Source organism: Engystomops pustulosus, chromosome 6 (assembly GCF_040894005.1).
Source record: "Engystomops pustulosus chromosome 6, aEngPut4.maternal, whole genome shotgun sequence".
In the NCBI taxonomy this organism is placed as follows: domain Eukaryota; kingdom Metazoa; phylum Chordata; class Amphibia; order Anura; family Leptodactylidae; genus Engystomops; species Engystomops pustulosus.
Window position 1 is genome coordinate 136,849,019 of NC_092416.1, and position 58,965 is coordinate 136,907,983.

At 43.2% G+C, this 58,965-nt stretch overlaps 1 protein-coding gene across 6 annotated transcripts; it reads left to right on the forward strand.

The window, feature by feature from the left end:
• Positions 1-19,115: 19,115 nt before the first annotated feature.
• GPATCH8 (G-patch domain containing 8) lies at positions 19,116-55,325 on the forward strand. 6 transcript variants are annotated; one of them, XM_072111238.1, is made up of 9 exons: positions 19,179-19,244; positions 29,772-29,846; positions 35,731-35,803; positions 44,319-44,335; positions 44,995-45,062; positions 46,291-46,377; positions 47,477-47,620; positions 49,474-49,604; positions 51,047-55,325. In XM_072111238.1, exons 3-9 carry the CDS (start codon positions 35,766-35,768, stop codon positions 54,618-54,620), a joined length of 4,059 nt encoding a protein of 1,352 aa, XP_071967339.1. In that variant the 5' UTR covers positions 19,179-19,244; positions 29,772-29,846; positions 35,731-35,765; the 3' UTR covers positions 54,621-55,325. The 6 variants fall into 6 exon arrangements, with proteins under 6 accessions (XP_071967338.1, XP_071967339.1, XP_071967342.1 ...); XM_072111241.1 differs by lacking the exon at positions 19,179-19,244 and adding an exon at positions 33,626-33,643 and having other exon boundaries at positions 29,782-29,846; XM_072111240.1 differs by lacking the exons at positions 19,179-19,244; positions 29,772-29,846 and adding exons at positions 30,662-30,699; positions 33,626-33,643.
• Positions 55,326-58,965: the final 3,640 nt, after the last annotated feature.

A 58,965-nucleotide genomic window follows, 5' to 3' on the forward strand; every position in this document is an offset into this window, starting at 1 on the left:
CCTGAGCAGGGAGCGACATATGCAGGATATCAGGCGCACGATGTAAGTGAATCGTGGCAGAGTTCATTCTCGTCGGACACTCTGGATCGGGGAACGCGCAGAACCGGGAAAGTAAATGTGCCCCAGTATGTATTTAAGATATTTGCTTTGTTGTTTATGTTACTGGATTAGGCTTCTTGCACACGAACATGTGCTGTGCCCGGCCTATACCTGTGCAGCTGAGGAGGCGGAGGGATTAGCGCACCTCACTTCTCTTCTCTCTCTCTATTGGGGTGCCTGCTGCCCGGCTGTATTTATGGGAAAAGATAGAGCATTCTCTATCTTTTTCCCAGCCAAGGTACGGTAAAACACCTTGGTGTGGCTGGGCGCCATAGGCGTCTGTGGGGGCGGATATCCGGCCACAATTGTACAGCCGGAAATAAGCCCTCACAGCGTTCATGTGCATGGAGCTTAAGTGGGCTAAAGTATTAACCCCTTATCTCTGCACCTGTTTTCCACATTAAAGGGTTATTCCCATGAAGACAAGTTTCTTAAATGTACTCAAGATAACAAAATAACACATTTTTTAATTCACTGTTATTACCAAAAATACAGAATTTCACAGATGTAAGTCCAACCTGTCTCTATCAGTCCTGGTGTACACAATTTCAGTTGCCCCTAGACACCAACCTGTAACTTCTGACTTGGGGTGATGGCATACGTGGCGTTTTGAATGCGTTTTTGGGCAGTTTTTGACCAGTTTGAATTAAGTTAATTGGTGAAACCTGTCAAAAACGCATGCATTTTTTGACAGACTCCTTAAAAAGGGCCCAAAAACGCGTTTAAAACACCACGTGTGCCATCACCCTTAGGACACGTTCCGTAAGTGTCACGTTCATTATGCAACGCTAGCGCACAGGGGGAGGGGCTCTGGCCGATCGCATAAGCGTTTCTCTGGAAACGCATATGCGATCACCACAAGCCCCGCCCCCTGTGCGCTAGTGTTGTGTTACCAACGCATCCTCAGGGTTGGGGAAGCCATCTTGGATTTCTGTGTGACAGTCGTGGAGCTGAGTTTCTTGCTCTCACTGCTTTTTTTGAAACACAAAAGAAAAATGTTCACGAAAAACGCTAATGAATCTGAAATAATGAAGAACTGATGAAAATCACAGAAAAAAAGTCAGTTTTTTATGTACTACATTCTGACATGATCTGTATCATAAAGTTTTTTTTTACAATTTATATAATTTTTTGTGTGATGAATGATTATAAAGTGTCAATTTGGGCATTGTTTTTACTTTATTTTTTTTAAAGTTTTTGGGCCATACAGGATTTTTGTTCACCTTTTTTTTTTGCATATTTTTGTTAACCTCTTACTACCACATCTGTTTTCTACCTTAAGAATCAGGATATTTGTCTATTTTTTTCATCAATGACTTGCTACTAGCTAAAACAGCTTTATTTCACCATCACCATCTTGTTTTTGTGGGATATTTTATAGTTATCAATAGCAAAATTTTGGGGTTCATATGTCCAACTGGTGAACTTATATGAAACCTTTCAATATAGTATATGTAACGTTCGTGCCTAAATGTCGCTCTATCCTCAGTTAGCACAATTGAAGGCGTTTATTTGTGTGTGAACTATGGCTTAGTGCTTGTGTTTGGAGTAACTGAGCCACACCCTGCTCCTTGCATTTCAGTCCTGCCCAGCAAGGGTTACTAGCCTGATGGACAGTTTCCCCAGTGTTCTGCTGGAGGCGTGTCTGGGAACTGCCTTATATCCCTGCCTATTCCCATCATACCTTGCTGGTTATTTCAAGTCCTAACTGTGTATCTAGTGCTCTCGCTATCTTGTTTGGTATTCTGTGTTTTCTATCCGATTCTGTACCTTGAATCCATCTTGATCTTGACCTGTCTGCGAGTGTCTGCCTATATCTGGACCTGACCTGTATATATCCTGCTTGATCTTGACCTGACCTGTATATAACCCTCTTGACCTGACCTGTGTATATCCCGCCTGAAGACCTGTATATATCTGTTGTTTGTCCCTGTCTCAGACCTGTGTTAGTATTCTGTGCACCAGTGTGAACACTGGTCTGTTCCTGTATTTCGGTTACCTGTCCGCTCCACCATACAGCAGCTGCCAGACGAAGTAAGTCATCCTGTCACCTTGTAGGGACACTCAGGGACAGTCAGTTAGGTTCCTGATAGTAGGTTCGCCCTTGTCAGGGCGGTTTATCTGCTTTAGGCCGGGTCTTAGCCCGCAGAGACGTCTCAGGGTCAGTTCACCACCTCTTACCTAGTCTGGCAGCTAGCGCCAAGCCTGGTTGTGGTTGCGCGGTTTGCTGGACAGGTGTTGACAGTATATTTAAAATAGAAAAAAACATGAAATTTGTGTTTTAATAGAAATTTGTTGCATTTATTGCGCAACTTAAAATAAAACCTTTTTTTTTAGGCGAACACATATACAATCAGGGTTTTTCTTAAATGTCTTACATTTGCACGATGAAATCCTTTTTAGTGAAAAATAAATCTTTTGCATACCAGCCTTTAAAGATCCTTAATAAATACATGTTTTGTCGGTGTAGCAGGCCTATCTTATGCCTAAAGACATTGGGCTCATAAAGCTACTTTTCCCTTTTCATAGAATTTTTTGTGTGATTGAAGATTTAAAAATGGGATCTCCCTCCCCCTGCAGGCGCTTAGACCCTCCTTGTGCAAGCACTTAAGAGCCGAAAGGGATCTCTGCCTATAATAAATATATAGATATAATATAAATATAAAGAGCATCAGGTACAATCGCCAAACAGTGGTAGGGTGATCGCTCATTTTGCACGCTCAGGTTCTTTTATTTTTGGAGCTCTGCTACCCATCAGCTTCATTATGTGGCTTTGACCCTTTAATAAATGTTCTTATGGTCTACTTTCTGTCTGGGATCTTTTGTTTTCAAAAAGTGTCTAAAAATCCTAATGCATAATAAATCCCACCAAAAAAGTCCAAAGTCATGAATGTGGCTTTGCACGGAATTGTACTAGCAGTAGTTCTATGTTTACGCCAGATTAATCAAGTGGTTGAAATAGCCCTGTGCGACTTTAAAAGTCCCAAAAAAAACATTTTTTTTGAGACTTTTTTACTCCAAAAAAGGCAAGGAAAAACAATGATAAATAACCCCCTATGAGTTTATACATTTTGGTATTGATCTGTTTCGAACTATGAGCACCCCTGAGTGGGTTATTATCAGGTTTTTAAAGTCTGTCTGGACAACTCCTCTCCTGTCTGTGTTTTGTTTAGAGCTTCTATAGATGACTATTTTTGGAATGACATCACATATATGACATCAAGAATATAACATATATTATCTGTGTGCAGCCAGTAACTTTGTTGGAAACTATAATACTGGGTTCTAAAATATATGGTTCATGTTTACATTGCTGTCCATTAATAAGAATAAAATATATAATACATAACCCACCATTGGGGATATATAACCATACTAGGTATCTTTAGGGGCACAATGTGGAGATGAGCTGAAAATACCAATACTTCCAAGAAAAATCATGGCCAGAACAAGTCAATGTTTTAGACCCAATGGAGAATAGTCGCCATCTGTGACGGGCCAGCCAGGATAAAGACTAGGATGGACCAAGCAAGCACAGAGGTAGAAGACATGAGTTGTGACAAATATATACAGTAAGTGATATCCATGCCTGTCTGATGGCAGCCCTGGTGTGCCAAACATTCATTGCACTATATAGTTAAGTGCAGTATATATTCCCTGCTGGTAAACATGTATGTGTTTATATACATATATTTGTTGTATTTTCATTGCTGGCTCATTTGTAGTCTTGTACAAGTATGTTGGTATTTATATATAGGGTGTAGAGATCATTATTTTGCATCTATATTTGAGTGTTTCTAATTTATTGTGAGTGTAGAATATATATTGTATGTGTACCATGTTTTGGAGTCTGTGTAATTGTACCACGTAAATGGTGTATTGTCAAGTATGTAGTATGTGGTGTGTATATATGTGTGAAAGATATAATGTAAGTGCATGTACTCTGGTCAAAAAAAAAAAACTGTCCACTTAGGAAGCAACACTGATTGACAATCAATTTCACACCCTGATGTTTTGGTCAATTTTGAATATTGGTGGTGCTTTCACACTTGTGGTAGCAAGAGACGGACTCTACAAGCCACACTCGTGGCTCAGGTAGTACAGCTCATCCAGGATGGCACATCAATGCGAGCTGTGGGCAGAAGGTTTGCTGTGTCTGTCAGTGTAGTGTCCAGAGGCTGGAGGTGCTACCAGGAGACAGGCCGGGACACCAGGAGACGTGGAGGGAGCCGTAGGAGGGTAACAACCCAGTGGCAGGACCGTTACCTCCGCCTTTGTGCAAAGAGGAACGGGAGGAACACTGCCGGAGCCCTGCAACATGACCTCCAGCAGGCCACAAAGGTACGTGTCTGCACAAACAGTTAGAAACCAACTCGATGAGGATAGAATGAGGGCCTGACATCCACAAACACCGTGCAAGGCGCTTGGCATTTGCCAGGGAATGCCAGGATTGGCGAATTCCCCACTGGCGCACAGATGGAAGCAGGTTCCACCTGAGGACATGTGACAGACGTGACAGTCTGGAGATGCCATGGAGAGTGATCTGCTGCCTGCAGCATCCTTCAGCATGACCGGTTTGGCAGTGGGTCAGAAATGGTCCGCATGGAGCCCTCCTTTTGCTCACCAGAGGTAGCTTGACTGCCATTAGGTACCGAGATGAGATCCTCAGACCATATACTGGTGCGGATGGCCCTAGGTTTCTCATGTGGCTGAAGTGTGTCAGCAGTTTCTGCAAGATGAAGGCTTTGAAGATATGGACTGGCCCGCTCTTCCCTAGACCGAATCCGACTGATCACATCTGGGACATCATGTCTTGCTCCATCCATCAACTGCACCACAGACTGTCTGAAAGTTGGCGGATGTCTTAGTCCAGGTCTGGGAGGAGATCCCACAGGAGACCATCCACAACCTCATCAGGAGCATGCTGAGGTGTTGTAGGGAGGTCATACAGGCATGTGGAGGCCACACACAATACTAGGCTTATTTTGACTTGTTTTAAGGACATTTCATAAGCCTGTGAAGTGCTTTTATGTTCTCTGCCCACTCCAGTTTATTGTTGAGAAAGACACCCAAGTACTTATAAGACTTCACTGCCTCATCCCCTGGATAACCACTGGTTGAGAAGGAGGACTGTGCTTATAAAAGTCCACCACCATTTACCAGCATTATTCCTAAGGTGGTTTTGCTGGCACCAGTCCACAAATTTCCGGATCAGTTCTTTGTACTCGCTGTCGTTCTCACCTGTAATAAGGCCTACTATTGCAGAATCATCAGAGAACTTCTGGAGATAGCAGCTACATGAATTTTACCTGAAGTCTGCTGTGTACAATGTAAAGAGGAAGGGAGCCAGAACTGTACCTTGTGGTGCACCTGTACTACTTATCACAGTTTCGGACACATATATAATATATTTATGACATTGTCCTCTCTACTTTAACGTATATGTCCTCTCTACATATAGCATCAAACAACCTTTCTTAAAGTCAAGACATCAGATCGTGTAGCCTGTCTATCTGAATAAAGACATTTATTGGAATTGTGATGTTTGTATGCTTTCCTATGGTTTTCTGTGAAATGTTGTAAATTGCAATACAGAAATTAAATTCCACGCATTACCAAAAGGGGTGCCACCTCTCTGCCTTTTGAGCAAGGTCCAAAGGAACATATATTATATAACATATGATGGGAGGCTAGCCCAATTATTGAGAATTATTAGATTGCTTTTACATTGTGGTTGTTTTTAGTTTTGTAAATAACAAGAGCTCCCCCTAGAGGAAACTCCATGATTAGTTCAAATGTGTTCAGCATTGTGTTGCTTATGGCCAAAAGTTACAATGTACACAGCTAAGGCTGAGTTCACATTTATATTGGGGCTTTTCCCCAAACCTTTCTTCCCTTAAACCTCTGTTCCCCATTGACATTAATGCATGGCGTGTAGCTACCATTACTTCACTGCTATCAATAGCCGGGGAAAGTGCGGGCTGCTGCACGTTTTTTTTGCTATTCGGTAATGGTGTACAGTTCAAACAATCACTGGTGGAGTCCATTACATTTCTCTATTATGGAAGAGCATAATGGGCACCTAATCAGGACTGCATTAGCCATAAGCACTTTGGGGCCTGTGCCTATTGTGTCCGATTCCACACAATAGGCACAGGCCCTAAATTTAATCTCATCATAAACCAGATTACAATCTGAAAGTAATTCATAAAATACAGGATGGTATCCTTGTCATAGTATCTAGAATTGGGAGTCATTTGGACACATTTACTAAGGACCTTCCGCCAGTTTTCTGTCGGACATTGCATGTTCTTTTATCTGCAAACTGCTTGCACATATCTTGAGAATTGCCCGCGCCACATATGTGTTGTCTTTTGTGCCGCAGCTGCACCATTCTTCACATGACACAAAGTTCATCACTGGTGCACAGTCGGACCCTGCGCCGCATGTAACATGCAAAGTCCAACAGAAGTGTGTCCATGTTAAAGGTGCACCTAAAAAAGTTGGTGCAGTCTGTCGGAGCGGTGCAGGGAGCATCAGATTCATGAAGAACGGGCACCACAAATCATGAATCTGGCGCTCTCTGCCCACAACACCACTACATAGGGCAGTTTGCAATGTTTTTAGTAAATGTACCCTATGGTTTCTAGAATTGGGAACACAGGGCTAAGACCTTTTTTCAACTTCACCAATCCCATTGTTATTCTCTTCCTGGGAAGATATGGAGAAGATATGTGTATAAGTTTCTAATCCTTATTGAAGGTTGGGTATAAACAAGAAAGGGAATTGGTATGTTTATCAGACCTTCAATACAAGGCCTAGGAGGAGATGGGGAAAGTATAAAGATCATGTTATTTCCTAAGGACCCCTTGCTCCTTGTATTTTTGTACATATATCTTTTCTGCGTAGAGAATGTATACTTTCTGTTTTGAAATTTTTGTCAAATATTGATATAAATAAAGATGTTAAAAAAAAACAGGATCAATGCTGCCCCTGCTGGTCACTCTATTTTTTCAAGTCCTGATGGAATGGTAACAAGAATACAGACAGTACCTGTGTTACATACAAGATAGGTTCTGTGGGTTTGTTCTTAAGTTGAATTTGTATGTAAGTCGGAACTGTATATTTTATCATTGTAGCCCCAGCCACATTTTTTTGGTCTCTGTGACAATTGGATTTTAAAAATGTTGGATTGTCATAAGAACCAGGATTAACAATAAAGCTTCATTACAGACACATGTGATAACTGTTACAGCTGTTTATTGTAGCCTAGGGCTAAAGTACAGTAAATTACCAATATCCAGAGGTTTGTGTGTAACTAGGGGTCATCTGTAAGCCGGGTGTTCTTAAGTAGACCGCCTGTAACGTTCTTAAGGGACCGCCTGTAGCGTTCTTAAGGGACCGCCTGTAACGTGGCATGCTCTTTGTTGTGACTATTGCCATATAAACTGCAATATGCTTTAAAACAGTAAGGGACTGGTGGCCTAAGATCACCCCAATAGAATAAATTCTGCCAGCCCAATCTACAGCTACATGTACATATTACCTCTCACCATTCATAAATTCATGAAACTACGCACACAGTTTTCTGGAAGAACCTGCTGCCTTGCTTTTGCTTAGACTGTTACTATGTTGAGGAACCTATCTGTAGCCTAGGGGGGAATTTAGCACAAATGTGTGCAACATGCACCAGCCGTGACCATACCTCCCAACTTTTGCGTTGGTGAAAGAGGGACAAAAGATAATCAAATATTTTTGCCTTTTGCTACCGCCCCTTACAATCCCACATATTCTCCCCTTCAGAACACCCCCAGCTTCCTATCACATGATTGAGCCCCATACTACTCACTGGCAGCTCCTCCTAACATTCAGGACCCCTGATATTGTGCCTCCTCCCAGGTCCACCTTGTATGGTACCCCTCTGATTTTGTGACCTTCTGATATTGTGCCCCCCCCCAGCTCCCCCTCATGTTGGGCCCCCTCCAGCAGCACCCACTCATTGTTTTCCCCCCAGCAGCTCCCCCTCATATTACCTGCAGCTCCTTTGATATTATGCCCCCCAGTAGCCTCCCTCATATGTGTCGTCCCTATCCCCCTCCTTTTCTTGTTGCTGCTAAATAAAAAAAAAAAGTCTAGATAGAGCTGAAGTCCTGGGACATACCTCCCGCCGACTGAGATAAAGTCCAAAATCCAGGACTCACCAATAAAACACCACTTCTTTATTCAGGCCAAAACAGGATAAACGAGAGGTGCCGGCCACGTCACAGGCCAAAACCTCCTTTATCCTGTTTTGACCTGAATACCCCGATCCACGGGAGACAGCAGATCCCTTTGCTTGGATACCTTGTGGCCAATCCTTGTAAGTTTCATCTTGTTGTATGTGGGGGACGGTTGCCAGTCACAGACTCTCTTTTTTTCTAGTCATTTATCTTAGAATTTTCTCTTTTTTTTGCAACTTTTTTTGGCATATTCAATATATTTGTGCCTATATTTGCAACTTTTGCACTCGCACAGCAAAGTTAGCTGCTAACTTTAAAATCCAGATGTGAAAGTATACATATATATATAAAATTCAATTTTGGCACAAATCATTGTTAAAAAGTCGCAAATAAGCTCCAGTCCTTTAGAAGAAGTTGTATAAGAGTTTGAGTTTTTGAATAAAAGACTCAGCTGCCTGATATATCAACCTCTATCAAAAAAACAATAAAAGTCATGCACAAATGCACTAAAGATAAATGACCCCCATAGGGTGCTTAATGCGCAATTTGCTCCTCGGAAGTCCCAACTCATGTCTGTGACAGCTTACAAAGGGTTTTTTGCCTACATCCAAATTTACACAAGGCTGTTTTTAAAAAACGTGGTTAAAAAAAGAGGATAAACAGAAATCTTTACTATCTCTCCGCTATTGTTTTGGGTTCTCACATACAAAGTTGAATGATATTTCCGAGTGTAAAGCCGTTCAAACATAGCAGCAAGGTGGAAAAATAAGGCTTCATTCTACAAACTGTCCACAAGATGGCGCGAACCATCCACAGAGTGACGAGACGAGCTTCTATGGGGAAGATGTATTATTAGGCAGGATCTTGATCCAGTTTTGTTTTAGACTTTGTACTTCATATTTATGATAGTGGCTTAGAGAGCTTGATAAATGTGGCCCTTGAGGTGTTAATGTCTTCAGAGCTGAGATGTGACTTTTTAGTTGAAAAGTCACACAAAATTAGCGAATTCGTAGGAACTAGTTCCTAAGTTTATTGTATGCAAGGGAGGGACTGGAGTCGATTTGAAACTTTTTGAAAAATTCTGAAGACAAAGAAGTGCAATGATACTTTGTTGAGTTGTTTTTTTTTTACGCATTTGGAAAGTAGTTCCCTTTCTGTTTAAACGCATGTGTTTGTGGCCCTCCTGCCTCTATGTTGCGTTTTTGCCTTTTTAAAAAAACACAAACTTCTAAATGCATTGTGTCATGTTTCATCATGCATTTTTACATTTGCGTTTTGCTGGGAAGCAGTTTCCCTTAACTTTTTCATTAAAGTCCCAAGTTTTATTTGTTATTCAAGGGTGCAGAAGACAATTGCTTTAAACTGAACGCAAGAAAAAAACGCAATGCAGCACATCGTGTGAACGCGGCCTAAATCTTCCCCGATGACGCTAGACCTACCTTCACACAAACAAGTGTTCCTGATTTCAAGTCTTGTAGTGTAAATGTATATGTGAGGGGCCAAGCTCCTTCTCACAGTTTTTGAATTTAGTCTAAAAAAAGTGTAATATTCATGAGCAGTAGTGCACCACCATTTCACAAACTTTACAGAACATTTTTTTTAATGTTTGTATTGAATCTATCCACCATATCCTCATTGGGACTTAATAGGGTCTTTTAATACAGTGTTCCCCAACCACTGGCCTGTGGCCCACGACCGGGCCGTGGAGCACCTGGTCCCGGACCACGGCCAAACTGTACTCAAAAAATACAATACTCACCTCCCCCTCACAGCAGTCCTCTCTTCCTTTACTTCATTTCTGTGTTAACGTGCACTGGCAATAGAGCAGTGCATTATGTTATGACATTGCGTCTGCTGACAATAGAGCAATACATTAACGCAGAAGAGAAGTGAAGCAAGAGCAGACTGCTGCGGGGGAATGGAGAGGGTGAGTATGTTGTAGGAAAAGGGACATTGGTGTCCCCTCCAATATCCCCTTTCCTGTAGCATTTAGGGGGAAGGCATGCAGAAGAGGGTACATTGCAAGGGGGGCATGCTACAGGAGAGGGGACATTGCAAGGGGGGCATGCTACAGGAGAGGGGACATTGGAAGGGGGGTATGCTACAGGAGAGGGGACATTGGAAGGGGGGTATGCTACAGGAGAGGGGACATTGGAAGGGGGGCATGCTACAGGAGAAAGGGCATTGGAAGGGGGCATGCTACAGGAGAGGGGACATTGGAAGGGGGGCATGCTACAGGAGAGGGGACATTGGAAGGGGGGTATGCTACAGGAGAGGGGACATTGGAAGGGGGCATGCTACATCAGAAGGGATATTGCAAGGGGGGCATGCTACAGGGGAGGGGACATTGGAAGTGGGGCATGCTACAGTAGAGGGGACATTGCAAGGGGGGCATGCTACAGGAGAGGGGACATTGCAAGGGGGGCATGCTACAGGAGAGGGGACATTTCAAGGGGAGCATGCTACAGGAGAGGGGACATTGGAAGGGGGGCATGCTACAGGAGAGGGGACATTGCAAGGGGGGCATGCTACAGGAGAGAGGACATTGCAAGAGGGGGACATTGCAAGGGGGGCATGCTACAGGAGAGGGGACATTGGAAGGGGGGTATGCTACAGGAGAGGGGACATTGGAAGGGGGGTATGCTACAGGAGAGGGGACATTGGAAGGGGGGCATGCTACAGGAGAAAGGGCATTGGAAGGGGGCATGCTACAGGAGAGGGGACATTGGAAGGGGGGCATGTTACAGGAGGGGGGACATTGGGAGGGGGGCATGCTACAGGAGAGGGGGCATTGGAAGTGGGGCATGCTACAGGAGAGGGGACATTGCAAGGGGGCATTGCAAGGGGGCATGCTACAGGAGAGGGGACATTGGAAGGGGGGCATGGTACAGGAGAGGGGACATTGGAAGGGGGGCATGGTACAGGAGAGGGGACATTGGAAGGGGGGCATGGTACAGGAGAGGGGACATTGGAAGGGGGGCATGCTACAGGAGAGGGGACATTGGAAGGGGGGCATGCTACAGGAGAGGGGACATTGCAAGGGGGGCATGCTACAGGAGAGGGGACATTGCAAGGGGGGCATGCTACAGGAGAGAGGACATTGCAAGGGGGGCATGCTACAGAAGAGGGGACATTGCAAGGGGGGCATGCTACAGAAGAGGGGACATTGGAAGGGGGGCATGCTACAGGAAAGGGGACATTGGAAGGGGGGCATGCTACAGGAAAGGGGACATTGGAAGGGGGGCATGCTACAGGAGAGGGGACATTGCAGGGGGCATGCTACAGGGGAGAGGACATTGCAAGAGGGGGACATTGCAAGGGGGGCATGCTACAGGAGAGGGGAAATTGGAAGGGGGGTATGCTACAGGAGAGGGGACATTGAAAGGGGGGTATGCTACAGGAGAGGGGACATTGGAAGGGGGGTATGCTACAGGAGAGGGGACATTGGAAGGGGGGCATGCTACAGGAGAAAGGTCATTGGAAGGGGGGCATGCTACAGGAGAAAGGGCATTGGAAGGGGGCATGCTACAGGAGAGGGGACATTGGAAGGGGGGCATGCTACAGGAGAGGGGACATTGGAAGGGGGGCATGCTACAGGAGAGGGGACATTGGAAGGGGGGTATGCTACAGGAGAGGGGACATTGGAAGGGGGCATGCTACATCAGAAGGGATATTGCAAGGGGGGCATGCTACAGGGGAGGGGACATTGGAAGGGGGGCATGCTACAGGAGAGGGGACATTGGAAGGGGGGCATGCTACAGGAGAGGGGACATTGGAAGGGGGCATGCTACAGGAGAGGGGACATTGGAAGGGGGGCATGCTACAGGAGAGGGGACATTGGGAGGGGGACATGCTACATCAGAAGGAATATTGCAAGGGGGGCATGCTACAGGAGAGGGGGCATTGGAAGTGGGGCATGCTACAGGAGAGGGGACATTGCAAGGGCGGCATGCTACAGGAGAGGGGACATTGGAAGGGGGGTATGCTACAGGAGAGGGGACATTGGAAGGGGGGCATGCTACAGGAGAGGGGACATTGGAAGGGGGGCATGCTACAGGAGAGGGGACATTGGAAGGGGGGCATGCTACAGGAGAGGGGACATTGCAAGGGGGGCATGCTACAGGAGAGGGGACATTGCAAGGGGGGCATGCTACAGAAGAGGGGACATTGGAAGGGGGGCATGCTACAGGAAAGGGGACATTGGAAGGGGGGCATGCTACAGGAGAGGGGACATTGCAAGGGGGGCATGCTACAGGAGAGGGGACATTGTAAGCACGGGAGGCTTGATATACAGGAAAGGGGACAATATAAGTAAGGGGGAGGGGGCTTTTTCAGGAAATAGGACTATATAAGTTGGCCATAAGGGAGTTATGGTGGTGCATGCAAACATACATTTTTGGCTATGAGACAATGACACCAGAAAACTGGTCCCTGGGCAAAAAAAGGTTGGGGACCACTGTTTTAATTTTGACAGAGGACAGGCCATAGATCAACTTTTTTTTTAAAACTCGTTTTATTGAAAGTGTACAACAATCACAATAAAAGAATTTACCACAGTATATGATATTATGTTTTACATATCATGCGTACACAGATAAATACAACCAAAGAAAAACAGCAAAAACAAACTAAAAAGGAAACCAAAACTCTGCAGTGCTGCTGCTAAACCACCTCCATAGTTTTCCATTGTAAATGGGGTATCAGTTTAGAAGACCAGTTCCCATAAGTTATTTGATTACTTCATCCCTCCAATTTTTTTTTTTAGTATTCGCGTTGTTAAACATCCTGTAATGCCCTTAACTGTGACGTGAATGTATTTACGGAATAAAGTGTAACCGAGGAGTCACACCATTGTCCCCACACCTTATTAAACTTATCTGGACATCCTCTTCCCTTATATATCATGTCATGAAAAGGGAGGACCGAATTCACTAATTTCCTCCACATTGATAGGGATGGTGGTTGTGTCGCCATCCATTTTAAAGCTATGACCTTCCTAGCCAGAAACAGTACCTCTCTAAGAAATATCCGCTTGTGATGTTGCCATGCTTCTTCATCAACCACCCCCAATAAGCAGAGCTCTGGCGTAGATTGGACAGGTGTATTAAGTACATTAGTTAGCAGTAATATCACCTCCTGCCAATATGCCTGAATGGTCTGACATGTCCATACCATATGCCAAAAATCAGCATATACTGCAGAGCATCCCAGACATCCAGGAGTCTGCTTCCTTCCCATTCTATATAGTCTGGCTGGGGTCAAATAACATTGATGAAGAAAGAAGACTTGTATTAGCTTATTGTTAGCTGCTGGAGACACTAACATGGCTGACTCCAGGGCTTCCGCATATGTCTCATCCGTCAAACTAGGTATAAGGGTTTTCCAATGCTGAAGAGGGATTGGCCGAAACCTTGTCGGTAATAAGATGGGAATATAATATGGACACTAGTCCCCTAGGACCTTGTGATCTAAGTACCCCAATAAGTGGATAGCTTGATATGAGTAAGGGAGAATTTGGGTATTGTACCCCTAAGGCGTGCCTGAGTTGCAAATATCTGAAAAATTGTGTCTGTGGAATATCATTAGAGCTTTTCAGTTGCTCGAAGGAGTATAGAATAGAGTTGTCATAGAGGTCTCGCAATTCGCAGGTCTGGGAGTTTAAATATTTCAGGCAGGCTCGGATTATTCCACAATGGGGTCTCCGCAACTACTGCCGTAAATTTTGACAAAGACTTAGCCTGCTGCCAAATTGACCTAGCCAATTTGTGTATTGGCAGCAGTCGGCCCGAAATAAGGTGGGGAGTTTCTAAAACAGGCCACAGACAGTCTATCTTCAAGAAATGAGCCAAGTGGTTTTCCGAATTTGGCAGCGGATAGGGAAGAAGCCAGTGTCTAACATGCCTAAGTTGTCCTGCCAAGTAGTAAGTATGGAGGTCTGGAAGCGCTGTTCCTGCCATACTTTTTGGGCGTTGAAGGGATGTCAATAGATCAACTTTTTAATCAACAATAAACTTTAGGGCAAGAAATTTTAAGAAACAGTGTGTGCATGAGAGGAAGCGCATACATTATGGTTGCGAAGGACCCATGATAGAAGGTTACAATGTACTTGTATACGATGTCCAGCGCCACTGGAGACATATCAATTTAACCCCTTAAGGGTGCAGGGTTTTTTCATTAATTCACCTTCAAAAATCCATAACTTTTTCATTTGCACGTGTACAGAGCAGTTTGAGGGCTTCATTTCTGTGTAATAAATTTTACTTCTCATTTATTATTCCTTGCTGGAAAAAAAATGCAAATGTTTGGGAATTCTTTGGTTTGGTACAATCACGGTGATACCAAATTTACATAGGTTTTATTGTGTTTTAATACATTATTCAAATATTAAACTAATTTGTAAGGAAAAAAAATTGTTTCGCCATCTTCTGACAGCTACAGAGCTGTGGGAGATGTAATTTTTTGCAAAATGAGCCGACGGTTTCCTTGCTACCATTTTAAGGACTGTGCGACCTTTTGATTAGCTTTTAATTACATTTTCCATGTGATATAAAATGGTGTCAAAGTAGTGTTGCGGACATTTGGGTGCTATTTTCCATTATGGGGTTCACCACCGGCAATAACCATTTTTATATTTTGATAGATCGGGTATTTTTGGACGCGGTGATACCCAACATGCTTGAGATTTTGAGGGTTAATATTTTTAGCGGTGGGTGGCAATATGCAGCAAACCTCACCTCTATATATTAACCCCTTAAAGACATGGTAAAAGTTTTGTTTATTTATTAAAAAAAAGAAAGAAAAAAAAAAGAAAAAATTATGAATATTTGGAAAAATTTGTCATTTTCAAAATTCTAAATCATCGGGTTTTCAGGCAGATAGATTTACCACCTAAATAAGTTACTGAATAACATTTCCCATATGTCTACTTTACATTTTCATAAATTTTGAAATGTCTGGATAATTTATTTTGATGTCACGCGGCTTACAAATAGAATATTGGTTTTGTGCATCTTTAGAATTGACCATTGTGCTGATAATGACTGATTTGTCAGTAATATGTTAATTTGGCCCTAAAATTTACACATTTCCAAACGATAAAAGAAATCCCATCTTAAAATTTGTACAGCGATTTCTCCCGAGTGCAGAGACCCCCCACATGTGGCCGTTACTTGTTTTATGGGCGCACAGCGGGGCGCAGAAGGGAAGGAGCTCCCTGCAGCTGCTAGGATTTTAATTTCCTCATTGGCTCCTTTAATAGGCTATAATATTTAAACTTTTGCGTTATTGGGGCCATGTGACGCCATTTTTTGCGGGATGAGATGCTTTTTCCAGTGTTACCAATTTGAGAAAACCACCAATTCTACACTGGATTTTTAAACTTTTTTTTTTTGGCCTTCACCATATAGCCTAATAATCATGTTATCATTATTCTATGTGGATACCATACTTACATATTTATTCGTACGTTTTACTAAACGATCGCGGCTATTAAGCCTCTCAACGCCGCCGGCAAAGTCGCCGGTGGCGTTTAAAAGACGGCGGCGTGCGGGTGCCGCCATCTTTATTACGATCGCCGCGCCCCCGAACGTCATCGGGGGGCGGCGATCGGTTGCCATGGTAGCCTCGGGTCTTCTTTTGACACGAGGCTACATGGCTTCTCCAGATTCGTTACAATGAGAAAGTGGCTCATTGTAATGAATGTGCTGAAAAAATGCCATATATTGCAATACAGTTGTATTGCAGTATATGGTAGGAGTGGTCTAAAAAATAGTGAAAAAAAAAAGAAAAAAAGTTTAAAAAATAAAAAAAATTAATAAAATATTAAAAATTCTAATCACCCCCCTTTCCCTAGAACTGATATAAAACATAATAAACAGTAAAAATCACAAACATATTAGGTATCGCCGCGTCCCAAAATGCCCGATCTATCAAAATATAAAAACGGTTACGGCCGGCGGTGACCTCCGAGGCGGGAAATGGCGCCCAAATGTCCGAAATGCAACTTTTACACCTTTTTACATCACATAAAAAATGAAATAAAAAATGATCAAAATGTCGCACAGACCTCAAAATGGTAGCAATGAAAACGTCGCCTCATTTAGCAAAAAATGACACCTCACACAGCTCCGTGCCCCAAAGTATGAAAAAGTTATTAACTTCAGAAGATGACCAAATTTTTTTTTCTTTTTTTCTGTACACATTCGTTTAATTTTTGAAAATGTATTAAAACACAATAAAACCTATATAAATTTGGTATCACCGCGATCGCACCGAACCAAAGAATAAAGTAGGCGTGTTATTTGGAGCGAAGAGTGAAAGTCGTAAAAACTGAGCCCAGAAGAACGTGACGCACGTGCGTTTATTTTTCAATTTTTCCACATTTGGAATTTTTTTTCAGCTTTGCAGTACACGGCATGAAAATAAATAACATCACGGGAAAGTAAAATTTGTTACGCACAAAATAAGCCCTCACACAGGTCTGTACACGTAAAAATGAAAAAGTTATGGATTTTTGAAGTTGGAGAGCGATAAATGAGCGGAAAAACCCTGCGTCCTTAATGGGTTAAATAGCGCACACAGATTACAGCTTACCAAATCAGTCCCTGTCCCCAAAGGGGGTTCACAATCTTATCAACCTACCAGTGTTTTTTGGAGTGTGGGAGGAAACTGGAGGGCCCGGAGGAAACCACGCAAACATGGAGATAACATACAAACTCTTTGCATATGTTAACCCTGGGACTTAAATCCAGGTCCCCAGCGCTGCAAGGCTTTAATGCTAACCACTGAGCCACTGTGCTTCTTGTATTTAGGTATATAATTGGCTTAGCACACACTATATAGGAAATATTGGGGCAGATTTACTTACCCGGTCCATTCGCCATCCAGCGGCGCGTTCTCTGCGCTGGATTCGGGTCCGGCCAGGATTTATTAAGGTAGTTCCCCCGCCGTCCACCAGGTGGCGCTGCTGCGCTGAAAGGCATCGGAACGCACTGGAGTTCACTGGCTCGGGCTGAGTGAAGGTAAGTGCAAGCTCCGCGACAGATTTTTTGTTTTAAATGCGGCGGTTTTCCGAATCCGTCGGGTTTTTTGTTCGGCCACGCCCCCCGATTTCCGTCGAGTGCATGTGCCGATGCGCCACAATCCGATCGCGTGCGCCAAAATCTTGGGGCAATTCAGGGGAAATCGGCGCAAATCGGAAATATTCGGGTAACACGCCGGGAAAACGCGAATCGGGCCCTTAGTAAATGACCCCCATTGTATACAACGTATGTGCAAAAAATGTGTGCTAAATGACTGTGTATAAACTATTGTAAATGTAATAAAGAAATTAAAAAAGTTACAGCTCTCAGCGTCCAATATATCGGACGCAGAGACTTAAGAGGTTAACACTGCGGAGTGTAAGGCTCCAATCACGCATGTCAGAGCGCTGTGTCAGCTGGTCGCCTCCTGCTGTGTACCCGTTATCACCACCTCCTTAGTGATACCAGAGGAGAGGGTGGGTACAGCACTTCTCCTCAATACCAGCGCAATACAAGCCACTGGTAGTGGCAAAGAACTGGAGGATGCGGTAACTGAGGATGCAACTCATCAGCTTATGCATCCTTGGTTACCCGAAATAGGCTGTGGGGATCTTGCACGGGAGGTTTAATCATCTGGAGTTATTGTACAGTTATAAAATATACCAAATCTACAAATTAGACTTAAGTGCAAACCCACAGTCCTGATCTTCTATGTAACCCAGGGACTGCCTGTAGTCAGCCTATGCACATGAATAGGCTGAGACTGGCATAGAGCAGGAGGAGCTGAGCAGATTGCACATAGTGTCCTATCTGCAAGCAATATGCTATAAAGCAGGGGGAGCTGAAGATATAGCACATGTTAGCCTATATACACACTTCTTGTTATACAGCAGTAGTTAAGTCGATTGTAAAATTTCTTTTTTCTACCGCAGAATGTTATAGAGCAGGAGTAGGTTAGCATACAGTACATTTTGTTGTACCTGCAAGCAGCATGTTATAGAGCAAGAGGAGCAGAATAGATTAAAGCTGTTGTAATAACAGCAGGCAGCATGTTAACGAGCAAGGGGAGCATAGCAAATTCTAGTTTTCTTTCTGCAGGTAACACATTGAAGCTGAGCAAATTGTATATACTGTCCTATCTGCAAGCGATATGATATAGAGCTGGAGAAGCTGAGCAAATTGTATATACTGTCCTATCTGCAAGCGATATGATATAGAGCTGGAGAAGCTGAGCAAATTGTATATACTGTCCTATCTGCAAGCGATATGATATAGAGCTGGAGAAGCTGAGCAAATTGTATATACTGTCCTATCTGCAAGCGATATGATATAGAGCTGGAGAAGCTGAGCAAATTGTATATACTGTCCTATCTGCACGCGATATGATATAGAGCTATAGAGCAGTTAGAGCTGAAAAGAATGTTCATGGCGTCCTATCTGCATGCAGCATGTTATAGAGCAGAAGAAGCTGAGCAAATTGTATATACTGTCCTATCTGCAAGCGATATGATATAGAGCAGTTAGAGCTGAGAAGAATGTACATGGCGTCCTATATGCATGCAGCATGTTATAGAGCAGGAGGATCTGAGCAGATCTTGGCCTGTGATGATTACACAGTGTATGAGGGAGTGAGAAGCGCCGGGTTCTATCCACCTGCTGCTCGCGGGTTCTGTCATTCCGCTCCTCCTCAATGTCAGGACGTGACGCGCGCAGCCGGTAGGCGGAGCTCCAGCCCTACGTATGACATGGGTAGAATCAGTACGTGCCTCCGTCGTCTGGGCGTGGCTTATCTTGTGCGTCTTGCGGCGAATGGGCGGGGTTTCAGAGAGGCGATACTCGTTCCAGCAGACGCAGGAAGATGGCCGCGGATAGATTCTCCCGTTTTAACGAAGACCGAGACTTCCAGGTAGGCGGCGGCTCTGGATATGAGTGCAGGGAGAGGTGGAGGAGGGAGCGAGAGGTGACGGGTCTGCGCTGCTTCATGTCAGCTGCGGGCGGCTCTAGTCACCTGTTCACACACAGCGGATCTGTTTCTGGTCGCGGACGCTATTGCTGCGGTTTGTTTATCGTAGCTCAGGGTGTGCGTTACCTTATATGAACTCAGCCGCTGCTTGCAGGGAGCTCCTCCCCCAGTGCGCAGCCCTCCTCCCTGTGTCTGTCCTCCATTGCCCGGGAGCCAGTGGGTCAGTGTCATGTCCTGGACCTGCAGTCACCTCCTCCCTGGGTGTATGGGACAGGGGCATCCCCTGTATGTGATGGGACAGCAGGTCTCCTCCAGGCTGCCAGGGCTGCTGCTGGATGATGAATGTCCTTGGGATCAGTCCGGACTATGGGATTCATCATATCCAGTGTATAATGGCTCCATCTCCTCCTCACAATCTCCCCCGGGATATCCTCCTGCTCCATAGTTACCCGTCTTCCTGGTCTGCAGTTCTGATCACAGCAGGTTTCTGTGTCAGTCTGTTCCCCGGCTGCTGGTTACTATTCCCTTCACATCGGGCTTTGGTCCCCTTGTCCTGGGAATCTTTCCCTGTAAACAAAACTCCTGAGACTGCGCGGCGTGCCAGCTCCTGATGTCCGGCCAGTAGCCCCTGTATATTGTGCTATTAATAGGATGTATAGACATAACATATGTCCTGCCGGATCAGGTGTACAGCTTATATACATAGCGAGACGGCTCACATGCCTTATCACATCACTAGTACCTGTTATTACCAAACATTATCATATAACATATTAAGACTATAGCGTAGTCAGGATTCTGGAGTATTTTCCTCACCAAATGCTTCTACTTGAAGAAGTCTCCTGTTGTTTTTAGTGGGAATCGAATAGGGGAGATACTGCGTGGAAAGCTAAAACCACACAGGACCATAAGAAAAACCATTTTGGATCAGATTGATTAGTATGACAGAACACTTCCACTGGCAAGTTGCCAGATCAGAGCCGTATAAATCATCCATTCTTATCTTCCAGCTAGCTTAAAGGGATTGTCCAGGAGCAGGGAATTTTTAGGCATTGGAGTAGAAGAAATAAAGGAATACTTACCTCTCCGCACCCTCCAGTCTCGCTGGATACATCCTAATGCTAGATGCAGCCTTAGGCTCCATGCAAACATCCGTGTGAGCAGATGTGTGCCATGAGCCGCAAGCCGACTAGAGGGGGCGGGGGAGTGTTGCTCACTGCTTCTCTCTCCATAGGGAACAGAGGGGCTGCGCAGCAAAACCGGATGCACCGTTCATCTCTATGGCACCTGTGAACGAGCTGCCGTTTCTGCAGGTAGCTCGTGGCCACCATTTGCAGGCGTGTGCATGGAGCTTTGGGGTCAATTCCCATCTGTGTTTTGGTCTCTGTTTTACCGTTTCCTCTATTTTAAACTGATTTTAATTCTAACAGATGTCTGGATACATTAATAGCAAAGTATCACTTTTTTAGTGAAACCTTTAACTGATCCGTTAAAACTGCACAAGCTGCAATCTGGAATAGGAATATCTGGAATATGCAGCTCACGCACAAGGAAACAACGGGGCAGGCAGAATTCCGTCATTTTCAAAACTGTCCTAAACCATTTTCATTCACTTCTGTGACGAGAGCCGTTGCCTCAACGCAAAAACTGTCTGGCAAAAGTAATTGTAACCCGACCTAATTTTGTCCCACTTTTCTGGTGTAAAATTATCCAAAGCGCGACCAGGCAGTCTTATACTACGCCATATTTATTACAGTGCAGCACTCTTGTTACTTTTGATAAATCTGCCTCATTGCCTGTGTGTGACGTAGGAAAGCATTTTCCATGGTCACGGATAGCACTTGGTTAAATTCTTCATTTGTGTACAGAGAGCCGGTTGGACATGAGTGAGTTTGTTCTCACTAGCCCGCTCTATGGGGGACATTTATCAGGACTTGTACGCCAATGTTTTGCCTCACAAGTCCTGAAATAATTGCAATTATTGCGATTATCATCCCCTTCGCGCAGTCTCTACACCTTATGGACAGAGGAGGGTGGGGTGTTCCTGTGTGCTTGCTGTGAACCCGTGAAGGTACTACTATGCAATTACAGCAAGCAAGTTGGCTCTCTGCCTGGAGTAAGGGCGGGATGAGTTGGGTGGGGGGTAGGGGAGTCAATAAATTATTGTACTGAAGAGCCTGCTGGGGCTCTAGTACTGCCCCCAGAGCCCCTGCAGGCTCATTTGCTTGTCTGCTTGGTGGCATTCAACAGGAAGCTTCATTGTTTACTTCCTGTAGTTTAACAGTCCATGGTCATGTGACATCCCACAGGTGCAGAGCTCATTATGAGACACACTGTAATCAGAGCTGTGTGATGCTAATGAGCTGTGCTCCTGTGTGACATCACAGGACCATGGACCGTTGTTTAGAGGAAGTAAACAATGAAGCTTTCTGACGGCAAGAAGACAACGAGCAGAGATCTAGAAAACTGAAGAATTGATGCAGAAAGTTTGGAAAAGTACACAAACAATATTTAATTATTTGCTGTAATGTGTAAAATGGACAACCCACTTTAACCTTGCTAGGACGCAAGTGTATGTGGTTTCCAGTAAAACCTAATATGTGTAAATGATTTCTTCTCTGGTTATGTGTTTTATTTTTTGTTTTTGCGTACAAAGGATTTTTTCCCAAAGGTTTTGATTTAGGGGGTAAAAACCTAAAGGGGTATTCCCACCTCAGCTACTACAGTTAATTTAATCTCTTACCCCCAAAAAACATTTCTTCAATGCATTGTTATCTTTTTTTTAAATTAACTTTATTCCCATAACAGTGTAAATGGGGCTTACCTGCCCCCTAGTAATGACCCCCTGTAAAGACACTAGATGCATCCAACTCTCAGCAGCTTAGAATGAGGCCTTGTGTGAACGCGCATAGTTAGCGCATTTCCTGGTCGATCAACCCCTTACCGCGGGAGGGCTGTGTACTGAAGGAAGCTGGCACTAGTAAGTTCTCTTCAGCTAGTAGTGCTGGCTTGCTGCAGTATACAGCTGTCCCGTGGTAAGGCTTGATCCACCAGGACTGCTGTGAAGCTACTGCGCATGCCCAGCAGCCGTCCTAATCTAGCGAGGGAGGTATATGTGAACTGCGGATGCGCTAGCTATGCACGTTCACACACTCCCGGCAGGTTCAGAGAAGCCTCATTCTAAGCGCCTGCATGGCCACCGCCGCTCTTCAGCGGTGGCCGTATCTAGTGATAAGAGGGCCGCAGGTAAGCCCCATTTACACGGTTATGGGAATCGAGGTAATTTTTTAAAAATAACAATGCATTGAAGAAATGTTTTTTGGGGATAAGAGATTAAATTAACTGTAGTAGCTGAGGTAGGAAATACCCCTTTAACTGTGTTTCCATGATGATGTGCTGTTTTTCATGCTTTTCATCCTATTGCAGATGTAAATGAGCCCCTGATGACATCACATTTGGGTCTTGCACAATGATACATATGCAGTGCACACTTTGCCCTTGTCCGAAGACAACTTAAAATGTATAGGAGGTGGGAGGGATGCAATAAAGATCAGGTGACCTGTGGCAAGCAGTGGGTGCAGTCATTAGTCCCTTGTAAAACCTATGGAAGTCTGCAGTGCAGGAATTTACTGGGAGCATTCATATACACCACAATAATTCATGAATGAAAAGTGATCTAATGATGGAAATACGGTTGCAGATTAGATACACAGATCTTGCCAAGATACTGCTGTTTGGCAGCAATTGCCACAAAATGATAGTAAGTTTTGTGGTAATCTATTCAAATACACAGCTCGGAAATGGCCTAAAATTTTGACCTTCTCTCTTTGTGTATTCCTCTTGGAGACGCAGGTTCAGTGGCTGCACATGTGTTAATATACTACACATTGACTTGGCTGCAGGTGTCCATTTTGCTTCTATTTGAGGAACTTGGCCCTCAGCTGTTCGCGGGTATGTCCCCTTTACCAGTAATAGTTTTGTGCTTTGGCTTGTCAAGTAAATGAATGTCGCACAAGAGGACTTGATGACACGTACCATAAGTGCTCATGTCTGTATGGTTTATTAAAGAAACTCTCCATCCAGCCTCTCATTGAGGTCAGCAATAACATATCGTCACCTTCCTACAGCAGTGCTGGCATATAACGGTAACGTCTGTTCTTCTGCTCCTAGTTGTGTTCCTGCTTATACTCGAGTCCATTAGCAGCAGGATTTGGTGCTCAGGTCAGAACCGGGAACATTTGGGTAACGCCAAGAAAGCACATTAAATATGTAATGAATGGTAAATATTTACAAAGTATTCCCTTTCCCATCCTGAATGTCACCTCTGCCGTGGATGAGACAGTTGTGAGTCTGTTCCTTCTGAATAGATATCCGGGGACTGCCTTACAAGGTAGTTAAAAATGGTTTTCCTTATCCCATCCTGGAAAATTTATTTGTGGATTTTCCCAGAATGCCCTAGTGGATCGCCAATGGCTAGAAGTCTCCACATGCCTACATGGCAGCATTAATTGGCAGACTCTGTAAGGAGAGGTCTTACTTCCTGGTCATAGTACAGTTTCCCAATGTAGAGTGACAATTCTCAATATGTTCAAAGAAGCAATAAAGGCACCAAGTACATGTGATTTATGGAAGAGAAAAAGAAACTGGAGTCCTATCACTACCTGTCTTTTTGTCAGCCACTTGATGTAGTATTTAGATATTAATGCCCTACAATTCTGGTGCTCACTTTGTTATCTTTGGTGGTGACGTGAGAGGTATCACAGCCAAAGTAAAAACTGCTTTCCTTCCTTTCATGCAACACAACTATATAGCACCCTGCAAATATTTTGTATAGGCTGCACTTTATCTGCCATTGCAGCTGGAAAAAGACTCCTTTTTGACTTATAGATTTCTCCTATGTTCTTTTCCTCTCTATGCAGCTATCAATCCCACAATGCTTCAGCATTGCATCACTTGACCATCCAGAGACATTGGGGCAGATTTATCAAGCTGTCTAAAAGTCAGAATATTTCTAGTTGCCCATGGCAACCAATCACAGCTCCCGTTTAAAATATTCATGAGCACTGGTGAAATGAAAGCTGAGCTGGGATTGGTTGCCATGGGCAACTAGAAATATTCGGACTTTCAGACAGCTTGATAAATCTGCCCCATTATCTTCTCCATAATGTATACAGTCCATGAGGCTGAGCTGTGTGACCGAAACTTGTCTAATGATTCGTAACTGAGAAGTTATCAAACTACAGGACACATTGTTGTCACATTGTTATGTCACGGTGTAGCTGGTAGAGACCTAGTTAAAGATTCCTTGTTCTGAGATGTGGGGCCGTGCATATGCAATGGATCCCATAATCCCCTGGATTATATGAGCTGGCTTATTGTCCTGCTGCTGGGCATTAATATTTTCAGGTCTAAGTAATAAACCCAGCATTTGTGTTGAGGTTGCACGCTAGATACTATACCGGGCCTTTCTATTAGGAGGTGTTTGGTGAGGATCACAGGGCACAATATATATGGCAATTTACTGCAAATAAACAAGTCCTTCAAGAGTTTGTTTATATTTAGCAGATATACAGTGAATTTTCCACTCCAGAAATGTATGTGGAAAGTCTGCAGCTTATTGTATTGTTAGACTTCATTCACATTCCCTCTTTTGGACACCTTTAGTGTGTAGATTAGGAAAGCTTCTGTTACATGCAGCAGGTAACACTGGATGAATCTGCACAATATCATCCTTCTTCCTGCCAGAGAGCACAGTATATGCTAGGCGGAGGCCAAAATAGTCGATGGGGACAGTTGCCACTGTATGGCACCCATCCCGAGCCTCTGCTGATTGTTCACTGTGGATATTTCCCTGGTGATATAACTGTCCATGTATGGATAGTTGGGTCACTCGGGAGATGCCCAGAACATCTGCAGCAGCCAATCACTGCCTCCTCCCATTGTTCACTCCTCCTTCCGGTTTTAGTGTGGGAGGAACTAAACTAGAGGCTGTATCCTTACTGTATGAGTATACAGCGGGATCTACTGCTGCCCTCCATTGTAAGGAAATGTTGCGAATCCTCCCTGGATGTATACACACTGCAGTAAGTTTTACTTACTGTTTTTTTTTTTTTTATAGTGTCTAAGTTGGGTGTTTCCAATACACTTAGACTAACTTACATTCTTTAAGTAGACATGTCATCCAGAAGAGTGTCTTACCTTGTTCAGGAAGAAGCAGCTCAGCACTTCTCCTCCTGACTCACATTCCAGGTCATGTTCCTACACACGGATGTCACCAATCATCTTCATGTGCCTGGTTACTAATACTCGTCTTGTACCAGCATTTCCTAACCATTCTCTTTAAAGGGATTGTCGTTTTATAGACTCTTATCGTCAAATTGTCCCATCGGTGGTCGGACCACACTTATTGGTAGTACAGGACACTAGGAAAAGACCCACTGGAGCTGAGGGGAGACACGGGGGCACAGCTCTTCCCAGGCACTACAAGCACTTTTGGTTTGAGGACTGGTTGAAGCAGTTTGTTTCCCGGGGATTGGACATTTGAGGAGATGCATCAACAATGTATGTGATAAAGCAGCAAACAACTTGATGTATAGTCTATAAAAGCAGTGGTGCTTGGTTACACACCCCTCCATATTTTCCTGACTTATTGGATGATGCTGGGATGAGGCCTCTAAACCTGTGTAGCAATTCTCTGAATAGGAGTTCCTGAAGGAATTGCATTATATGGACCCTCCTCATAGTAACCTGCTTTCTGTTCTGCATGTGATACGCGTTCAGTCCCGCTGCCCTTCCTGTTTTTGCTTTCCAGTCCTCCTCTGGATTGATATCATCTTCTTGTCAGCATGCATATTGGGGCCAAGTATTCTCAACACGGGCGTAGCCCTGATTGTGAAAGTATTTTGGACGCCATCGACCTAGTTATTTGCTGGGATGTAGTTGAGCCAATGCTTTTGCACACAGCCATATACAGCGTTTATCAGATTCTGCCTCAGTTACATAATAAACTTTGGTTTTTATATCCTGCAATATACCCTGCATTTATTGTAAGACACCGTGGCTGCATGTCCGGTCTGTATTATTCTTGTACAATGCTATAAATAAGTATATATGTACATTTTGGACATTGATATGACGACCATATCCTTGCCTTGGCCAAAGAACTGGAAATCTCTTCTGAATACATTTTCAATCAACGACTTGTGTGAAAAAACCCCAGTACAGTTTATAGTGTCTGGCAGCTGTCAATGGTATGACCTATCAAAATAGTGACGACAACCTCTCTTCTGCAGTTAGTAAACGGTGTAACAGTCCTGCCTGATGACTGCCTTTCTGTGAAAAAGGACAAAATCTCTGTCCCTGGAGTCTCCGCTCTTTACAAGCAGTGAAGATGTCACGTCTGCACCAAACCCTGGGCTAACATGTGACTGCCAGGGATTATCAAGCATAAGTTCTTCTATTTCTGCAAAAGCAGAAAAACCCCAACAATTTTTTTGGGAAAAATCGCCTCCTTCACTGTTGTTCACTGTTGTTTTTAATTGCTGAGATCACATGCCCGATTGCGTATGCGTTTCTATAAAACCCATGTGACCAGTAACCACAACGTGTTCTTATGCATCTGGTCTTTGTGGTGTAGCATAGTCCTTATGGCTACTTGAAGGATGGGTCCTACCTATCCAGTAACGCCATTTGGGCAGTCCTATAAAATTAGACCTCCCACTCGCGTCTCCAAGACTTCTCTAGAGCTGCACCAATTCTATGGAATGCTCTGCCCCGGACTATCAGACTAATACCTAACCTCCAAAGTTTCAAACGTGCTCTTAAAACCCATTTCTTTAGGCAAGCCTATAACACTCATTAACTGCATGAAGTTTTAACTCTTCTACTAACCCGTCCTGTGTCGTCCTCCCATCTGTTATCCAGCAACCAACAGGCACCAGACTTCTCTGCAGTCCCATTCACCCTGGACCTGGTATATAAGATGACGGCTGAGTGGTTCAAGCGACAGCAATTCCATTTATTATATTTTGTTCTATTCCCTAAGAAGAATGGCTTGACCATTAAAAATTCTTTTACCTCGTGTTACCCCATCATCTTCATAAACCGTAAGCTCTGGCGAGCAGGGACCTCACTCCTGTTGTTCCATACAAATGTTGTGCCCTGTTACATTACATTTGTATTTGTTTCCTATGATTTGTAAAGCGCTACGTAATATGATGGCGCTATATAAATAAAGATTATTATTAATTAAGGCCTACGGGCCCAGGGAATACACTGTCAATCACGTGTCCATACACCTACACAAGGAGGTCTATGAGAGGAGACAGCAGAAGACATCTGGAAGTCATATACCATAAGGCGCTATGTAACAATGCACCCTGGGGAACTTTTCCCTACTGGGCGTCAAGAACTTGTCATGTTTGCTCTTTTTATGATCTTGTTTTGTGAAGAGACTTGGCATGCATTTTTAACCGCTTAATGACCAGGTTACCACGTTTGGTATGGGTGAACGTCTATAACATTTTTCTGTGTGGTGTCAAGACTTTTATGTTGCATTTTTACAATATGGTTGCCTATGAGTATATGTGCACGACGATGTCATTCGTCTAGGTCAGCCTTTAAAGGGTTTTCCAGTAATATCTATTGATGGAACAAGTCATTAATCAGGAATTGGTAATTCCAATGCTCCCCCTTAGATCATTGAAGATCTTCTATAATAGTGAGGAGAATCTTCTGCCTGATACAATGTTATCTTGGCTTCCCCTCTCCTGCAGAACCTTCCATCACTCTTCCTTTTATCTGTCAGAATTTGATTTCCCCACAGATATTCTCTCATTACCCAAATCTCTGCAGCTGATAAAGGTAATAAGCGGATGTTAGGGAATTGCTGTGAATGCTATACAGCTGAAATCTCCGGGCTCCCTCACTTCTGTTACATTGTATTCCTTTTGTTATGAAAATCCCAATTGTTGTTGTAAATATTATTGTTGTTCGTATTCCTGATGGTGTTGGTGTACCACTTATGGGAAAGTGTTTTCTCATAGCTTGTGGTTGCTTTTCTGGGTCCTCAATAGACTCCAGATTGTGAACATGCTGAAACCATCTGCAAACGCTCGTCCTGAACTTCTTTTGGAAAAATCTCCTCCTTCACTGTTGTTTTTAATTGCCGAGTAGGAGGCTGAGATCACATGCTGTGCGCTGACAAAATATCTATGCGAACAATCATCCCAGCTGCCTCATCCTCCCAGTGATCCCACTCGTGCACAGGCATTTGTTTCTTTGTGCCGGTGGTCCATTGGTACTTGGTGACCGGCATTGTGTAATATAATATAGAACAATTCCATTAGCAGAAGTATGTAAATGGGTTTCTGTATGTGATGGACCACTACAGTTTTTCCTCCCTTCTCCTTCAAACACATGCATGCTCTACTCGGCTATGCCAAGCATCAAGATGTAAATGGCAAGTCCGGTGCCGGAGACTTCTACCAGGGAGAACAAAAACCCTACCCACAACTTGTCAGGAAGAGTTGGGTGTCACACCCCCCCCCCCCCCCCCCTTACACAATAGTAAAGCTTTCCCCACTAAAATAGTTGGGTATTGATGTTGTTGTGTTTTTTTTTTTTTTTTTTTTTCCCCGGAACTGGTAGATTTTATAATTGTAATTACAGACCAAAAAAAAAAATTTCATCCCAGGGACAATTAGATTTTCAAAGGTTTGTGTCGTCATGGGAACAAGGATATCAATAAAGCTTTTCAGACATTCGGCCACTATTTTCTGTTATGGGGTTCACGGCTGGGAATAACTGGTTTTATGATTTTTGATAGATCCGGTATTTTGAGATGTGGCGATAACATGTCTCTAATTTTTACTGTTAAGTTTATTACGTTTTAAATCCGTTCTAGGAAAAGGCGGGTGATTTTTAATTTTTACTTTTGGACCCTCTAGCATTCTTTAGCCCTAAATGGTCTGATTGTTCTTACCATATATTGCAATACTACTGTATTGCAGTATATGGCATTTTTACACAGTATTCATTACAATGAGGTATTGGCTGGAGGGTTGTAGACCAAGCACACTTATATGCAGGTATGTGCCTCCTATAGCAGGATAATTTTATTTATTTTTTTTAAGCTTATGTCCTTGTTTTTACAAAGAATGGCTTTCAAAAATGTGAAAGTGAGCCTAAGGGGATCTGGCCTCTATAGCTGTTAATTGAGCCTGGTGCCCCTCAGGCTCATTTGCATTTTTTTTTCCATGGAATATGTGTGCTTGGGTTACAATCATTACTTCTGCTGATAAATTTCCTGAATTTCACAATGTGAATTTCAAGCTCTGCAAGTGCGGATGCCTTCCACCATGCGTTGCCTTAGATGCTCATTCTCCTGCAATAACTTGGTATAGACTTGGGTTAAAAAATGTTGGTTTTTTTAAAAAAAAAAAGACAATTTAACTTTGCTTTTGTCTTTAGGGTAACCACTTTGACCAGTATGAGGATGGACATCTGGAGATTGAACAAGCCTCTCTGGACAAGCCCATTGAATCGGTAAGAGGAGGCAATTTGGGCAGGCATTTATAACACTTTTGTTTGGCCAACAAGATCTAGCACTTAGGAGATGTAGGTGTTCAGCATTTTAAAAAAGATCGGTGTTAGGTTTTTTTTTCTTTTGAAATTTGTCCCTTCAGAATTGAAAGAACTATGCATTACTACAGAAGGAATAGAGGCATGTTTTAGTATTTTTTATTTATTTTATTAATCTTTAGGATAGCTCAGGGCATAAATGAATTTATAGCCAAATCTGGCAAAATCCACCTCTATATTTACAGTGGGTCTGTCACCTGTACATGGCGGATGCAGACAGATTACAGTCCTGTCTTGTCTGAGGAGGCCTGAGCTCCCCCTGTCTGCTTCCACTGTGTGTATGTGATAAGTCTACTGCAAGTGATATGCACATTGGACCTTAGCTGTACCCTGCAGTCTGAACCAGTGTCCTAGCAAGCCCAGGACTTTGGATTGTAGCACGTAACTTGATCAGGAAGTTTGTACATCTCTGGCTATATTGGCAGCCCCACCTTCCTGACTTGTGGATGCTCTGATGCTTTTTTTCTTAATATGGGCTGAAGGGTTGGTCCCAGATTTGTCTTTAATACCCATCTACATTAAAAGTTCTCTTTTTAATCTAAATTAATGGGCATATATACCATGACTCTAAACGGGCGGCAGGAATAGCTAAGGAACAAGGTGCATCTCCCTGCTGAAGTGTAGGTCTGTGTTGTGTTTGTGTGTGTGTGTGTCTGTGTGTAGATGGTAATACAGAACTTTACACAACTTTGGCCCTATCTGGCCTTTCTCTTCCACAGCAGTTGATCCCAATATTAGCTAAGCTGCTCATGACCTGGTTTGTATTGCACGCTCTGCCTTTTTTAATTTTTTTCTTTTTTATATATATATATTTATACATTTCCTTTCTTATTTTTTTTCCTCTTACCGCTCACTGCTAGAGGGTCCTGCAATGTGCAGTGTTGCTGCTCCCCCCAGCAGTGAAAGGGTTAATACTCTAGGACTACTTTCCTCTACCCTTCTCCTTTCTGTTATGGTCCAGTGAACACCACGTATATATTTGTGTGTATATATTATCTTCCCTTTCTCTGCTATGTGCTGGCATGTTGCTAGCTAAAGTGCGCACAAGGTAATGCTGCAGAGGTGGTCACCGCTTCACACACAGATTTAGGGCTGGGGACAGGCTGCATCTACCTGCTCCTTTTCAGTCCTTCAGATTTGAAGTTTTGTAAGGCATACACAAGACTGTTCCTTATCAAAGCATCAAAATAAGCAGAGGGTCTACATTGGTCTACAGGGATTACACTGAAGGGTTACCCCATAATGAAATACTAATCTACTCGGCTTCAAGATTATCTATCTATTGCAGACACCTTTGTGTTATAGCGACTCCTGTTTTGTTTTTTTTGTTGCTCAATTCTTGCCGGCCTGTACAGTCACAGGACTGCTGTGGCTAGGTGGTCATCATTATAAGAAATAAAAAAGTCCAGATTGTGCAGTAACATAATATCTAGAACATTTTTTAGAGGTTTATGTGATCTAAATGGAAAGCACTTTAAAGGAAATCGAACATTATAGACCAGGGACACTTACTCATAGTTCCAGGCACTTGCACTGTGGTAATCTTGTATCTCCTCCCTTTGAAAATCAACTTTTAAAACTATTATAATGAGTTATCAAAGGCCTTCCATGCTTTGAAAATGCTGAGTAAGCAGGGGGGATGGTGGGACAGTGTAACAACTGATTATCTACATAAGGCCTGTGGGTAGATCATAATTAGCTTTTGGCCTGGAAAACCTCTTAGGGTTAAAACAGATGGCTGTGTTCAGTCCATGAATTACGGACCTGCAGTGCCCCAATTTCACAGATCGAACACCGACAGGACTCTTTTTATCATGGTCAGTTATGATGCATGGAGTCCTTTCTTTCCTGCGGTCCGTGGTGTATGGATCGACCATGGTTTTGTTGCCCAACTACCACCACAAAAAACAACAAAAACCTATCAGTATAGGCTTATATATGGGGTTATCTATGGAAATACACACAGCTGGATCTCAAGTTGTTTTCCTGCGGTTTTCCCTGACCTTTACGTAAGTCATGCATTGTATTCTTGGTTCCGTGGAAAGACTAGTGCCGTTATGTATAGTAAGCCTCAGTTTTACATTGAGCTGTAGGGATCAGGTAGTGATGTGGGAGTGTTAGCCGGCCTCTGCAGCAATACCTGTGAGGAATAGTGTAGGGTTGGGCTATGGCTCTTCTGCTCCACGAGTCTACAGATCCTGGTCTTTGTATCTCAGACTTAAAGATTAGTTGTGTGAGGAATCCGTGCCGCCTGTCCTTACCATTCCTAGTGCCTGCTTTACCATGTGATTTTTGCAGGCCCCAAACATCTCCTTGTATCATCCCATATCTAGTATAGAGTCCAGATTCAATCAGATATTACTTAATATTGTGGCAGGATGGTAACCCAGACCACAATGCGCTCTCTGAATTCCTGCCCCTTCCAGTGTAGTGTCCCAGAGGACTTGGCATTGTATCTGATGAAGGGAATAAATGGGAGGTCATCAATTGACTTCAGTGCAGCTGGCGGGATCTGTGGACTCTGTGACCCGGCTGGCCCCAACTTGACCAGCGTGAACCCTTCCACTGCCAGGGGCTCTTACCAGCATTTTTAACGAGTAAAGGGCCCGCAGGCAGTAAGAATGGTTATCTGTGCCAAGTTGGGTGCCATTTGGCATAGCCTAACTCCACTGCTTCCTCTCTGTCCGGCCTTGGTGGTGTCAACTTGTAGTGAGCTGCAGGGTTTGGTTTTGAGGGGCTGATGGGGGTCTCTCAGCCCTGCAATCTGCATGAGAATCCCACAGTGAGCATTTAGTACTACTACAGAGCACGCTAAGCTGAACTTATCACCCACTCAAGAGCTGGTGGGGGTGGAGCGAGGAGCAGGATAGAGGTGGCATCTGTTCACTTGCAGCCTGATGGCTCCTTCCAGCACTTGGCCTAAATACACGTCCACACAGCTGTCATTCATCTAATGGCCGCAGTGCATTGCCCCTGGTGGCCATTGCCCAGTCACAGCTGCCCTTCATCCCCTTCACTGTATGGTATTGTTAGAGAAATTCCCATCCACAACACTGTATAACAGTATGTTTATTGTGCTATAGATGATCCGACCCACAGCTCCATTGTATCTGCTCTCCGAGCAGTAACCAAGGAGTCATTATGTCCGAGACAGCACCAGCGCCTTGCCCTTTACATCAGCTGCTGGACACATTTATGTTCTTCGGCTGGGTTGAAAACCAAATAACCTGGTGGGTCGGATAGGGCTAAACTGATAGCAAGAGGTGAAAATGGCTGGATTAATTTCTTTCCCAGCAGCCATTGCTCTTGACTGGCTCTGTAAGTGACGCAACTGTCTGCCCAGTGCATCCATCACCCCTCTGTGCCATCTCTTTTGTTTACTTTAACCCCTCCATTTCTCTTGTCTTTCTTTTAAAACCCCCTTTCCTCTGTTCTCCCCAGCACTTGATCCATTCCCATCTGAATTTAAACCAAATTTATTTTTTATTTCTTTACGGTTACTTTGTCTATGCCTTTTCATTTCACCTTCCTGCTTTCACCTATCTTACATATATATTAAGCCTTTAACTTGCAAGCAGTGGCTTGGTGACAATGCAAGAACAAAAAAAATACATTAAAAATACAAAAATAAACCAAAAATCTGTGTTTCTTACTGTGTTACATTTAATTGTTCCTTTTGACAGCCCTGTTTTTAAAGCCAGGTTCGTATTTCCACTCCACTTGTATTATCTTTTGGAAACTAGCAATGCTTCTCCCATTTTGTCTGTCTTTTTTAACCCTTTCTTGTAGAAAATTCATAGTGACCCTTCCTGTGCCCACGCAGAGTGCCTCCCCTCCTCTCAGCCCTCCATCTATAATATGCATTGGGTGCTACGTGTAGTGACCAAGCCTTTGTATAGCGTTGGCTCCATACTTGGTAGTGGCTTGAGCCCATTGGTATCTATCTATCCTCCCTCTTGCCCTTTATCTTTGATAAGATGCCTGCAGAGAGCGCAGTGGCATACATGCAGGAGGCTTATTATGTGTTATCTTGGGATTTCCCCTTTTATTGCTGCCTTTTTCTTTAGTGTTCCTGATTCAGCTGTTCTCCCATCCTATGAAATGAGCGCAGTGTTCTTTATGTTGGCAGTCTTGCTGTTTTTGTAATAAATTGGCAGCATGCGATAGATTCCATTTCTTGTCATCTTTTATTGGATTTTGCTACATTTTCAGAGCAGTGGGATCTGTTGGAAGGGACTATGATTTGGCATCCCCATCAAGGTGTTAGATAATTCCCAAACCCGGTTATTAGTGGGTCCTACACCTCTCTGCAATGCGCCTTTGTGCATAGGAATGCAGAACAAGCCTCCCTTCTATGTCCTGCTATGTTCCACCCTGCAGTATGAGTCACCCGTCTTCTCCCCCTCCTCTCCACGGCCTTTCTCTATTGTTCGCCTCCTCCCTTCCCGGTGCCTTGTAATGCCCTCCCTACATCGCTGCTCAGTAATATTGTCTCTGCTGCAGTCCGCAGATTCGGCGCGCTCCTTGTAAACAGTTTAGTGAACCAACCTGCTATGAAGTCGTCATTCTGCCCTACACCTTGATTCTAAAGAGACCCCTCACCCCAGTAGGCTTTGTGCATTTCCTTGCTCAAGGTCACTTCAAGGTCACTCATCTGCTAGCGATCAATGAATTGTATAAAGGGGAGATGAGACACTCTGCTGGGACCCCTTCCCCCCCCCCCCCCCCCCTGCCTCTGTTTTTGCTTTATCATTTGCACTTGAACATCCTTGGCTGTTAACCCTGTTCTAGTCCTGTCTCACACGATGCTTTAGATGCTATGCAATCATTCATGATCCTCATTCCATAAAGCCAGACCTGCAGGTGTATCTCTCCTGTTTTTACTTCTATCCCCCCCCATGATTATTCTACCTAAATAACACTAACACAATGGTTTCTTCCGAAATAAAAAATAACGTTTTGCTGCATGCTTTTAGTTACGTCTGAGTTAAAAGAGAAATGTAATGATGGAAACTAGCTGAAAGCCAGCGGGTATCTACCTCCGTAATCTCCTTTGCTACTATGGCTTCCTACAATCTTGTTTGTTTGGAAACGTCCCCAGGAAATTTGGGTGTGCTGTCCCATGGAGAGCAAATGAGAGCCATGCCCGCTTATAAGACATAAAACCTAATCATCAGCTAAAATAATTGGCGGCCTGCATTGCTAAGCTTGGCAGTACGTGTCGGGGCTCGTCCTTCCACTTCTGGAAGGGGCCCATATCTCATCTAGATATAGATACCAGTATATATTCTAGTCCCCGACCCCATCCTCTGTGCCTTCTCGTTGGCTCTCTGTGGGATAGCGCCTGCCTTGCGGGCCAGGTGGTGGATAGATGTTTGTCTTATGCTCTGTGTTTTCTCAGTTTCATATTGGATCCATATCCACGTATGTTCCCACCACACACCACAGCGTTTAAATGTTCTACAAATGACTTGCCCCTGGTTTGACACAACTGCAGAGGGTCAACCTTTTATGAGAAGTCCATAGTGTAGGGAGCACAGTGTTTTATGTCACCATACACTGGATTTTCTTTCTTTTTTTTTTATATTTTTTTTTTATTTTCTTTGAAATGGTCCAGTTACCCATTTTGTATATTATATATAAATCTACTTTGATCGCATGACTCAGTTCTCACAAAACTTGGTCACTGGTGGAGAATCAATGATGGAGGGGAGGGGGGGTCAATTTTATTACTGGAATATTTTCGTGTTTTTTTTTTCTCCCCCTCCTTCTCTCCCCAATCCATCAGGATAACATCGGACATCGCTTGCTGCAGAAGCATGGATGGAAACTCGGCCAGGGCCTGGGGAAAACTCTTCAGGGTAAGTGAAATGACAACTTGGATATCAGTGTCTTCTGAAATGTTTACCATTTAGTCTTCATGTGCTTCCTGCACTTTCCTCTTCTCACCTGTTTTTGCTTTTCCACTTCTTCCCCCTTCTGCAAGAAGATCTTAATATTAATGACCAGGGACTTTTTGGAATCCAAAATGATGATTCCCCTATGTGCCTTAAATTTACTGCTGCAAGGGCTCTTGCACTTCATTGTATGTGTCATGGCTGTTTACGTTGTTTCATGTTCTTGAGTGTCAGCAGGTTGATCGGGGCTCTTTGGGGTTAATATGTAAAGGGGTTCCATAAAGTACTGTGTCTACTTAATTGTTAGCTTGGTACTTGTAGTATTTTCTGTGCCTATATCTACATTTCTCTATGGAGGACAGGATTGGAGTGGCAGGAACAGCTTGCATCAAGCTCCATTCATCTGTAAGGGAATGTCGGAAATCGCAGAGCATGGAGCTCGCCCATCTCCAGCGCTCACATAGACAATGAGTTGATATGCTTGCGATAGCCAAGTGGTTTTGCTGCGCACAAGACCCTCATTCTTATGGTTGCATAGGGGATAATGTAAGTAAATGGGACAACCCCTTTAGATCAACAAGACAGCTCATATGAATCCCTTGTATAGAAATGTTTGTATTTCTTATGACTTGGGGGCTATTTTTAATTTGTCACATGTTTTTTTCTCAGGCAATTGCCAATATAACTTTTATATACCGTATATACTCGAGTATAAGCCGACCCGAATAAAAGCCGAGACCCCTAATTTTACCACCAAAAACTGGGAAAACCTATTGACTCGAGTATAAGCCGAGGGTGAGAAATGCATTGGTCACAGACCCAGCCAAGTATATAGCCAGCCTGCCCCCTATAATATACAGCCTGCCCTCCAGTAGCATACAGCCTGCCCCCCAGTAGTATACAGTCAGCCCAGAATTTAAAAAAAAAAAAAAGTATTTACCCACCCTCCGGTGGCCCCGATGCGCAGCGCTGCTCCCCCGATGTCATCGCGGCTCCTCTTCTGGCTTCCCGGCTCCTCTTCTGGCTTCCGCGCCGTCTTCTCTCTTCTTTAACATTGTTTTGGGCGCCGCCACTGTTCTCTCCCGTGCGGCGCCTAATATGACGCGCTGCTGCTGACTACTAGGCGCCGCACGGGAGAAGAACAATGGCAGCGCCCAGCACGATGTTAAAGAAGAGAGAAGACGGCGCGGAAGCCAGAAGAGGAGCCGCGATGACATCGGGGGAGCAGCGCTCCGCATCGGTGCCACCGGAGGGTGAGTAAATAAGTTTCTTTTTTTAGTCCATTTTTAATTATTTTTCACAAGTATTGACTCGTGTATAAGCCTAGGGGACGTTTTTCAGCACATTTTTTGTGCTGAAAAACTCGGCTTATACACGAGTATATACAGTAATTTTTTTTTTTTTTATGCCAGTTCCCTGACCTAAGGGGGAGGTGATTTATCTACTCCATTGTTCTTTTACAAAGAATTGAACTTTATTATCAGAATCACAAATACCTGTAAAGTTCCAGTTCCTCTCTTACCATCCATTACTGTCACCCTGTCAGTGGATCTCTTGTGGGGGAGCAGGGTGTGTGGGTGTTGAAGCACCCTCCATTCGGAATGAAGTTTGCAGTGAGTGGAAAAAGTGGAATTGTTTGTTAAAGCGAGTCCATGTGCCTAATGGCTTGGTAATCTTTGCTGCTATCTGGCCGCTCTAGTGTAATCGCTCTAAGTATGCTTCACCTTTGGACACAGAAACTATTACTGGAGCCCTTGTGGGTATAAGAGTGCGCTGGTTTCATTGTGTAAGGGTTCTGGAGCCTCCAGCTAAAGGAGATGCCGAGTAAGAAAGATTTCTTAGCTTAATTAATTTAATCATGTGACTTGTTTCCTGGCATGGAAGGCCGTCAGGCTTATGGCAGCGATCCAGCCTTGTAGCTCATCACACGCTGTTCTTGTGAAGCAAAATATGACTTGTTTGGCTCTGTGAAAGAGAAGACCTATGTCCCAGTGTATTGGGGTATGTTCCCCCTCAGTTTTTCTCAAATGGTTGTGATATTTTGTAATTCCCATTCACTATAGCATACGGTTCTGTTTGTATAAGTAGTAGGACTTCAGTTAAAGGGGTTCTGAATATCCTTTGTGATGGGGGTTAAAAAAAACCTTTCTCCAGCTCTCCGTCCTGGTGGCTGGACTGGAAGTATCGTGGTCATGGGAGAGAGAAGGGTGACATTCAGCAGGGATGTGACCCTTCTCCCTCCTTTGACTGCTCATGCTTCCAGCGCAGTTGGAATGTAAACAATGATCCAGGTAATCAGGTGACTTTGCTGTAAAACAGAGATATAGTGGTGTACCACAGGGAGAGCACTGGCTCCTAGCCTATGTTACTGATGGCTATTTACACATGCACATGACCGTGCACTAGCCTTCGTTTCATTAACTAGCATGTATGAGCCGACTGCTTGGGGGTGCACAATGTAGAGCAATCTAAGGCAATGGGCACATGTTAGAAAATGCCTGTGAAATTTACCCTGCAGTAAATTTTGAGCTATTTCATAAACCTCTAAAACTGAACATGATTTTGCTGCAGCAGTGGAGCTGAGCTTTGGATTGCTAGTGTTGCGGTGCACATCTGGATCTGCAGCCAATGATCAAAAATGTGCAACGGGAACAGATTGGATCAGGTGATGTCGCATACGTTTCACTGCTACTGCATTACAAGGGTGAGCCTCACATCAGGCTTGTATGGGGAGGATGGACAGGGCCTAGCGGTCAATACTTTAGATAAATGATGCAGCTCATTTCATTGTTGGTGTAAAGTGATACATCTGATAGGCTCATGTGTGGGGATGGAGGTTGTCACTGTGTACCTCGTCTTGCAGCACACGGTGCAGCCTGGCCTGACCTGTGTGGAATATTCATGGCCTGCATGTAACTCGACGCCTCAATTGGATATTTAAAGCCGCAGCCTCTCGCCAGACCTCACAGGTTTAGGTTACCTCGTACCTCCGGGCATTGGATGTTGTGAGCTATATAGGTGAAGACTTGGTCTCGCAGCAGACACCTGAGCCCCTCACATGTTTAAATAAAGACTATACATATGAGGTCACAGATCACATTAACACTAGGTACTTGCTGAAATGTTTCTCAGCATTCCCGCTCCTTTTTCGGAGAAGTATCCCACCTTTTTCTTTTTAACGATCCCTTTTCTTGTGGATAGGTGATCAATATCAGATTAGCAGCTGTCTGACACCCAGCACCCACAATGACCAGCTGTCAGTCTGAAATGTTTGTAAGAGCGCTGTGGCTTTTTCATCCCCTAACAAGCACAGCACCAGATCTAGTGCAGTGGCTGTGCTTCCATATTGCAGCGCTGCCCAATTCTGCTACTGTTTCACACAGGGTCCTATTTGGCTTTCCTTACCTGTAACATTCAGTGGCTGTAATAGAGCATACAGAGAGGTTATTCTGATGGACCTCAACCCCACTGGCCCATCATACATGCAGCCAACAACACAGGGTAGCCCAAAAGTATTATTTATAAATAATAGCCCAACAAAAGTTGAGATCCAAAAGTCCAGACCACTTCTGACATTCTCATACTTTATACAGGGTGGTCCAAATATGTGGGGACACCTGAAGAATTAGAGAATCATGGCCATTTTGAGCGCTGCCATCTTGGAACCAAGTCAGTATTTTAAATGGGAAGGGGAGAATATGACCTTTGATTCTGAAAGAATTTGATAAGTTATTAATATGTAATTAAAGGGTGTATTCACACTAGTGTATACAGACAGTCCCTGGGTTATGTACAAGATTGGTTCCATAGGTTTGTTCTTAAGTTGAAATTGTATGTAAGTCGGAACTGTATATTTTATAATTGTAGATCCAGACAAAATTTTTTGCTATAATTGGACCAAGGATTATCAATAAAGCTTCATTACAGACACATTACAGCTGATTATTACTATAGTAAAGCATCTAGAGAGCTTCACCCGAGGTCACAGTGGGCAGAGAGGTCGTCTACAAGTTGGGTGTTATTAAGTAGGGCCCACCTGTACTAACCCGGCCATGGCTGGGCGAGCATATGGCAGCGTGCTGAGGTGGAGGAGGAAACACGGCTTGAGCATGCTCCGTCTTTTCCCCTTGTATTGCCACCTATAGATCATCCACATCAAGGTGATGCAATGACTTTATATTTTACTGGTGAAATTTGTGCATAGTCAGTATCCAACCAAAGGTGGTCAAACACAGATTATATTGCCAAAATTTAGCCACCTAATCGTGCTGTGGTGGATAGGTGACCTGTTAGGTTACCGAGTGTTAACATTTTGGGAACTGTAATCACTGTCCTTTCCTTTGGCAATAATAAAGAGAAATGTAAGTGTAAACTTTTGGATTCTTTCAGAGTTTTTTTATATGTAACATGAAATTATTCACATGGTTCAAAGATGGCAGCTCTCAAAATTACCTCCATGTTGTTCTCATTTCATACATTTGTCCCCACACAGAATGGCCATCCAACATTATACTCTGAAGTCCATGGAGACCCTGAATTCATGGACAAAGTGTATGAGAGAGTGGTAGCAAGGATTGGCATCCACGAGAGGTGATAAATGTTAAAGGGGTATTTAAGGGAATAAAAGTGCGATGGTGGGACTTCTGCTCATCCTGCGGGATTCCACTTGGATGCACTGGTGGACAATTCTCCACAGGGAATATCTCTTCCACCCCCATTGATTTCATGTAATATCTAGGTCATTTATGTGTAAAAATGATTTAAGGCAGGCCATCGTCCCCTTAGACCATTTTGACACAATAAAGGCATATATTGACTTGCATTACAGTGATGGGATGCGGACTCCATGGGTATGTAGTTGCTTGGTTCAATAGATAGAATTCTCTGCATGATATATTCGGTAGCAGTCCATATCTGACCTTCTATCATGGATATTTCAGGCTTGTAGAAGGGTTCCCTCCCTTGTATCTCTGCTTTCTAGCACCATATAAGGACAAGTAATACTATAGTGAGATTGTGTATTATTAGTAGGTGATTTTTCTAGTGCATGTTCCTCTCTGTACTGTTGAGGTGTAGTGATGGAGGCCATTGATGCCCCAGGTGGTTTCCGTGTGGGTGCAGCAGCTCATGACTCCTGTCCTCTTCTCCATCCCTCTGTGGCTTTCTTCTCTGGTGGAGAGAGAAGTTGTGGAGACCTCTTGCTTTTCTTCCCTTCTCTTCCTGCTCGCCACCTCCCACCTTCTCACCTCGTGATTGCTGCCTAACCAACCGTGTTTCTTTTTTACAGCATAATACCCCTGGACTTGTTGTGGTGATGGTAAACTTAGCCGTGGTAATTGAAACTTTCTGTTCAGACTGACTACCTTCTTGTCATCAGTGCACCAATGTTAGGCTTCCTCTCTGTTCTGTCGTAGCGTTCATATATTGCTTGGACCGTCCTTTCTTCCTCTGTCTTTCCATGCACACGTGTCTGGTCCTAGTCCGTTATAAGGGACGTGTTGAAGGGGGTGGTGTTTATTTTATTTTTTTTATTTGTATATTTTTTGTGTTTCCATTAAAATAATTGCGCCCTTCCTGATCTTTCCTCATCTTCCCTTCTCCCTTCAGTTTTCTCTGCCTTAGCTGAAGGCCTCTGGGAAATAAATGTCAAATGAATCTTGAGAAATTCTAACCCTTTTTCAATGTGGATTTTGATCATTTTATTTTGGTTGCACCATAAAATTGTAAACTAGCATTTGCAATAACTCGGTAATGACAGGATGCAGGTTGTGGCCCAGAACAGGAGGGAAAGGACTCAAGGTGTCTGGAAGGAAGGCTTGAAAATTAAGGGATAGCAAGACTGTCATATAATATGAAGCTAATGGCTATGAAGGAATGTTCAGCTTTTTTACATTTTATTTTATGCAAGGACATAGTTTATTGTATTGGAGTTGTAGTGGGTAATGTAAAATAAGATATCCAGTTAGAAAGCAAATTTATCATTTAGTTTCTCTTCCCATTATATTACAAAATATTATTAAGAAATGGTTAAAGGGGTTGTCCGAGTTTAAAAAAAAATATATATATGTGGCCGGGAGCGGGCTGACTAAAATAATAAAGCTGTACTTACCTTCCGGTGCCCTCCCGTATCCAGCGCTGCTGTCGCTCCGGTCCGGGCGCCATGTAAACAAACATCGCCGCCGCTGCATTCAGCTGCCGGCCGTGGCCGGGCACGCCTATCCGTCACTATATACAGCATTGTGTATGGTGGCCGGAAGGTTGTCGTGTCCGGCCGGAAGCTGAATGCTGGATACGGGAGGGCACCGGGAGGTAAGTACATTTTTATTGTTTTAGTCAGCCCGCTCCCGGCCACATATATTTTTTTATCAAAACTCGGACAACCCCTTTTAAGGCATGATTCTGGCAAAAAATATACATTTTTAGTCTTTGCCCTATGTTAAAGTATAAATCTTTCTGGTATCGAGGGCCTGTGTGAAGGTTTATGAGGCATTGAGTTTTTCCTGTACGACTGTCGAAACTGATAAACTGGGTCTTAAAGTGAAAGTCATGTGCTAGGTCACACATACACTGAACAATAATAAACATACACTAAACAAGAGGTCTTCATTTTTATCTGTAAATTATAATTGCAGTGCACACGCTATTGCCCACAGCCACGAGAGGAACAGGGCACTGCCAATCGGGCCCATGATGCACCAAGCTGATCATTTACAATGGTGAAAAAAATGTAGAATTGTCTGCATTGAGATCAGATTTTTCTCAGTAAAACATGCTTACTATGCAGGGCACTGCTCTTGAAAAGTCATATTTTTTAGTTTATGTATGACTCATCAGTTGACGGGTTCCCTTTGTTGGTGCTTGCATTGTGCTTAGAAACGCAAGCGCAAAATCTTGGCCTCTGGCCCCATAGAACTGCATGCAATCGGTAAGCGACACTCGGTGTCTTTCATTTTAACAAGACCATAACCGTATGTGTGTGTTCTGTTGTCCGTTCCTTCACGAAGAAAAAAGTTGAACATCTCCTTTTTAATTGAATTTTTGTAGTTCTGTATGGGTTTTGCACATTGGAGGCAATTCCTTTGAAGATAAAGGTTTTGGGTGACTAGCAAATCTACTCTGGTTCCACTCGGTACTGCTGGGTCATCCCTTGCACGGGCCTTTGTATTACATGGTGGTCAGTCATCTTATCCATACTGTGCGTATATTTTGACTTGTAGATTAGGGCCTTGAGCAAAAATTTGGGGATCTCCTCTCTATGATGGAAATATGTCCTGAAAGACCTTATGGACAGGATCTTTTATATAGAAAATTGGGAGTGAATGCCATTTCCAGCTGAAAATGTTGCACATAAACCATTTTCAGACATGTACGCTCTTTAGTCCTTTCCCTCATGGTGTGGCCACCGCTATTATACTGTATTATACCATTGGGTTTTTAAACTGCTATACTGCGTTAATTCTGCATAGTCATTACAGTTACTAATAGCCAGACACTGGTAAAGTTCTGGTAAGTTCCATTCTAACCCCATGTTACAATTTTGAGACCTAAGAGATTTGGGTCTTATAGCTATTATAATAGTTATGGTGCATGTCCCCACTGATATGGTGATGTTCTATAAAATGGACTCCAAAACTATATAATACACTGTTACCATTGGTTCAATGCAGTATGTTTTGAATAATTTTTTTTCATCAGAATTTGGGGAAATTATGGAATGTCCGATAAATACCTGTCCTATTCCCGATCAAAGGATTTAAGTTTTTAGGTGAGATTAATGTGGATGCAGTTTTTGCTCCTCCCCTATAGATCTGAGGGGAAGGAATGTATCGGGGTATCAGGACAATGGATGAAGGCAGGAGTGTCCAGTGCATGTTCTCTCCATGTTTAAGTTTGCTTTTCCTCTGAGGTTAGCTTCTCTGATGTATTCTATACACTGAACATAGAACTTTTTTCTAACCTCTCAAATTCAGGAATGGAGAAGAGCACATATAAAACAGTACTATAGGTAAACAAGCCAAGCCTTCATGCTATCTAGTGCAGCATTATTATGTGAAACACTTGGTGAGCTCTTCCCAAGGAAAAGCCTGATATTGAAAATTCAATAGTTCATCAAAACGGACTTCTTACTAGGGAAATCCTCTATATCCGGAAATTGTTAGAGATGTTGCCCGTGTGGTTGCTGCATTCATTCATCAACATATCTTGGGAATGTTAGGATTATGGGAACGCTTACAATTACCATCAGTTGTCTCGCCTTTTCTATATAGAGTATGTATTAACTTTCCCTCAGAGCTTTTATAAACACCCATTGGGACTGCACCATAGACTCGAGATCATCTTTCCTCCTGAGTCCTATATGTATAACCACTTCATAACTGTACAGAAGAAGCCCAATGGTATAATGATCAGGTGTGTGCCACATGCATACATAGCAGGTTCCTGGGCAACCACATATTAACAGTCTGTCTTTTTGCTCAAGGTGGGTGACACATGCAGGTAAGTTGTCTCTCCTCCCTTCTGTCTCCTGGACTTGCATCCCATTGTGATGTAATCTTACATGGAATCTGCACCAGTCTGAGATCAGATACGGTAGTGAATTGCCTGTCTGCTCAACACTATTTTATCCCACCCCAGTTACCCTATTCCCAACCCTGCTTTGGCTGGTTCTGAGTGGATTTCGGATACTCTTCGAAGCAAGAAAACCAAATAAAATTCAATCTGCTGCTAGTTTGATTTAGTTGAGTCAATTCTTTATTTGCATCTAGTCTTTTTCACAGCTTACCGAGCATGCCGTGAACTGTTCAGAGGGGGAGATTTGGGTCAATAACTCCTTCTCTTTCATCATGCACTTGTAGTGTATTGCTGCTTGCAGCAAATAGTCAGCATGCTTTTTTTCCTCATATGAAGAGTAATGGCAATCCAGTATTGTATTGTGACAAATGAAGGGAAAGCTTATCCCCCTATAACGAACTGTGTGTCTCCATGGGTGCTGCAAGGGGTAAGCTGTGAGAATGACTCTTGTTTGGTCCACTGTAGCTTTCTGGTCTCTGCACTTCAAGGCAAAATTGTCTAACCACCCAAACCCATTGAATAACCAGTTCAGTTTTTCTTACTTTTCAATTTTAACCTTCAATATTTTTCTATTTCTTCTCCAGGCAGGACAGATCCAATCCCAATCGTGGTTAAATATGATGTTATGGGAATGGGACGGATGGAAATGGAGGTAGGTTTTCTAGTTTACTAAAAGTAGTGCATTGCGAATGGGAGAACAAGGTGCAGCTTTAAAGGGAATCTGTCAGCAGTTTTGACCATACAAAGCTTCAGTCTGTGTTAGTTGGCAGCCCTGGAGAGCAGTATAACAACACAACTTTGTGTATGTTAGTAAAGACAGGACTTGTAAAGAGTGTGGTCTGGTCTCTGAGCCTGAAGAGCTTTCTGCTCTCTGCACTGTTACTTTCCTGCCCTACCCCTCTGTTGGGGAAAGGAACTGTTTTAGGGTTCTGGTTGGATACAAACAGCAGTCGCTCAGCAGAGGGGACGGTCTGTGTAACAGTTAAAGGAAATCTTCCTCTAGGATTTATTGGACCAATTTGGCAACTTCTATGTAGCACTGTGTAATCTGTGTGCGCTATATAAATAAGAATAAAGAAGAGAGAATTGGCATAATTTTTAAAGCCTTCTTTCTTAAAAACAAGGGCATAAGAAGCCTTAAGTAGAGCAGATCTTGCCATAGGCGGTATCCCAGTGTGCTTGGTTTACAATCCTTCATCCTGATGGTAGATGGCCTGTCACTGCAAAGAGCAGAAAGCTGTTTAGGATGAAAGACTTTCCTTGACCACCTGCAGGAGCTGCAAACCTGGATTAAAAATTCCCTGTTCACAGTCCCGCTGCTACTTACTTTACACAGATATGCTTACACAGATCTCCAGGACCTAGACCTAGCAGTTTGCGGTTTATTATGGTCAAAACTGATGACCGATTCTTTGTAATCTTTTGGCTGGACGCTCCTTCTGCCGCTTTTTAGATCTTTTGTTATTCTTCCTCCTTCCTAGTCAGATTTTCACTTGAAATTTCCCTTGAATTACATCTTGAATTAAGATGGGCAGAAGCTTGCTGAGGTGTTAGGTTTACCTAGAAGCTCTATGGTTAAGGTGGGGGGGGAGTGGGGAGTCACCGCAGCTAGTTCTGCACCCAGCAGCACAGGGAGGGTTACAGATTCACAAGCAGAGACTGCAGAGGGGAAAGCTGTTCCTAATGAAGATTTCCAGTCCCAAATAGTCCACCAGTATTGTCTTATCCTTCCATTCAGCTAATGGCAAAAAAAATGAAATGTACAAAACTTTGTGCCGTTGTTATGCTAGGTTCCTGCAGCTCGGCTTCCTGTCACTTTCCAATATTACTTTGATAACTTGTAAGCTGTTAAATTAATGCTATCTACTCATATGTTTTAGTTGGACTATGCAGAAGATGCCACAGAACGAAGACGTGTCTTGGAGGTAGAGAAGGAAGACACTGAAGAACTAAGGCAAAAGTATAAGGTAATACTCTTCCTAATTTTTAACTGAATTTTTATCAAAATTTGGGTTTTTGCAGCAGCTATTTCAGTTTGATATATCTAAGAAATGATGGACACAGTAATATTTCAGGATTGAAATGAGGTTTATTGTACTTACAGAAAATGTGCACTATGCATCAATACCAAATTTGGCAGGTGCAAAAGTATGTGCACCTCAACAGAAAAGTGACATTAATATTTAGTAGATCTTCCTTTTTGCAAAAAAAAAAAATGCCTCTAGCCGCTTCCTGTAGCTTTTAATGAGTTCCTGGATCCTGGATGAAGGTATTTTTGTCCATTCCTCTTTACAAAACAATTCCAGTTCAGTTAAGTTTGCTGGTCGGCGAGCATGGACAGCGCTTCACATCATCCCACTGATGTTTCATGATATTCAGGTCTGGGGACTTGGATGGCCATTCCAGAACATTGTAATTGTTCCTCTGCATGAATTCCGGGGTAGATTTGGAGCGGTGTTTTGGATCATTGTCTTGCTGAAATATCCATTCCCGGTGTAACTTCAACTTTGTCACTGATTCTTGAACATTATTCTGAAGAATCTGCTGATACTGAGAGGAATCCATGCGACCCTCAACGTTAACAAGATTCCCGGTGCCGGCATTGGCCACACAGCCCCAAAGCATGATGGAACCTCCACCAAATTTTACAGTGGGTAGAGAGTGTTTTTCTTGGAATGCTGTGTTTTTTTTTTTGCCTCCCAGCATAGCGCCTTTTGGTATGACCAAACAACTCAATCTTCGTTTCATCAGTCCACAGGACCTTCTTCCAAAATGAAACTTTCCCTGTGGTCTTCCTTACTATGTTCCTCACAGTGGAAGCTGACAGGTTAAATCTTTGAGACAACGTTTTGTATACTTCCCCTGAACAACTATGTTGAAGAATCTTTGTTTTCAGATAATTTGAGAGTTGTTTTGAGGAGCCCATGTATACTTTTCCTCCAAGATGCATAATTGATGTATATGTAGTGATTCCCAGTTTTTCTTTTTGTTTAAAATTATTTTAACAATGTAATGTATGGTAATGATGGAATCTAAATTATTACAAATTTGTATTGACCTGTACAGGATTTCGTGGATAAGGAGAAGGCCATTGCAAAAGCCCTGGAAGAGTTGCGGGCGAACTTCTACTGTGAGCTGTGTGACAAGCAGTATCAGAAGCACCAGGAGTTTGACAACCACATAAACTCTTATGACCACGCACACAAACAGGTGAGAAAAGACGTTCTGTATATTTGCATGGGGCAGCTAATAATGTGTGAGGCTTTCTGTGGGCTGTCCCCTGCCCAGATGTTTATTTCAATGCCTTCTTTAAGTTAGGTGGTGGTTGTTTGTGGCCAGTGGCAGGGGGTCCCTGTCTAGATAAAGCTGCTCCCTGTCTCCAATATTAGAAATCAACCATCAAAATTTATCATGATAATCCAGGGACATAACTCAGAGATTCAGGCACTGTGACTGTGGTAATCTTATTTGTTATCCATGGCCTCTTTCCTTCTAAAATCTACTTAAAATTACGCTTCTGAGCTAGAAGGACTCCTGGGGGTGTTACAAGAGCCCCTCCATGCTACAGATTTACAGGTTTATCAAGCTGGGAATCCAAAATAGGCCTCATTTACATGCACACTGCGGCTGGGCGAGCAGCATCACTCACCCCTTCCCTCTCCATAGGAAATGGCGCTGCCTGGCCGTACGTGTGGGGAAAGATAGAGGCTACTCTCTTTCCCCACGTACGGTACGGTGTCACCTCCACCAGGTCACCATAGCCGTCAATGGGGACACTTAGCCCATATGTCCGCACAATGTCTGTGTGAATGCAGCCATAAACCAGAAGAAAAATGTAAATACTTTGCAGTATAAGAATTTATGATGCAATCAGTTTATCAGTAATTCTCTAAATATGTTGCAGCAAAGCTTCCTATATAATCAGGCACACAATAATTTCCTTGCTTACAGCAGCTTGTATAGTCACTGCAGTCAGCAGATCTGTGTGCTGATAAGTTGTGTAGCATCTTGTCTGCTGATACATTGCGGTTATTGCAGTGCTATCACAATGTGCTCTGGCAGCGGTGCCTGTAGTAATGGAGATGGAGCTTTACTTGTATCTGATGTATTTTGAGTTGCTGATTTTTGTGGACTTAGAGGAAGCTAATAATGTGTCACACAAGTTCCTTTTTAATAAAGAAAACATTTCTTTATCACCATTTTGACGCCCATAATTTTTCATACTAATGTATGGAGCTAGGTAATGTCACTTTTAATATTTTTTAAGGCCCGGCCTCTTTTAGTCACCGCCACCCTCCATGTTGATATAACACTATCTTTTAAGGTCCGCAGTTGCATTTGAGTGCAAGGTGGTTGTTAGTGGTGGGTATCTACTGTATAATACACCCAGCGGCTCATGAGCCCACTCCATGTATAATACATGTAATACAGTAATGTATGTACTGTATCATCAAGGGGTTAACACGGGTTACGTCGAGGATCCATACCGCAAAGTTCATTGTTACAACCGTACATGTGGTTTTACCAAACTGTTCACTTGTAGCAGGAGAAATCTTAGCAAATTTTAGGGGACGCTATGGATTTTCCATTAAATTCCCCCTCCCCTTTTAAATTGTGATGTCCATATTTGACCATGTCAGCTGATGGATTCCTGCATGTAGTGGACACATTTATTCATCTGTATTCCCCCATGGTGGTTTCAGTTTCCCAGAATAACTTGCAGACATCACAGACGGCTTAGTAGATAAGCCCTGGACTGGAGATTAAACCTGGCTTTACATACCTAAATCTGTGTACAAGGCCTGTCTGATGGATTGAACAAGAATATCACTATGAGGACTGCTAGCTGAGGAAAATGGAAAGTTCAGACATTTACATTCACTCAGAACTGGAGCAGGCATTCGGGATCTGCAGTGCCAATTGCTAGTTGATGTTACAATACACTAGGTTCCTTACAAACATAGCCCAGTCTTCACTGATCAAACTAAGACTGCCAACATTGTATAGGTCTGTAATCGCTTTATGCTGAACTATTCCTTGCAAATCCCATTTTGTACATGCAGAGATTGAAGGACCTCAAACAGAGAGAATTTGCCCGAAATGTTTCTTCTCGTTCCCGGAAAGATGAGCGCAAGCAAGAGAAAGCTCTGCGACGTCTCCTTGAGTTAGCGGAGCAGAGGAAGCAATCTGAAAGGTGAATGGAAAAGACTGGAATTATTCATATATGATTTGAAGAAATGTATTAGTAGATCAGCTATTCATCAAGCTCTGCCCTATTTATTAAGAATTTGTACACTCTGTAAGTATATTGTGCTGTGCACCAGTGATGGCAGGAGTGGATGTTAGGTGCTCACTGTGGCTCAGGGGCTCACTGGGGAATTCGCCTGCTTCTTCTGAGCATATTTGTTGATAAGGGATATTTGCAGCATGGGTGTAACTAGTAGAGGCAGGGGCCCATAGCAGACTTCTGAATAATCCCCCACACCCACCCCTTTAAAAAGTATACATAAATGTTTACACGTGAGTTACAATCACACACATTATATACATACACGCATACATAATCCAGTACCATATCCCCTCATGCAGTATCAACACATCACATATATACACATACAACAAATACACACAATTCTACACACAGACACATAAAATATAGTGTATATACACTCCAAACACACACAACATTTACACACCGAATAGACCCCTAATAAGTGCTCTTGCACATGTGCGTGTGCAACCCGTGTAAATGTGGCCTATGGTGGCACAATCGCACGGACTGCACACTAGTGCAGTGGACGGGAATCCATGCATTATATAGAAATATATGGCCGAATAGCCGTGCCGGAATTTTAAGTGAACATTGTGTGCAAGAGCCCTAAGCTGCTATGGCTGCTCCCCCTGTAGTTTATGTCCCTGATCTGTAAATTTAGTATGCTGTGTGATCCGTCAGCAGTGTGGAAGATTTGAATAATTTATTTACATGCCTGCTATTTACTTTGGACATAGGAGTTGTGTGAATGAGCCGAACTAATGATTAACTACTATCCTTTTATGTATACCTACTGAGCAGTCATCCTCTGGACTCCTTGACCCATAATGATCCAGTATATGGAGAACAACGCTTACACTATAAGTGTACATCAATCTGTTTATTGACTTTAGCTCTACAGTAAGTTCCCTGCAGGGAACCTTTAAAGGGAGTCTACCAACTCACCTGCAAGAGAAAACATTGTGTATTGGACAAGCATGCATATATATTTTCCAGTGAAATGTCATTCTAAAGAAAATTACATTATCTTTCAAGTTACATTTTCTGTGCACCAGCTTACGGTCATGTCTGTTGGTGCGCAGGTTTTACTGTTCAGTATGGGATGTCAATCATTGGGAGCTGGACAGTATGAAAATAAAAATAAAAGGGCACCGGCAGGCATAACCTTGACCTTGATGTACCAGCTTATTTGCATGAAAATTTCATTTTAATCTAATATGGCAAATGAGGAACACAAAAGGTATGTCTTGAAAGTTTATATTGTGAACTATAGCTTTACTATCTTCAAGTTCAACTCTCTGTAAATTGTTGTATGGATAGCTTACAGTTGCACACATTTATTTTCATTTCACTCTTTTCAACAGTGCTCCTGGCAGTGGTCCCATGTTCAAGACAACTACAGTTGCTGTGGATGAGGAAACACTAGAAGAAGAAGACCTGCCAGTTAGTACATGCCCAACGACACAGGACAGTCCTAAATCTGTGCAGGAAGAGAAATTGCCGCAACCCCTCATTTGTACTTCTATACAACCCACTTCCCCAGCCATAACTTTTGGCTTCAAAAACACCCCTGGCCCATCCTCTCTTCAGAAAGTAGGTTTCTCTTTCTCTTTTGCCAAAAAAACCCCTCTGAAGTTAGAATCGTCAGCAGCTGTCTTCAAGGATCATGGAGAAGAGGTAGGATCCACAGAGGAAGAAAGGGAAGAGGAGAAGGCAACCGCTGACCTTATATGCACTGTAAAATCAGCTGAGGGAGAAGACAGCAAAGAAAGTGAAGTAAAGGTGGAAGAGGAGGAAAGCCAAGAAGATAATGGCGCTTCCCTTGCAAGCACTTTATCAAAACTGAAAAAAATGAAGCATGAAGAAAGAGGGGCACATGCCGGGGAACCCGAATACTATCACTACATGCCACCTGCTCACTGCAAAGTGAAACCAAACTTCCAGTTTTTGCTTTTCATGAGATCCACTGAGCAAACGCAAGTAGAAAATGTCTTGCAGAAGGCTGAAAAGAAACAAAGTGTTGCTACCAAGGCCAGATCTGTCAAACAGAGTGAAACAAAGAGTGAAAAGAATACGGTTGGCGAGGGCAAGAGTTCTGTGCCTCAACCAGTTGTCAGTAGTGGTCCTTTGGCTTTACCTAAAGTAGACAAAAAAGATGATGCGGCAGAGAAAGAAACCGCTAATATTACAAATGAAGAACCTCCCAAAAGTTCCCCTACACCTGTAAAAGAACCGCAGGAAAGGCCTCGGCACCCTACTGGCCCTTTTTTCCCAGTCCTGAGCAAGGATGAGAGCACAACACTGCAGTGGCCCTCTGAGCTTTTGATATTCACACAGGCAGAACCTTCCATCTCCTATAGCTGCAACCCATTATACTTTGACTTCAAACTTTCTCGAAACAAAGATGGAAAGGCGAAAGCAATGGAGAAACCGAAAGATAACCCAGGTACCAGCAAAGAAAGTGTGACTGATGCCGATTCAAGCAAGGAACCAAATGTCACCCTTAAAAAGGAGTCTGTTCCAGTGGTGCATACTTGTGGAGCACAATCTAAAGTCTCCAATGCTCCCTCTGGTGATGCAAAACCTGAAACCCCCGAAGAAGAGAGCAAAAGCGAAGCTACACGAAAGACTCACAAGCAAAAGAAGAAGAAAAAGCACAAGAAGAGTGGCAAGCGAAAACGGAAACACAAAGATGGAGAAGAGGGGACTGAACAAAAGAAGAAAAGGAAGAAGCATAAGCACAAGAAGTCAAAAGGTTCTTCAAGAACGGTGTTGAAACTAGAGGATGGGGAGCAAAGTACATCTCCTGCATTAGCAAGCCACTCAAAAGACACAGCATTGGGAAAACTAACTAAAGAAGAAAGTGTGGGGAATTCAACAAATAAACCAGAACTTCATACTACTTCCAAAGAGCCAGAAAACAAAAAGGCTAAAACAGAGCTCAAGCAATTGCTTCCTCCTCCTGCACAGTCCTCTTCCTCCTCGTCTCACAGAACTACTCCTAACAAGGTGAGAAACCGTCATAGTAGTGCTGAGGATGATAGTGAGGACAATGCCAGTAGGAAAAAATCCACTTCTAGGTACAGTGATGAATATGAGTCTGCAAGTGACCAATCCAGAAGTCGATCCAGGTCTGGAAAGAGACGACGGTCTTACTCTTCTAGTTCAGGAGGATCTTCAGATAGAAGTCGATACAGTCATGATCATAGCTATTCAGATAGTGACTACAGTGGTTATAGCAGTGGATCGAGGAGGCGTTCCAAAAGACGGTCACCAGGTTCAGATTCAGACTCTGTGGCTTCTAAGAGACATTCCAATAGACACAAATACTCTTCCTCTGACTACAGTCGTAGTCGTTCTAGGAGCAGAAGTCGCTCAAGAAGAAGTCGGAGTCGCGGTAGAGGTAGATCTAGTAGTAGTAGCCGGAGTCGAAGTAAAAGGAGGAGCCGTAGCTTAACTGGTCACAGCTGGAAACGAAGCCGTAGTTACAGTAGAGATCGGAGTACCAGTGTCCGTAGTCATTCTGGAAAAGGATCTCATGGGAGGGATAGTGTAGATAGCCGTAGAGGTGGTAGAAGGGACTTCAACCGCTCAAAAATTTATCGTTCACAGTCCCCGCATTATTCTCGCTCTGGTAACCGGAGAGAAGGCAGTCGAGGGTCAGAAACAAGGGGAGCAAGTGGCACTAACTTGCCCCGCAGTAGCACTGAGAAAGATACAGGGAGATGTTCGTTAACGGCAAAACAACTCCTAGAAAAAATCCAGTCCCGTCGTTTAGAGAAGGCAGCAAGCACAACAGGTGAAGGCAACCTAAAGTCTGGATCAAAAGTAAAAGACCCACCTCAGGGATACTTTGGTCCTAAGTTGCCACCTGCCCTTGGTACGAAAACTGCTCAACTCCCACTAATAGGCAAACTGCCTGTAGGGACAAAGGGCATCGTTTCTCAAAAAGTTGAAACTGAGACGGTAGAAGCAACTGTTACTGTTACTGTTGATGGGGAGAAGGAGAAAGAGAAGACACCAACCAAGTTAGAGAGCGTCTCGGAGTCTGAACCTCCTGCATCGGTTCCAGAACCAAACTCCCAAGAGGAATCTGTTAGCTTCCAGCCGCCAGCTGAAGGGTTTGGAGAAGGAACTGCATCCAACCCTGTGGGTAATGGCAGTCTTCCTTTTCCCCCACTCCATGGCAGAATAATTCCTCCACCGCCTGATTCTGACTTTTTTCAAGGTTCAACTTACCCTCCTGTTACAGCTGATCCAAATTCAATTCGACCAGATGGGGAAGAGGAGGAAGATGAAGAGGAAGAAGAGGAGGAGGAAGGTTCACTAGCACCTCTGGAAAGCCAACCCATCACTTTTACTCCTGAAGAAATGGAAAAATATAGTAAGCTACAGCAGGCAGCTCAACAGCATATACAACAGCAGCTCCTGGCCAAGCAAGTAAAAAATTTTCCAGCCGGAGCTATCCCACAAGCTCTGCAGCCTGCAACACCGACCCTTCAGCCTATTCATATTCAGCAGGCACCACCCCCCGTATCTGCTGCTTCCTTAACCAGTGTACAGCATGCTATACTGCAGCATGCTGCTGCAGCAGCCGCTATTGGTATCCCCCATCACCCGCAACCTTTGGCACAAGTCCATCACATCCCTCAGCCACATTTGGCTCCCATCTCTCTTTCTCACCTTACCCATTCTCTCATCCCTGCCCATCCTGCTGCTTTCTTGGCTAGCCATCCCATACATATAATCCCTGCCTCTGCTCTACACCCGGCTGGGCCTTTGACCCTTCATCATGTACCCCATGCTGCTCTATACCCAACCCTGCTTGCTCCAAGGCCTGCCTCAGCTGCTGCTGCCACAGCATTACACCTCCATCCTCTACTTCATCCAATTTTCTCTGGCCAAGATCTGCAACATCCACCAAGTCATGGAACTTGAGATGGTCAGAACATGCAGTTTTACGTGCCAGTTGTTGGTCCAGTAGAAGTGAATGGAAGGCCAAACGCAACCGCCAATAGCGGTAAAATCTCATGTTGGGATGAAGGACGCAAGACATTCTCCAACACTGGGTCATTTCCATAACTCATATCTGGCCCAGTTCTTCTGTGCTTCAGTTGACTTTCCAGGTGCGGTTTTGTTTTAAAGTTGTTGTGTAGGAGACCTGGATCTGAGGTATAGTCTAAAGTCATGCAAAAGAATATTACACATGAAGGTGAACATTTTCCTCTTTTATACCCTGTCCAAAATTCTGTATTATGATATCTGTATAGTATCTACACCCAACCACAAGCAGAAATAACAGACTGGCCTTTCCCCACATTTGGGGAGCACAAAGATGTCAAACCAACGGTGATGTGGACTCCTACGTGTCCACAGTCAGGTCTAGTATGACATCTGCACTCTGTATCATAATTTTTCTTGCTGTAGTTGTATAATAATCCGAAGGGCAAAACTATAGTTTTCAGCTAGTTTGCAACAAAAATGTATTTCTGCTGCTGTGGCATGTATATTTTATCACTCATTTTTTTTTGAGGTTTATGTATGATATAATGTACAAAAAAAAGTAATAAAGAGAAAACGTTTTGGGATTGCAGAAAAAAAAAACCTGTAATATTATAAAGTGTAATAAAAAGAACAAACAGTTTTGTGTTACATAAATTGTGGAATTTCGCATGAATCTTTCAATTTGGTGGGTATGCTGACCTTTCGGTAGGTAGAAAGTGATGTAATTGGGCATTTGGAAATCGGTGCCCACTTAACACTTCAGTTAAATTGTGTTGGGATAGCCAATACTACTAGTACGCAGGGAAGCATGGCACTATATAAAGATTATTATTCCTTTTACCCATTGATGACAGAGCAGATTGTTGGTACATCAGGTCACTCAATACCTGAGCACGAAAGCTAAGACGTGATTATAAAAACCTTCCGATGGCCATATTATGGGCCATCAATATGGGAGCTGTGTTGTGGCCAACCTGAGTACCTGCTGCACAGTTCCCATTCAAATTGTGGTCTTCCATGAGCTCAGCTTCCACTAAAGACACTATGTAGACAGCAATAATGACAACCTGTCCCCCAATCAGTCTGGCTATGTAGGAAAACACCTTTGATAACAAACCAATGTAATGATCACATGTTGAAACACTTTAGAGAATCTTATTTAAAATATATACACATTTCATAACCTATTTTGAAGAAAGGGCTAACATGTCTGAAAATGCCTGTACTGGTTAAATATAAGAATAATTATCTCATAAATTTAAGGGGGTTCTCGGGAATCTTGGAAAACCCTACTACTGCAGAAAGAAATTATTTTTATTTACCTATTTCTTATTTTCTTCTCCCATTTACCCATGCCTAGTGGGCTTTTTGGTAGAATATTCCCCTTAAAGTACCCTGTCACCAGCTTCACCAATAAGCCTAATAACAAGTTCCCATAGCACTATACTAACTTGTACCCCAAAAAAAATCATAGTTCCTATCCCCAGAAAATGAAGTTTCTATATACCTGGCACCCTGCTTGAAGGAGCACTGTGTCCCAGGGGCATGAGATATCATGAAAGGCTGTGTGTCCTTCCTACCCCTCCCTTGGGCTGATGAGTCATACTCTGCACTGCAGGAGGGAGGGGAGAGAGCAGACATGAGGTAAGAGACTCACTGCCTTGCATGAATAAAGCAGGCCCTGGGACACCCTGCTGCTTCCTTGTGGTAGGCTTACAACATTAAGATGGAACTATGTAACTGTGTGTTAGCGTAGTGAATAGGGAACTTATGAGGCATGTTAGTGCAAATCTGGTGAATGGTTGCCTTTAAAATTGCTATAATTGGAAAAGTATTTCTTATATTCTATTTGGCAGGTGAGCAGCTAAATGGGCTTCCTGAAAATGAAATAAAAGGTGATTTATTGAATTCCACAAAAGATGCACAAATATACTATGCATATTCAGTAGTAAGCAGGTTTTAGTTCTACTCATGATACTTGTTTACCTTATTTTATGGGTTACTTCTTGTGGAAAATACAGTATTTTGGGCACACTTTATTAACTTCAATTGTTAGGTGATCAGAAAGCACAATTCTTGCATAATTAATGGAAACCTGTCAGCAGAAATTGACCTGCTAAAAAACTACCAGTATGTTTTCGAGAAGCTTAACACCTTCCACGCCATGTTTCCTTCGTCCAGTGTGGTGGTATCAGCCAGAAAATCAGCACTGTAGTGTGATGTAAATTGGTTGTATGAAACCGAGGTGGACAACCTCCCCCCTGCCCATTATTCACCAGCCTGCCAGAGAGTGCTGTCCCCAGACACATCAAAGGTACAGACCAGTGTTGCCAAGTGTTAAAGTGTATGAAAGTCACCAATACTCTGCGGTCAGCATGACCAAGAACTATTGGAACTCCGCAGCTATTAACGACAACACAAATGCTGTGTCTGGCTTGGATGGAGCGCTGGAAGGCACATTTCTAGCAGTGGAAAACCTGGGAGCAAAATTACTACAGCCGAGAATGATCTTTTTAAAAGTATTTTTATGCTGCAAATTTACATAACTGTCTTCCTGAGGTGGCATTGGTTTGCTACATTCACTTGTGTCTGGTGAATGTGAGGGCATAGAAACTCAAACGTTGGAGCTGGGTAGTGACAGCCGAAGTGTGAACACTGATCAAAATCGTGTAAAGGAGGAGAAGATCGTTCATTCTTCTAAGCCATTCGCATCACCACACTGCCATCATCGGGTACTGGTGGTTGTCATTCCAGCCAGGGGGCTTAGAGGCCCCAGGGCTGTATTTCCCTGAGAATAACTCCTAGCATTATTTCTTAACTTTATTGGAGTACAGTTGAGATATGAGCTGTGCAAGGGGCCACTTAGAAACATAGTCCTGGTATCATTTTAAAGAGGAAAATCTCCCTTAGAACAATTGTGTTCCTATGTGCCACAGAATCTGAGCTGTCCACTGTTAATGTTAGGAGGGAGTGCCGTCTCCATATACAGTTTTTCATGTCTGTGGCATCTAGAAACAAAATACATTATTTTTCACTTGGTCGTTGTTGCAATGATGATTTCCAAATGTCACAAAATATAAGTACCTACCATACCCATCCTCCTGACCTGCACATTATAAGACACAGGCTTAAGAGTCAAAGTCAAATAGTCTGAAAAATACAGTATATGTATTGGTATTTGCCTGATCATGGGCAATAAATATGAAATATATAATGCACATGGCAACATATAAAACTCTAAAAAATAACTCAGAAATAGCATCTTTTGTCATAGAAAAAGGTTAAGTTTTTCAATAAACATTGTGCTATAAATATGACTCCAATCACCTAAAGCAACTGGAAAAAATATAAAGAAATGCGTTATCATTAAAGAGGACCTGTCACCCAAAAATACCGCAATAGGAGCTGCTTACTACTAGCACTAACCCATTTTTAGCAGTGACAAACTGCTAGCTTTATCCGAACCCGAGGAATGCCAGATGAGCTTACAGCGGTACGGCGCGGCAGTGTCTGCTAGATTTATCAGAGCATTTTATCACTGCTAAGGAACTGCTAAGCGCAAGGAACTGCTTACTTTTTTTTTTTTTTTTTTTGGGGTGACCTCTATAAGGTAAAAATTTATCTGCGGTGTCAAAAGGTTCAGAAATAATAAATTAAAAATAAAATTCAACACACATTCTTTTATCTTTTATTCTAATATACAATCATGCTAACAACCAAAATAAACTTGACATGTATAACGGACAGTGCAATACCCCAATTTTATCCAGAATCACAGGGGGGGGGGGGTTGCGGCTATTAGGCCTATTGTCCATGAGCGAGTTCGATAAGTGAAACGTTCGGGCAGAACGTTCCAGCAATCACACGTTGCAAGTTGCTTGCATCAAATTCACATTATTGGCAATGGGCCTTAAGAAAAATAACTTATCCAGTAAGCACAAGCAATATAGCACAGTTTAAAATACTAAATACGAAATATTAAAAGAATTGTAAACCAAGCACACAGACAGACTGGTGTGTGCCCCCTGAGGGGCTACAGTTGAATTAACACCTATGCATTTGCATGATTTTAAAAGCTTTTTTTGTTTTGTAAAAACTAAGGTCCTAAGAAACTAGAAGAAGAGCGGATCCTGCCAGTGGGGGCACACACCATCATGTAAGTGTGCTTAGTTTGCAATCCTTCATCCTGGTGGTAATTTCCTTTAACCCCTTAAGGACTGGGCCCTTTTTCATTTTTGCGTCTTTATTTTTCACTCCCTACCTTCAAAAATCTAAAACT

Bases quoted from the DNA above. Each gene is read 5' to 3' on its own strand.
- GPATCH8 (XM_072111237.1), top strand. From the start codon at position 19,197: ATGGCCGCGGATAGATTCTCCCGTTTTAACGAAGACCGAGACTTCCAG. The intron at 45,063-46,290 runs GTAGGTTTTCTA...CATATGTTTTAG, and splicing joins TGGGACGGATGGAAATGGAG to TTGGACTATGCAGAAGATGC. The intron at 46,378-47,476 runs GTAATACTCTTC...TGACCTGTACAG, and splicing joins AACTAAGGCAAAAGTATAAG to GATTTCGTGGATAAGGAGAA.